The sequence below is a fragment of the Aptenodytes forsteri genome, unplaced genomic scaffold (genome assembly GCF_000699145.1).
Source record: "Aptenodytes forsteri isolate BGI_AS27 unplaced genomic scaffold, ASM69914v1 Scaffold103, whole genome shotgun sequence".
In the NCBI taxonomy this organism is placed as follows: Eukaryota; Metazoa; Chordata; class Aves; order Sphenisciformes; family Spheniscidae; genus Aptenodytes; species Aptenodytes forsteri.
In genome coordinates, this window is record NW_008796051.1 from 811,404 (window position 1) to 883,010 (window position 71,607).

General features: G+C 45.3%; 1 protein-coding gene across 1 annotated transcript; it reads left to right on the forward strand.

Annotated features, from left to right (window-relative positions):
* The first annotated feature begins 786 nt into the window (after positions 1–786).
* On the forward strand, positions 787–56,234 carry MUSK (muscle associated receptor tyrosine kinase). Its single transcript, XM_009286216.2, has 17 exons — positions 787–883; positions 5,139–5,265; positions 9,818–9,969; positions 11,384–11,511; positions 12,010–12,151; positions 28,084–28,208; positions 32,104–32,263; positions 33,768–33,774; positions 36,561–36,827; positions 41,461–41,636; positions 42,055–42,078; positions 45,262–45,350; positions 45,691–45,850; positions 47,102–47,291; positions 47,609–47,800; positions 53,330–53,478; positions 55,558–56,234. Exons 1-17 carry the CDS (start codon positions 787–789, stop codon positions 56,232–56,234), a joined length of 2,862 nt encoding a protein of 953 aa, XP_009284491.2.
* The last annotated feature ends 15,373 nt before the right edge of the window (positions 56,235–71,607 follow it).

A 71,607-nucleotide genomic window follows, 5' to 3' on the forward strand; every position in this document is an offset into this window, starting at 1 on the left:
TGTCAATACCCAACAGTCATATTTCCCTACAGCAATGCCTCTACCCATGCCCAAATCCCCTGGGCTGCTGCTGATGTTGAAATGAAATGCTCCTTCTCTCCCAGGGTGTAACTGTCACTCCTGCTGTGGTTATTCACTTTTTTTGGGGTCTGTTTCCAGGACAAGGCTCTGTTTTTTCAGTGTGCTCCAGCAATTCTCAAATACTGACAGCCTCCTTGGCAAAGAGGGGCACTTTCAGACCCCAATGCCAACCTCTCCTGCTTCAGCAAATACATCTGTTAAGAAAAGAAATGCTATCAGCAGGGCAACAGGTGGCATATTGCAGCCAATCATGAAAGGTTATAATAAGACAGAGGGAGTGTGTGCGAGAGAGAGAGGAGAAAAAATGAAAAAGAGGGGGACTAAGCTGAAGAAAAATCCAGTGGCAAGCATTTTTTCCACTACTGCACTTACACGGTGCTGAAATAAAGGCCTGGTGACTTTGCAGCGCTGGGGTACGGTACTGCCCTGGAAAGGGATTTGCCCATTGTACTCCTCTCTGTTTGCTTAGAAGGAATTCAGAAGGGATTTGCTTTCTCTTGTTTCACGAGCCCCACACTTTCACACTGACCGAAGTGGATACGCACCAGCTGGCCATGTCCATCACTACCATCGGGTGGGAGAATTCCTGATTATACTTAGATCCCGCAGACCCTGCTCCGTCATTAGCGGAGAAGCTCTGCTCGCACACCACTATCCAAAATGCAGCCGGCTGGGAGCTCCGCACATCTCGCCTGAAGGAGCCGGATGCCTTCTGGATCAAACATGAATGACCTGCTGAAGGTGCCCCTGGTGCACATCCTCACCCTGGCAGCCCTCAGCTTGGCCGAGATGTTCCCAAAAGGTTTGCTTGGAGGGGCATTTGCCCTGCTCTTCTTCTTCCACTTGCTGAGGGAGGTTTTGCAAAGGGGAAGGCATCTCTGGTAATAGTGGGGTGGGTGGAGCGACAGCGTTCCTGAAAAGGACAAAAATGTGCTGCTTTTGGTGGTCACTTCACTGCTTTTAGAAGGATAGCAGTGAAAATAATCTCATATTTGTGTCTGGGATTGAAGGTTCTTTGTCTAGGAAGAGCATGTAGTCCCATTGTAATGGACAGGGGAGACCTTTGGGTTCAGCCTGGGTGGGATGGACATTTCTCATGTCAAAGGAAGCTTAGAGGTTTTAATGGCTGGTAGCACCCGTTGCTGCAGAGCCCAAGATTTGTGATGTTCTGCATGCCTGTGTATGCTTATAAATATATAAAGCTCAAAGAAGAAGTAAATAGCTATAATGCCTTTACACAGTGTATGTATATAAATACAAATATGCATGGTTTGTATTGCATATAACATAAAAGTTAATATACCTTCTCCCTTTCTTGTGTGCACACATGCACACGGACACACGCACACATACTTTTAGCCAACAGAAGAACTGAAAAAAATCTGATTTAGAAAAGTCTTCGAGGTACACAGTGCAACAGTGGTCTTCTGGACGTACTGTCTAGTAACCCTGTGGACAAAAGGTTTTGCTGCACAGTGATTGTCAGGAGCCATTCAAAGCATACCAGAAACTTTGCAGCTTCAGAAAAACAAAAAAAACCTCAAGGAGGATGCCAGCATTCACCTGTTAGGCCAACATCACTGCTCTTGCACGACTGTGCTCTTACAATTATTAGTCAGGTTGGTCTCAAAATGGAAAAAAAAATGGTCTCTTCGTCATAAAAAACCTTTTGAAATAAAAATGTTAATTTTTTCCTAAAACACTAAAGTAAATTGGTGAACCCCGGTCTTTTTGAAAGCTGTGGTAAGACGGGATTGGAGAGACAAGAAAAACAAAGAGGAAGGGGGTTGATTTTTTCTGGTGGCACAGTGCAATGAAGAGATACACATCCTTTCCTAAAACACCACAGGTGTCTGAATTGCCCTGTTCCCTGAGAGAGGCTGAAATGCGGCTACAGCCCAGTGGTGCCCTATAGTTGTGTTGCTGGAAACACAACTGAGCAGTTTTTGACCAGAGGAACTGCAGTATCTCCAGGCATCTGCAATATTGCAGGGGAGACTGGCTCTGTTTTCCGCTGTGTTTTGTTTGCCTGGCTTGTTTTGTTTTGAAAGTGTGAATCCAAAACCAAAGCCAAGCAATTTGGGAGCTTCTGTGGGCTGGGGATAGAAAAGGATTTGGCTTTCTCATGGGCCCCGTGACTGGCCTTGGGTCATTTTGCTATCTCGGGAAACTACAGCTGACATCCAGAAAAATGGCACCTGTGTGGCTTTACAGATATATAAGTTAATTGTTTTTCAATGTTATTTAAAGCCACAGGGCTACCTAAAAAATGTCAGACAGCCCCAGTGGATGCACACGGAAAGGTCTGGGACCATTTCTATGTGCTGATAGGCATGTCCTCATGTTGCTTGGATTTTATTTTCTCATGTTGAAATCTGGTAATGAAGGCATCATAAGTTTTGATTGCTTTCCTGAGAAAACACGGACTGACACCAACACCTGAGCTTTTTGGACGGCTTTTAGAAGCAGGCACCATCTCAGCCATTTTGGGGCTCTCTCGCTGCCTCGTGACAAAATGGCGGTGTGCTCCACGGCTCGCTGCCCCCTGCAGACGCACCGCATGTCCTCTGGCCTCATGCCCTCTGCCCCCTCACCCCGGCTACAGGAGCACTGCCTTCACCTCCTTGCTGGCCCAGCACTCGGTTTTAATATCGGAAAGGTAAAAAAGAGCGTATAAGACAATGACACATTGCTGTTGTTGTCATGGTTGCTCTTCAAGTATGTAGAATTTGGGGAGGTAGCTGTAAAATAAAAGTTCCCTTTCTGCTTTTACCATAGGTAAAGTGCTGTCAGTTTGGACAGTATTTTCTATGAGTATGGGGCTTGATTCTGCCCTAAAGCTGTGTGCTGGCTTTCAGGAGATGCCACATCAGGCCTCATGTAGGCAATATTGCTAAGGATAATTCTGTCATATGTTGAATTAAAGAGATACCATGAAACTACTTAACTGTTGCTAGTGAATTTATTTAATACATAAAACTGACAGCCCTTGTTTGCCCAGAGAATAAAATACTGTCGTTATGCCCACTGGTTCTTGGTACAAATCTAACTTTATTCTTCGTGAGAATGGCCATGCTTATCATGACAACACAGTTATAAAACTTGTTGCTTGAATTTTGGTTACTGTAAAAATTTACATTTCTCAGGGTTAAAAAAGCATCCTTCCAGAGATCAAGGCATGCGGACAACAGCAATAAAAACATACTATATAAAATCAGATTGTAAAGCTCCATTTCAGCCAGGCTTAATGCCATTAAAACCCAATAAAGTCTGTCACGAAATAGCAACATCCCCTTGAAGTAGACAGGATAGCCATTATTGGAGATTATTCTCCTAAGACAATCTTCAGTAGCAGGGAAATTTAGGCTTTATGAAAATCTTCCATTTGGTTTCACTGGTGTGGGATTCATCTGGGGTGCAATACGGATGATTACTTCTATCTGGTGTGACCCAAAATGACCCAATAAATTGAAGCCTGATACAATTTGAAGCAGTGATCTTAAACAATGAATCTGACACAGACATGTTTTAACTAATGTTTAATTACTGTATTCTTTAGTGCTACCTTAGCTGTAGTTTTAAGATTTTTTTATATAAGTATAGTCATTACCAATTATGCAATCTGAAGTCATATAATCTAGAAATATTATTGAGACAGATTCGTTCTAATAACATTTCAAAAGTATTAGGACTTTTACATTAACCTGGTAGTGGAAGCTGTTCCTTTCTTCCTCTAGCTTCATTCCAGTTGAACTCCAAAGACATTCTAATTTTTACTCCCATGTAAATTGAAAAAGCATTAAGGTAAAGGCTTTCTATTATTCTCAGTCACTTAAATTGGAGTGCCTTGTATTCTGCCTTTTTTTTGTTAGGGAGGGGTAAAATTGATGTAGTTTATTTTTTGCCTGAATTTAAATCTTATTGTACTGAGGAAGGCCAGCAGATACAGTGTAGGCAGGATTGTCCTGTGAAAAGACACACAGTGAGCCAGATACTGCTACAGTCAGCAAGGAACAGGAAGATTCCTGCATCCACTGTACATTTTCAAGGTGGTGTTTCAGGAACATGGTATGAAACTAGTTCACCTCAGCACAGCTGTCAATGAAATCCAGTCCAACAAATATTGGATGTATGTCCCTCGCAGCCATAGATTAAAAGTCATTCAAGCATCTTTGGAGGCAATGGCTACAATGCATACCATTGTATGCGCAGGGAAAGTGATTCGCTAGACATATCCTTTGATCCCTTCCAGCCATGCTTCAAGTCTTTTACCAGGGCAACAGAAAATGTTTCTAAAGATACATTCAAATAATGTACAATGACAGGTGTGTGATAATAAGCATCAGACACAGCTATTAGACTTCTAACCCTGGTGCTACTTGGTTAGAAAAGTTGAGAAAAAGAGAATGTGTGCTAGTCATGCCACAAATCTGGAAGACCTGAAGGGCCTTTACGAGCCTGGCTTTGAAAAATATAGTGCTATATAACAGGTTTTTTTTAAAAAAGAAAAATAGGTGAGTGGAACAAATCCCGTATTAATGACAAAGAAGCCTAAATCTCATGCATTATGTGTTAATAAGGAGGCACTGTGCCCACTCCAGGGGCAGGTCAGCTTGGCGTCAATTTGTGTGCTGTTTCTTGCACTTCCAGCCCATGCAATGCCACCCCTGTAGCAGGGGGACAGCCTCACCTGTGTCCTCACAGTATGCCACCCAGTGCCATGCACCTTGGGGGAGAGGAGGGTTAGAAACAAGGGACACACTGGGCTTGTTGGAGCTGCACTACACTTGGGTTGCTCTGTTTTTGCACCCTATAGAAAGAACACAAGGGAAAATGCAAAACCTGCAGCAAACAACAGAAGGCTGCAGCTACAAATGCGGAGAGACCTGTGTTACAGCAAATACATAGAGGGTGTGCAAAGCACCTTGGCGCTGGGGAAAAAGCCATGGAGTGACCCTGCAGGGACACGGCTGCCTCTGCCAAAGGGGTCTGTCAGGCTTTGTGCCTCTCTCTGGGAGGCACCAGGAGGTTTTCTCATTTTCTCTTCCTTTGCTCAGCTCCCTTGATCAGCACTCCTTTGGAAACTGTGGATGCGCTGGTAGAGGACATCGCCAAGTTTGTCTGTGTAGTGGAGTCATACCCTGAGCCGGAGATTACGTGGACGCGCAACAGCATTCCCATCAGGTAGGGAGCAGCCCCAGCCCTCTCCAGCATCTCCTGCCAAAACTGTCAATGCTTTCCCTCATGATAAAGGAGATATCTGGAAACATCAAAATGGGTTTGTGGAAGGGAAGAGGGTGAGTGGCTGTAATTATACAGGGATCTGTGTTCTTTAGGGAGTGATAGGAGCACCTGGGGGTGCTCTTGCAGATTCACACACTTGAGCTTGCAGACAGACAGTTTCTGCTGCAAGCAATGCAAGGAGTTTGCTCTCCAGCCTCAGACAATGCAATCTGCTCTGTTCCTCAGTTTATGCATTTACAAAGGAGGAGGATGTTGTATAATATTTAAAAGGAGCGTTGCCAGACTTGTTGCCCAAGTGTCTGCAACGTGCTTGGAAAATTTGCATGCAAGGGGTCGTATCATGCCAGTCTTGTTTGTTTCTAGTTCTGGATCTGACCATAGGAAACTGGCTTCCCATTGTCATGCACTGTCAGACATTAACCACCAAGTATCAAGGTGCCGCCAAAGAAGGCAGCCTTGGAAACGTGTTATGGAAGTTGTTACCATTGCTTTAGCTCTGTTGCTGTAGACAAGTTCTTGCAGAGTAAACTGTACCTGATATTCCAACTCTGAAATCACATCACGGCTGCCACATGGCTTCACATCAGTTTCTCTTTCTGGATCACTGTTAGTGACTCCCTCTGTAAGGGAAAATTACAGAACAATCTCTGTGTATCACAGTTAAGGCCCGTTCTCCACAAGAGTTGTCCATGTTAGGCAGATGGTCACCTGAAGCACAGTTCCTGCTGTTGGGGTCAAGCATCAAAAGAGCCCTTGAACCATTGCCTTGGGAGACTCCAAATAAGTCAGCAGCAGAAGGAGGTCTTACTGCTAGGAAGACCATTTCAGAATAGGAGAAAAGGAAAACTCTACACATATGCATTCTGGCCTTCCGAAATCTTTTTTTCATTGCCTGCAGCAGAACCTCAGCAAAACCCCAGTCCTAACCTTCTGACCCCAGCCTAGTTGCAGGATGGGGATCTGAATTTCCATGGATGTTGTTTCTAAATCAGGTCACCTTTCTCTTAATTCCTTCCCCATCGGTGACACCATGTCTGAAAATCAAAGCTGGGAGAGAAAGCCATTCATGCAGGACCATGGAGATTACATGCCTTTCTCTCCCCACGGTCTTTAAAATTTCACTCTCTCTATGTTCTAAGGTCATATGAAACCCAGATCTTTTCTTACCCCAGTCCTCACTTCCAGAAGCCAAACACATCTTTCTAAAAGCCATCCCACTCTCTCTGAGACACAGTGCCTTTTCCACAACATTGACCAAAAAGGAAAATACTGATCAAAAAAGCTCTGCTGGTGAGGCCAGAGAGCTCAGGTGCTTCATTCCTTTACTGGGGCTTCTGGAGCAATGTTAATAGCAGCAACTATTGCACTTTCCCAAAGCTGTGTTGGCATTAATAGTCAGTGCTGCTGGATACAAAAGCTCAGACTACAGACAAGGAAATAGATAAACTGAAAATATTTTTGTTACTTTCCAAGAACATGGATGAAAGTATTTGCATAATGGAAAAGGATCAGATCAGTGGACTTTTTTTTAGAAAAAAACTTATAAATATATTTATTTGCCTCTGTGTGTGTGTATGTCTCAAACTTCAAAGGGGTTAGTTATTGCAAGCAGTAAACATCAATTATTTTATCTACAAAATTTTCTTCTTTTGCCAAGGTCCTAGCACCCTGAACAGACATCTAACCTAACCTTCAAAACAAAACAGTGTGTAAACATTCAGCTTCAATGAGAATAGTGCCAGGGCAGAGGCTTTTGTCAGCACTAGTCTTCTGGAAGTGCCTTTCCTTTTGGCGTCAACTTGTGCAAGTAGACTGGCAGGTGCCCTGTGATGAGTGAAATGGTTACCTGCCCCATGTCCTGGGGCATGGGGTGAGCCTTCCTCAGAGAAAGAAGGGAATGGAGCCTACATGTCTTTTACAAGACAGATGAGTTCATTGTACTCTTTCTTCCCAGGGTAAAAAAGAGGAGGGAGATACAAGACTGAAAGGCGAAAGGCTGTTGAAAGGAAATATGTGCCTGTAACATCATAAATGGCACATTCAGATTACTTGGTGACTGCTGTACAATTTTTAACAGTAAAAGAAAAAACAGGACATACTTAGTCGTCAGGTATTTATGATGGTTTGGGAGGCAATCCTCAGGTCAGATCCCTTTTGTTACCGTTGGTCAGAATCAAAGGTCAATTGCATGAAAGTGCTTCCAAAAAGCAAGAAGGTGTGAAAATCAAACATGGAGGAATTTATGAATCATAGAATAGTTTGGGTTGGAAGGGACCTCTAAAGGTCATCTAGTCCAACCCCCCTGCCGTGGGCAGGGTCGTCTTCAACTAGATCAGGTTGCTCAGAGCCCCCTCCAACCTGACCTGGAATGTTTCCAGGAATGGGGCATCCACCACCTCTCTGGGCAAACTGTGCCAGTGTTTCACCACCTTCAGCGTAAAAAATTTCTTCCTTATATCTAGTCTAAGTCTACCCCCCTTTAGTTTAAAGCCATTCCCCCTTGTCCTGTCGCAACAGGCCCTGCTAAAAAGTTTGCCGCCATCTTTTTGATAAGCCCCCTTTAAGTACTGATAGGCTGCAAGAAGGTCTCCCCGAAGCCTTCTCTTCTCCAGGCTGAACAACCCCAGCTCTCTCAGCCTTTCTTCATAGGAGAGGTGTTCCATCCCCCTGGTCATTTTCATGGCCCTCCTCTGGACCCGCTCCAACAGGTCCGTGTCTTTCTTATGCTGAGGGCTCCAGAGCTGGACGCAGTACTCCAGGTGGGGTCTCACCAGAGCAGAGTAGAGAGGCAGAATCACCTCCCTCGACCTGCTGGCCATGCTGCTTTTGATGCAGCCCAGGATACGATTGGCCTTCTGGGCTGCAAGCACACATTGCTGGCTCATGTCCAGCTTTTCATCCACCAGTACCCCCAAGTCCTTCTCGGCAGGGCTGCTCTCAATCCCTTCATCCCCCAGCCTGTAGTGATACCGGGGGTTGCCCCGACCCAGGGGCAGGACCTTGCACTTGGCCTTGTTAAACCTCATGAAGTTCACACAGGCCCACTTCTCGAGCTTGTCCAGGTTCCTCTGGATGGCATCCCGTCCCTCTGGCGTGTCGACCCCACCACTCAGCTTGGTGTCCTCTGCAAACTTGCTGAGGGTGCACTCGATCCCACTGTCTGTGTCACTGATGAAGATATTAAACAGTACCGGTCCCAATACGGACCCCTGCGGGACGCCACTCATTACCAGTCTCCATCTGTTCATTGAGCCGTTGACCACTACCCTCTGGATGTGACTAACGAATTCCTCACCCACCGGCGAGTCCACCCATCAAATCCATACCTCTCCAGTTTAGAGAGAAGGCTGTTGTGGGGGACCGTGTCAAAGGCCTTACAGAGGTCCAGATAGACGACATCTGTAGCCCTTCCCATGTCCACTGATGTAGTCATTCCATCATAGAAGGCCACTAGGTTGGTCAGGCAGGACTTGCCCTTGGTGAAGCCATGCTGGCTGTCTCGAATCACCTCCCTGTCCTCCATGTGCCTTAGCAGAGCTTCCAGGAGGATCAATGTTATGCAAATCTTGTTCCACTGAAGTTTTACTATGCTTTTCCAGTTTTCCAATGAAAATTGGAGATCAGCCCTCCGCTTTCTCACCACCTTTCTTTTTGTCTCTCCCTTGCTTTTGCACATGTGTACACACGCACCCACCCACACCCACACACACCCCATGCTCACATATAGAATTGGTCTTTTCTCTGCAGACTTTATTACAATATCCCGTACCTTTGTTGCTCCAACTTCAGGGCTTTTCTTGACTTCTCTGAAGTCTCCAGGTTAAAGCCTGCTGTCATTAAACTATAGCTATACTTGCATCCTCTAATTTTTAGATGGCTTCTTTTCTTCAGCAAATTTGTTTGCTTGTTTTCTGGTTTGTGTTTTTTTCCAAAAAATAGACAAAACCACTCCCGGATGCAGACATAAAAAATACTTAGTTTTTGGTTTGTGTCTTCTTTTCAGAACAGTAAAAAACTTTCCATAACATTATCTGTTCAGTGAAAAAAATATTTTTTTTTTTTTAAATCTGAAGAAGATTTCTCTAAAAAACTTAAGCCAGTTCCAGTTCTTATATAGGCAGTCCTTCCTTTGCACTGAGTGATTATACCTAAAACAGGACCCAGCTGGATAAGATTACTTGTGTTCATGCCTGTCCTTGGCCAGACAGAAACCCAACCATGATACCTACTTACTTTACCGATACCTGACTGGAGGAAGAATTGCCACCATGCTGGTGGCAGTCAGGAACTGCACAGTCTAGTGAGGACCAAACCGAATCTTAAGGCCAAACTCAGCATTTTCAGTGCCTTCCCTTCTCTTTGCAGGTTGAAAATAAAAAGTAAAACATATTGCCATTTTTAGTGTCACCAGCGGTCTGCAGATACAAATGCAATCCCCCCTCTCTGTCCCTGCTGTCCCCCCACCTCTGACAATCTGTGCTCTGCCCTGCAGGCTGTTTGACACCCGGTACAGCATACAGAGGAACGGGCAGCTCCTGACCATTTTGAGCGTGGAGGACAGTGATGATGGGGTGTACTGCTGCACAGCGGATAACGGGGTTGGAGCGGCCGCGCAGAGCTGTGGGGCTCTCCAAGTGAAAATGCGTAAGTGGGAATGTGACACCATGTGAGCATGTAACTGAGAGCCTGAGCAGACCCCCAGGTATGGCCCCCAGGGGTCCGTGTTCAGGGCAGACCCATGTTCCTGTGGGGCTGGGTGCAGTCCCTTGAGGCAGAGACATGGCATATTGGATCATATCTTAACTAAAAGCAGTTGTGATTATTCACTTTGAATAACACACACTTGTGCTAGGATCAGAGGAACTGTTTGCATAGCAGAGGATAAAAACCGATGCTTTGAAGAATGCCCTTTGTACAAACCTTCGTAAAAGCAGCACAATTTGATAGATTAGACCTCTGTAGCAATACTGCATAAATCCCTTGTGAATTTTAAACATGAGATTTCACTAATCAGATTTATGCCTGAGGATGGCAAAAGCAAATAAATGCTGTTCGGATGTTATTAGCAACCTTGAAATGTCTGGAGCACCACGGTGTAAATCTCATCATCCCACGTGGAAGGCAGAGGACTGGTTCTTGCAAAGGGCTATATACGTGCTGAGCTCGGTGAAGCAGAACTCACATGGCTGCAGTTATTTACACAAACACTTAAAAGGGCAGCTGAGATATATCCTGGCTAAAGCATCTGTTTGTAGGAAAGGATTTGTTTGTGCTAATAAGCATGACCCTCTAGGTCTGGTAATTCTGGGGCTCTCCAGCACCCCAGTCGCCTGCAGGTGGGGGCCAGGAGGTGATGCTCTCTGAAGGTCATTTTTCTGCTGGTTCGGTATCATGCAAGGGAGACAAAACTTCAGATCTCCCAAAACACTGAGATGAAGATATTTTTTACTCCCAGCTCAGAGTAAGTTAAGCCATGTTTTTCTTTGGGTAAAATGAATTTAAATTTGTCCCATATTAACTTTAAGGGAGTTTGATTGTTTTTTTCTTGAAGGATCCTTTCTCCTTTTTACTAACATAGTTATAAATCCTTCAATTAGGGACATTAATTGAGTTTACATGCCCTTCTTGTTGAGCTAGAGACAAGCCTGGGTTAAAACTATTTTAAAACTGATTCACTCCCAATCTGAGCTTTCACACAAGACACTGTTTATGCAGTGAAGAATGTCAAAACCTGGAATGCAAACATTCTTCAATATTGGAAATATTCTTATCTGGATTTGGATTTTAGCCCAGGCCCTAATTCAAATGGCTGTCAAACTCCACTCCTGAAAACAACCCATGCAAGTTAGCCTCTTTTGCAGCCATACACTGAAACTCTGAATGCTGTGCTTAATAAAGTTTTTTCTTTCCAAGGCAGCTCATGACCTACTAAGACTGCTCTATCTTTCAGCAATGTACAGAAAAAGCAGCAGAGATTTTGTTGTCATTTCTGAACTTGTCCTGTTCTAGTATCTCTTAGCTGCTGTTCAACTTTAATTTTTGACTTTTAAAATTTTAGGACCCAAAATAACCCGACCGCCTATAAATGTGGAAATAATAGAAGGGTTAAAGGCTGTTCTTCCATGCACTACAATGGGGAATCCAAAACCTTCTGTTTCATGGATCAAAGGAGAAACAGTTGTAAAGGTGAGTAGAGAATGAAATTCAAGTAATGCTAACTATTCGCTAAAGTTACTGTGTTAAAATATTAGCATCAGTTACATCATTTGTAAATTCTAGTTGCTAGGAAGCAAGCATTTGGAAAATCCAGGGCTCATCTCATAAATATCAGCATCTGCAATACTTCTGCCTATAAACCAAACATTCTCTGTGTATTTATGTTTTATATTATATATATTTATTACTACTAAGCGTAGCCAAATGCTTCTGAATGCAGCGACTGAGCCACTTAGCTAAGATTCAGGGCTCTTTTGAAGCTATAATTCACTGATCTGCAAAAAGAGGGATGGGTGAGTGTGTTCTGACAATACTGAGCAGGAAGAGCTGGCCCCAAATCCTTCAGTTGTAGGACAACACAAATAATTTTCATGCATGTAAGCCCAATCTTTGGAAGCGGATATTTGGTGCTGCTTGCGTGCAGCCTGCATGTAGAGCCCTTACCTTGATTCCTCCTTCCTCTGGCAGGAGAACGCTCGCATTGCTGTCCTTGATTCAGGGAATTTAAGGATCCACAATGTTCAGAGAGAAGATGCAGGACAATATCGATGTGTAGCCAAGAACAGCCTGGGCACAGCCTATTCGAAACCCGCAATGGTGGTAGTGGAAGGTGAGTAATCCTCGCAGTGGGCTCCAGGTCCACATGCCAGCTCCTCGTGCATACCTGCTTAACTTGAATTAACCTGAAGTGTCACATTGATGGCAACAAAAACATCCTAGGGCGTGACCCAAAAGGCAGAAGAAGGGAAAGGAAAGGAAAGCAGAGTGAGAAACAGAGAAAATTTGTCCATAACTGCTCCCATTGCTGGCTGATGGTGAAAGGGACAATCTGTGGAAGGTCCTTGTCCATGGCTGCTGTGGCTCTGGTGGGATATTTGTCGGAGTAAGGACTCCCAAATATGTTTTTCCTTCTGAGTGATGGTTTCCAGCTTGTTTCTTGTTTGAAAAGTCCCACCAGACCCATGGGTTATATGCTATGGCTTGTGGAGGTGGACAAGTTGAAAGCTGATGGCCCTGGAAACTCACTGCAAAGAGCCTGATCAGAGAGAGCTGCAGCTGCAAACAGTGAAGCATTTTGCAGCATTATGTGTATGTCCCTCTCCCTTTCCTCTGATTTGCCATCTGAATTGGTTGATTCTTCAGGTAAAGAGAGCTTTTCTCTTTGAGAACTTGAACATTTTCTGTCCACTAAACCAAACACCGGATTGATTTTTCAGTTTCTGGTCTTTATGTGCTCAGTGTCCGTCTCTTATTTACAGAAGGTGTTTGCTTTGTGGTATAAATCATCACCAGTTTCAGAGTGCTGAGACCAGTGGGCTGCAGGGGAACTCAAATGTAGGCAATGAAGCATTCAATGTTCTGGAACCCTATAAGAGAAGTTGGGTTAAACAAAATTTTGCAGAGTGGGAGGAGGGATGACTGACTCAGTAGATGAAATAATGTTTATTTCTTATTCAGAATGACTGTACTGTAGAAAGTGGAGAAGGGTGTCCATTTGCCTGGTAAGCTTCAAAAGACTGTTGTAGGTTACATTTGGCCTGGGACTATCAGAGGTTACTTAGGACGCAATCCCATTTCTAAGATGACCATTGACTTTCTTCTGGGAGCAGCATCAGGTGTATTAGATCCAACTACAAATTACTGTAGGTCTGCTGTTTCCCTAAAAAATGCATTCATTTTTCAGTATTTTTTTTTTTTTTAATATTTACACATACGGACTTCAAGTATGTTAGAAATTCCTTAAATAGCTTTAAAAAAGTAAGGCAGCTATTCCTAATCTAGATTCAGAGTTGTACTTCTCCTGAGCTAAAAGCGATGGGGCAAACTGAAGACACTTGGATCTGGCTGTGAACAGCTTGGGTCCTGGATTTTGGTTTGGCCCCATCATTGAGACAGTGGCCAAAGGCTTGTCAAGAATTAACTGTGAATGGCAAATATTCGATGCCTGCATACAATTGCCCCCTCCATGCTGAAGGGCCTCAGGCTCTGGGATTTTGTTGCTCTGGATCTACCAGAGCCAGTTAGGGAGTCTAAAAGCGGGCTGGAACAGCACCAAAATCCAGGCTGCTAAGGTTGATATCTTGTTTTGTCCTTGTCTCTGGAATTATGCAGTCACCTGTTAATTCAAAGAATGGCAAAATAATCCACAAATATCCTACTTGCAAGGGAGAGCCTGTGTGTGCTCTTTTTAAAATGAGGAAGATTAGTTCTTAATTAATCAATGTGAGCTCAGTGCTCCCACACAAACTATCCCCTCATGTTCCATTCATGTGTTGGGTGAACAAAGCAATGCTGTTCTCCAGGCTTGCCTTGGTTTCTCTGGTAGGGCACCCATATAATATACCTCGCTTCAGGCTGCCACCCAAACTGGACTGATGCATGTTTGTTTTGGCTTCCAAAATCCAAAGGTAATAATCCTGACTGCAGCTTGCTGTGTATACAGATCCCTTCCCCTCCCAGTATTTTAGATTAATTCTTATGGATATTTAGCATATATACATATATGCACATACCTGTGTATGCATGCAGGTATGAGCACACAAGTGCGCCCCCCTCATACACCTCTTTTATCATTATTTTTAGTGTCCCTCCCTTCCTACCTCTCCTACCCCCCCCACCTCCATAGTATCAGCATTTTAAAATAACTCCAAGTAAATAATAATCTAAAATTACTCCATGCAGGAAAATCACACTTCAGTCAGTCTTCTTTGAGCATTTACTATGTTCAGAAAACTTATGAAAATATGCTGTTTGTTGCTTCTCTGTAATAACATTACAATATTTTTTCTTAAATCTTGGTGCTACATTCACTGGAGTTACCACCCTGCATAGTGTGGCTTAATATTAAAATAAAATGACTAAGCATGGCTGGTTAACTATGAATATCTAATCCTGAAGCAAATGCCCATTCAAAGAGCTGTGCAAATATTTATGCCTAGCTAAATCTAGATCAGACGGGTCCTGATTTCTGAAGGAGGTTTCTAATTTTCTGTTGTGAGCTTCCATTTTAACGGGTTCAGCATTAGTCCCACAATTAGTTTCAGGCATTGTTCAAAGTGCAGAGTTGTTTAACTTCTTGAAAGATTGACCCTCTGCCTCCTGCATGTGGTCAGGCTCCTTAATGCATGTAAGGTCAGGCACATGCTTAAATGACTTGCTGAAGCTGGGCCCAGAAACTATAGCAAGTCTCAAATATGTATAATTATCTATGCTGGATCCACTCATTCAAACTGATGATAATCTTGGCCCAAGCATTTACACCACTGAGGTGCCTTATACTCCTACTTCTTGTCTGGCTTCAGCGGTCCAGGGTAAAACAGTTTGAAAAATGCTGCTATTTTGATTTTCCAAATATTTTTTCTCCATTCCTTGTTGGCTTTCCTCAACATTTATAATACTGGCCTCTATTTATTACTTTTAAAGCACAGTTTTAATATTTTTAAAGCTTTATTATTTTTAAAGCAAAGTTGAAATAATTTGAGCAACAATTGTAGATGAATATTCAGGTGCAATTCTTGTCAGGAAAAAGAAAGCACTGGAGGCCTTTCTTAATGGAACTGATTTTTAAGTTGCTCCTGTCAGTGTTCACTCCTGTCAGTGAATGGAGGGAAGGAGATAAGGATCCTCTGGGTGCTGCCCCCTGCATGGACTGGTCCCTAACCAGCGCAGCCCGGGACACATTTCAGGCACCAGAGTTCGGGTGATGAACTAGTGAGCTCTAATCAGTTAATGAGCTTTAGTGTCCAGAACTGGGTCAGGATTTTAATTAAAAGGGTTGAAAAAAGCCTGTCCTTTTGGCCTGTGTTTTTCTGCAAGTTTGGGGCAAACCCACATGAATTTGGACATGTGATACTGAAACAGATTCTCTCCTTGAAAGGCATAATCCATCAAAAGTGGAAACATAATCATAATGGACCTGACTGCTGGGTCTGCGGGAAGAGCCAGGATCTTCACTGGGAACCGTGCTGAGACCACGGACAGCACTGCCTTCACTAAAAGGCTGCCTGGGGTGCCTGGAGGGTGTTAGGATGAGAAGCAGAGCATGGGGCATCCCCTTGATTTGACACCAGGGAGCGGGCACGGGAGGTGAGGAATGGGGAAGGGGCACAAGAGGCAAGCGTTGGCCAGGAAAGCCAAGTAAGTGACCATGCAAGGTAGGCAGCCCTCCTGCTGAAGGAGGGTTGCACACTATTTTTACGATTTTGGTGTGTCCTGTAGCAATAAAATGACACTTGCCTCTGGTTTAGCTCTGAGGGGACACCTTGGAGGAGCAGGGTTGGTTCTTTCTGGCATGTACTGGGGTCACTATGAAGTGGTCCTCCACCACCGTGCTGGTTTCCAGCTGTGCAGAAGCTGCATGGGTGTATTGAGTTGGCTTTCCCCCGTTAGGTTCCTTTGTCAAATTAGTTATAGCCTACACAACTTATGGAAAAAAGGACTAGTAGAAGTACTGGCATGAGACAGAAGTGCAATAGGCAGAAAGAAGCCTTCTCCACACAGCTCTGCAAAGCAAAACAAATGAGCAATGATCAGTTTGCTGGTTCTGTTAAAATTAGCGTGTGAGGATGACTTCCTGTTGCTCACATATGTCCAGAGATGGCTACAGGAGGTAACATGTGCATTGAGATAAAAGACCAATATTATACTCTTGGCTGTTTGCCAAGAAAGGTGTTTTTAATTTCCTGGAGGCAACATTTCTGACCTGCGGGTTTGTATTGATTTTCTATCATCTTAAACATTTTGCTAACTAGCTGTTTAATTGCTACATTATCAGTTTTGATAATGAACATTTGTGCTAACCCTAGAAGAGAAGAGCATTTATGTACTCAGTGAAGCAGTACCTTGCCAAAGGATTTGTACAAATTTCCTGTTGATTGCTGTACTGATGCCCAAAGTGAATCTGTGGCTGAAAGGTTCCTGGATGAATCCAAGATTCAGGACTATGGTAGAATAGAAGCATTTGCTAGCTTACCTGATCTGCAGTTTACACAGATGTCTGAAGGCTGAAGTTTATTGACAAGGTGTTGGCTCAGACGGCTAAGATGTTCCATCCAGTTTTACCTGAAGATCACTCCTTTTGAAATAAATAGGAAAGCAGCTATTGCCTTCAGTAACATTGAGAGTTGTCCTCAAGTGCAGAAATTCCCATTGAAGTCAGTGAAAATTGAGGGCAGGGTATAGACTTTTAGGCTGTGCCAAGAATGCATTTCTTGGCCCTTGTCTGAGCATTTGAAATCTGTAGGGTTTGCATGATAGGCAGCATTAGTGAGACATTAATCTGTTTTTTCCTTCATGCATTGGACAGCTGTTTATGTAACGTAGGCTGTAGAACAGGAGGAATTTCGGTTTTCATTGCTATTTGCAGTGACGTTGATCCAGTCCATTAATAGGACCAGTTCAGCAAAAGCTATGCAAGGGCTCATCAGGTTCAGCTTCTGGGCCTGCTGCCTAAAACTGTACATCCTCTGCGGTCCCCATGGCTTGACATGTGCAACAATGATATTCTCCATACCCATTATGTATAAATTTTATGACATTGAAAGAATAAATTTAAAGCTCTTACCTGGTAAGAGGCATGGGCATATTGCTGTTATGAGCATGCTTGTCACTCAGACACAGACAGAAGCTTTCTGGTAGTTTTGTTTTTTTTAATGTGCGAAATAAATTTCACTGGATGGTTCTCCTTTACTCTCTTGCTGTCTTTTTCAGATGTGGTGCTTATAACCAATACTCAAAGTATATACAATTCCTGAATCAAATAAGAAGCATCTATTGCAAAACAGCAGTAAAATAATACATTTTGCGATGACTTACAGGCTTGATTGCCTGACCTGGGCTCTGTGTTCTGGCAGAGTTTTTTGCTCTGTTTTGGAGAACATTTCCTTCTCTCCTTGGGGGAAGGAAAGTGTCATTTTATGAATTGGTAGAATGAGCTCCTGTCCTATCTGTTCTTCATTCTTCAAAATAAAAAAGTCACAAAAGAAATTGAAAAGTTGACTGTGAATCGCTTACAGTTTAGAAGTAACAGCTGTTTTTAGATGAGGCATAAAACTGTAAAACATATGTTTCTTTATCAGCCTAATTTATAGCTTGAAATATGGAAAGAGCATTTTCTGGAAATGCATGAAGTTATTGCCATTAAAATGTACAAAGGGTTGTGGTGGATTAGGCACCAACACAAATGAAGGTAGAATGTTCTTCTGAGACGTGTCCTTCCGTTCCAACAGAAGCATGTGTGTGGAAGTCCTCTGCTGTAGGAAGACAGTCTGAATTGTCTACTGTGCTTTTTAGCCTTGCATACTGGGACTTTGTGTGCAGAATTCCTGAAAAAAAGGTTTTTCTTCCCCTGAAGATGAAGAACAACCTTCCTGTTGTGTCTTTCTTTTTTTGGACCCAGCCAGTGAAACCTCTGATGTTCCCAGTTTGCCCAGTGATGCATTTTTAATGTTGAATAAGAAAGAAAAAGGCCATAAATACATGGACTGTAATGTAAAAGGAAAGAGTACACAGACGGTCCTGTTGGTCGTGTACTGAGATGCACCTCCATCTTGTGATTTACATGAAGTTGAGCTCAATCTCCAGCCTGTGGCACCAGAGAGTTGTGGAATTCAGGCATTTTGGAGTATACTGTGCGATAAGGTTTAGTTTTGAAGTCATCACTGTACAAAGGCATGTCTTGAAATTAGCAATCATAAATCTGTCAGGAAACAAACAAACAAATTAGCTAGGACACGTGCTGGAAGATCCAGTATGCTTATCAAGAAACTAACTGGATTCTCCATGGATTTAATAAGATTTTTGGATCAGATCTTCTCTGCAGTTTCCAATTGGCTGAATGGGGGCATTGGTTGAGGGCTACTGATCCTTTATCCAGGCAGTTTCATTCATCCCTCTGTCAAAGTGCTCCTGCTCCACTTCCTCCTGTTCTACTATGAAGCAAACAAATCAGAACAAGGGTAGAAGCAATGTTCCTCATGCTCCCCTGACTTAGACATTGTTTGTTTTTGCGTTCCAACTGTGGCAGATAGAAGTCTTTTCCTGCCCGCAGTTTATTGCTTATTACTAGCTACTAAAATAATACCCTGCCACAGGCCACAAAAATGTTCCCCTATAAGCCACTTGTGAGAACTGCCTTAGCCTTAAAAATAGGAAGGTCTTCCTTGGAGAATCGTCCCTTCAGAGGGAAGGATCTGCCAGGACATGGGTAGATCTGGTCTAGATTTTTTTTTTTTTTAATCGTTTTGTCTAATTCTTGGAGGCAGTGAGGGGACAGCAGACTAGATGACAATAGAAAGCAGTGCCTTGGCTATTTAGTTAACAGACTATGCCCGCAAAGTGTAAAGCTGTTTTGTGGACCTCTTATGTAGTCTTGGGACAAATTTGCATCACATATAAGTCAAAAGACAAGAAAGTCACACCATAACTCAAGTAACAAGAAGGAAAGTATGTATTTAGTCCAGCTAATCTATCAATTTGGATGGACCACATTCCAGGGATGGGCCCTATTTCAAATGAAAACTGGCTCCAGATGTGCCATCCAGAAAGTTTCCTACAGTTTTGTGTCAACACTTCTGTACTTGACGTAGACAAAATAGGGAAGGGAGGTACTAAGAGACCACCAAAGCAGCCAGTCAGCACTGTTACCCTGACTCTTACCGCCTTGCCCATAGATCAGCTATTGACGTGAAATCTGAATTCTTATCTGTGCCATCTTCTGAGGCAGGATGTTTTGGGTGAGATGGATTGCCAAATAGCAGACCGAAAAGGAAGTTTGCAGTTTTGCATTTAAGTGCTGGGCGAAATTTCCTCAGGGAAATTCTGATACTGACACTGAGTAAGAGTGTTTGGCTCTGCTATGAGCAGAGGCAGAAACCCTGGGAAAGGATTGCCTTCCCTGTCCACTGTGATGCTGGTATGTATATCTGCAGTCACTGTCCTGTGGCAGTAAATGGTGAATACTGCAGTTTGCTGTTAAACATTTCAAAGGGTTTGGTGAGAGGGAGCATTACAGGGAAAGAAAATAGTACCGAGCTTGCCTGTAATTATACCAAAGTAATTGACTGGCCTCAACGGGGTGGCGTGGGCGTAACTGAAAGCCCAGAATATCTCATTAAATCTCTTCCTACCTACTGCATTCACCATAGTCATCCCAAGGTTCTCAGATGCTGCAGATATGACCATAGCCTTAATTACAGGGTAACAGGGCAAGCCGCAGGAGAAAGAAAACAGCCCCAGATCTTCAGCAAATGAACAAAGAAGTGTGAGCTATTCAGTTTATTCCTGAGGCTTGCTCTACTCTGACATATGCATGAGGTGCACGCTGCCTTCGAGTAATTGTTGCGGGGTGGCCTCCTGCACTGAGGAGCTGCAAAGCAGGCCTCCTGGGAGCATGAGGTTTCTGACAAAGCATATACAAGCAATTCTTCTTTAATGAGCATTTGAGCCTGCTATTTCCTTTTGCAAAAACCTCTTTCCCCTAACAAAGAGTTTGGAAAGGCACTTTAAAAATATACGAATTTCTCACATCATTGCATGAATTGTGGTTTTAAGAAAAAAAATAGATATTGCAGACAAAATCCCTCTGGCTTGTAACTAAGCAGCATGTGCTTCCTGCACAACAACAAAGAGAGTTGAGGACAGAGAATTTCCATAGCTGTCAGATAAAGGGGGCCAGAGCAAACTGAGACAACTATCCTGAAGTGACTGCCTTTTCACACTGAGAAACCAAGATAGAGCTGGGGCTGAAGACACAGAAAGGAGGGTTTTGAAGGCAACCTGAAAATTTTAAAGAATCGATTTAAAATTCCAGTTTTGGTAAGTTGTCTGTGGACCAATACCATTTTCCTGAGGCTGATGCCTTCTGTCTTCCAAGGACCTCCTTCCATCTTTCTCATTCAGGTAGCCTTGGTGGAGGTGAAAGCCCCACACTTATTTTCCAATGTAACTGACTATTCCAAACTGTACAGCTCTAGATTTTTCTTCTAGCAAAATGCCAGTTCTAGTGTCACACAACATTTCTAGGGTGTGTGTGCCTATACTATGGAACAGAAGTTGTCTGCTGTTGTGTTGCTCTGTATAGGAATTGTCCCCTCACATCTCTGAAATTGAATGCAGCCCCAGGCAGCCCCTCCCAAAAAGGGTACCTCAAACTAGGAGGTGAGAATAGGGAACAAAGATGGATCTCTGTGTTAGGAGGGACTAGCAGAGTTTTCAGCGTTGAAAACCAAGCACACATGGTGGATAAGGTGAGCAGGGAACAGGCTACTTGCTGTCACCCCAAAACAAGAAACATCCTAGCAGCTACTGCTAGCAGCACTTTAAAATAGATGAAAGGAAGTACTTTTCACATGGCATGTAATTAAATTTATGGCACTGCTGTTACTCATTGGTGGAGACCAGATGTCAGGATGCTGCAGGGCTTATCTCAGTTTTGGGTATCCCAGTGATTCCCATAACTGCCTGTTCCATTCCTGAGAGTGGGAGGGAGGGAGACTTGTGTGCAGCTGTGGAGATTTTAGTACGCACAGGCAGACTGGCAGCCTTGACAGCAGTCGTGATGGGTCATGATCATGACTGGAATGAGCAAAAGAGTTGCTCTTTGTCTCAGGAGACTTCTTTTTCAGTTTCACATGCAGTAACAGGTAATGGCAGAGTTAAATGGCACACGGTGTGTCTCTGTACTGCAGAAAAGCCAGAGCATGGGGAGGTTTAGAAGGGTCTTTCCTTCAAAGAAACCGAACACATATATAAAACCAGTACTGACATGAAAAGAATTTCCTTATTCATTTCCTTGGTAAGTAATTTGAACATGTTATCCTCGCTTGTCCTTGAATCTGGTGTTTGCTCTGTATATAGAAATGAACACTTGTACAGAACAGGTTTTATATAGTTACACAGGATATAAGCTATCTATTTACATTTTACTCATGGTTATTATAGCTTTGCATATTTGCAGGGTCTGCTTTTAGGATTCCAGAGACATCTACATGCGATGCAAAGTCTTTCACAGCTGAGAAGTTCCTGTGCTGGCTGCTGCATTTAACATTATATGAGTCCTTCTGCTGATGTAAATTGTCCTACCATCCATAAATCTTGGAGCTCACCCTAGAATAAGGTTACCTTGAAAAGCTATTGCCTGGCTAAGAAAAACTTGCTTTGATATTAGACACCAGAGCTTAGAATCTGAAGGCAAATGCTTCAGGATGGAGATGTTGTGGTTTCCTCCATCTCCCTTCCACACAGATCTTGAATTGTCCCTGCTGTCCACCTCACAGCCTCAGGCTCCAGGTTGAGTGTCTATGTATTGCTGTGCTGTCTGGCCTGTGCTGCATGAGGTGTTAGAACTACTGCAAGCCCCAAACCTCCCAAATCATGTATCAGGAGCCAGAAAAGCTTGGAGATTTTGAGATTTTGTACAAAATGTTAATATTTCAAAAGCATTGGGGGGTTCTCCTCCCAGATTACCATGATAACCAGGCGGATGATGAAGTACTGCTTGCTTACAGTGCTTCTGCAGCTTGCTCTTCTGGAGCCCACACCTAATACAGTTCCTTGAGAAATAATACAATGGTTGTGTGCATTTCCTACTGCATTTGTACATTTTTTTCTTTTGATAATCTGTATACACATGGTTCTTTGGCAATAAGCATGTTTGGATCGGGATTAAATAAAAATAGGTAAGCAATTTGATAGAGATAAGTGGAAGTGTCTCATATCGGCTTTGCCTGTGGCATTTTGTTCCTCTTTGTGATTACTCAGTAGGCTTGCAAAAAGATAAATATTGCAGTTTTGATAAGAAATACTCAGGGATCAAAGTGAAACTGACCTTGTAGTTATCTTGGGATTTAACTATTAACCCAGCAGTTTTGGAGGGGAGGGTGGGAGGGTGGCAGCACACCTTGAGTAGTGGCAAAGGTACAACGTGCGCCGTTCCCATAAGGAGGTGTGTGGTGAGCCATGTGCAGAGCCCATCACTGCCGCTGCAAGAGGAGTTGCTGTCCATGCTTACTGCAGATTTTGTTTGTTCTCCGAGCTGGGATTTGGTCCCGCTGTGTCAGCTGCAGAAACTGTACCTCGCTTCTTCAACCCTGCCTCTTGGCATGAGATTAGCTGCTACACACAGCTCAGCGTGGCGCTCTCTGCGACCGCTGATCCATGAGCGAGAGGTGTGACCTGTTCTCAGCTCTGGTATTTCAAGAATTGTTGGGGTTTTACATGGATTAATTTGAAATGTCAGAAAACACAAATGTTGCAGCTTTCTATGTGTTTGTAAATGTATTTGTGAGACCTTCCCTCATCTCTCACCAGTGGGAAGGAAATGGTAGCCCCTGTGCTTGTTACCTCTCCTTGACTGTCTGGTTTAGGCTTGTCAGGAAGAGTGAATGGATGTGAGATGAATGAATCTGAATGGGGACTTAGATGACTGGGCTTCTCACTGGCAAAAGACTGCAAACACATTGGCACAAGTTTATGGTTCTTCAGAGCATATAGGTGGCAAGCATAAATGATTATTTACAGATTAGTAAGCAAGGTCCATGCCCAGAGAACTCCTCTGTAGACAAGGAGTCATTTTGATCTGTCACGCTTCAGGTACGAAAGAGCTATGGGAACATCGGTGAACACAAACAAAAAAATGTTTGCAGTTTAGCTCCTAAATGCTTACACATGAATAGTACGCAGCACAAAAGCTTTGCCAGGGTATTTATATCGGGGAAGTTTCCAAGGCGATGTATATCTTACCAATTCTCCCAGTAATGTAGACACATCAGTTCTCAACACGGCACCAGCTGTACCAGAAGAAAAGACATTTTGCACATAGGAGTTGCTGTTACCCACTGCATTTTGCAGCTTAGCTAGAAAAAATTTTCAGTGTAAGACTTGGCTGTAATCACCCAAAAGGCCATTTTTCATGATAAAAGCAAAACAATCAGGGAAAGTGGAGCAGGCTGAGATATCAGATCTGGCACTATGGGCATGCCAGGTCTGGCTCACGTGTTAGACCAGGTTCAGACTGTGGTGGGAAGGGAATGTGCACCCACTGTCACCAGTGGTTGGTAACACAGGTTTAGCTCTCAGTGGCCTTATCTAATTTTGGACTATCAGGTATGCTTTACAGCATGCCAGGACTAGCAAAAAACTCTTGGATGTGTATATGAGCGGATGTTGGCAGGCTGGGTTAATTCATGTACATTGGAAATGTTGCTTGTGTTCTCTGAAAGTCAAGGTTCACCAAAGCCAGTGGAGGCTCTGGAAAAAAACCCCACCCCACATCCCAAAACCAGTGCTTGACTGGGCCTGGTGTGTCAAAGCCAGCGTTAAGGCTTATGAAGCCCTGGCTAAAAGGGGCGGCCTTCTGCAGTGGGGCTATGCACACAAGGGTTTCCCATGAGCTCTGAATGTCACTTAGTCCTTTCCCGAAAGCAGCAGCATGGCCCCAGGCCACCCAGGCTGCTGTCTGGATGCAAGTGGCCCAATCCAGCCTGCTTTAACAAAAAAACAGTCCTTACCCAGTCGGGGGGCAGGCATCTGCCAGGACTGCAGGATTGGGCCCCAAACCCTGGAAATGAAACACAGCTCAGTCAAAGGTGATGGGAAAACAAAGTCTCCTGGAAAGAGTTAGCCGTTCAAACCAGGGGCTGGGGGGGGGACCCTGCTTTAATCTTTTTATAGTATTAAAATTTCGTGACTGAATTAAAGCCCTACTGTTTGGACTGGATGATGTTACTTAATTCTCAGAAACAAGAGCAGCTGGCCGCAGCGCAGATACCTCCTAGCAAGCCCTGCAGTGCACAGCACATCATTTAGCAGGGCTGTAAAAGAAAGGACATTTATTAGGGGGCTTGGGAGTGAAACTTAACGTGCTGGCTTGGCTTTTAGCTGTCCGGATTTCATTTCCAGCTCCTCTGTTTTAGTTTGCACTTAAATAAATAAATAAATGAAGCCCTCTTCGCCCGCCTTCCCTAACTGCTTTTTGGCATGCCTTTGGGTAAATCCCGTGCTGAGAGCCTGGGGGGGTCTTGATGTGAATGTTGTTAACCTTGTGGTGATGTAGCTAAATAGGCAAAGGTCCTGTCAAAATCCACTTTTGGGAAGATCTGGAAAAGGAGGGCAAGTAATGGAGGTGTTAAAAATCTCCTGATTGTTGGGAATTTTCACTCTGAGGAAAAATGAAAACAAAACCATGTCCTGAGCCCACCAAATAACATGAATTTCACAAACATCTATTGACACTTCCTGTTCCTTCCTCTTCCTGCCTTTCATCTGCCTCTCTCTGCCAGTTGCTTAGGTTGGCACCATCAGGGTCACCATTTCTTCCTCGCCTTCGCCTCTTTCTTTCTTTAGGTAATATGGTGGGGGAAAAAAAGGTCATAGCTTTAGGGGCTGGGTTCTTTCATTTAGCTACAGGACAAATTTCCTTCATGCAGTCACCAAAATGGACCTTGAGCTCATCCTGGTGGTCTTGCCCTACTTTGCACTCGTGGAAGGTGGCACTGGCTGCTCTCACACAACCCGTCCCGGCTTTCCCACAGCACCCAAGTCTGCCGGCAACAGCAGTGTGTCAATCCATCCATAGGTGATGGGGTTGAGAAATAGCTGATGCTATTTTTTTTAATGCTGTTTCCTAAAGTGATGAAGAACCCTTTGGAAAATATGACCCTGGGTGTGCCAGTCAGTGGTGCTCCAAAGCCCGTTGGTACCTGGGGAGACCAGCCCTTATCCCAGGGAATTTCTCACTTAAAAATGAAATAATGTAAAAAACCCCAGGTTATTGCATTCACAGTATCTAGAGCTAAGTACTTAAGTTAAATAGCTAAACTTCAAGTAAAATACTTTTAAAAAGTATGCAAATATAAGTACTTGAAATGTTAAAGTATTAAATCTGTAACTTCAATTTTGAAATTCCTGGAAATGCACACAGTGGCACTGTGAGTAGCAAGAGCTACCATTCTTCCACACTTTGGAAATCAGCTTATTTCCTTATAGGCCCACTTTCACTTAGCCACCCCTCCCTGTGCTAGATAATACACCTGCAGTACTTTCCACAAGAAACATGTGAATGCTTAGCAGCTGTGGCTGGATTTTTTACCCCTGTATTTGGTGTTTTAGGCTTGAATAGCCTCACCCTTTGCCTTCCCTATGCTGGCGGACAAGTGCTGACGCCAGCAGTGTGCTGACCTTCTAAAGCAAGTGCTGTGACCAGCGCTGGTGGGGCGACCCCAGGGAGCAGGATGAAGCTTTCTGGCCTTCCCACAGGTGCCGCGCGTGAGCCAGACCAGCCGCCATGCTCGCTGTGGCTTTGCTCCCCGCCTGTGCAACTGCCACCATTTTTGAAGTGCACCTTTTTTTCTCCTGGCTGACAGCTCCTTGCAAATTTTGGGAAAGAAGCTGGTACAGAGGAGGGCATACATGCCTGTGTCTGGCACCAGCTAACGGGGTGCTGTTAATTCATCACTTGGTTATTAATTAAGCTGGGCAGGATCTGAACAGCAGAGCTGTCAAGAGGGCAGGGTCCCAGCAGCACACTGAGAAACCAACAGCAGCATGAGAAAAGCACTAAGGGCCATATTCTGGCTCTGGGAGCTAACGTGCTAGCTTCAGTGGGAGCCATGTGCACGTAACTGCTGCCAGGGGACAGGCTCAAAAGTTTAGTATTTCTCTGAACGAAGTATAAAAGCAATTATGAGCTTGGCCTGGGGCACTTGGGGCTGAATTCATAACCATCTGGTGTTAATGGCCTGAAGTGAAACTTCAGGCAAAGGTTTCATTTTGCTTATTATTCATCAGGAAAGTCCTAGCCAGCGACTGCAGCTTTCCTCATTAGTGGTGGAACATCGTACCTGCTGCCTTGCTGAGGGGGCAGGGGGATACAGCAGCCCTGTTGCTGCTTTGCTTTGACTTTAAGCAAGTGGCACCGAGCATTGACAGTGAGGGACTGCTTGGAGACCGTAGAGGAATTAAGAAGCTGAATATAATATGTATCCTCCCACCCTTTTCACTTCCCTGAAATTAAATTTAATATTCCTAAAAATCCCTGCCCAGGAGCCTATCGAATGGCTGTGCTCCTGAGACAAAAAAGTTTCTATGCTGAAATGTACTCCTAGTGTTGCCTATCCACGAACAAAAGCTGGTTTTAGGCTCTTTGTTAACACAAATCTCAGCCCCTTCCCAGGCCAAGACTGGGTGGAAGTACGATGTGGAAAGCATATACTTTTTTTATTCCAACTGAAATTTTGCAGATGAAGCCTTCCCATCCCAAATGGTGGGGACAGATGTTCAGTTTCTGAAGAGACCCTCATTGGTCTCCTACTTGCTCTGCATTGGAGGTCTCCATCTGGGAGCAACCAGTGGCCAGTGCCAAGAGGTGCGTCGGGAAACAGAGTCACAGAAGACCGTGACATGATCTGATATGTTGGTAAGGGGAAACATACAGACAGCAAAAGTGGCAAAGAAGATATCAGGTTTGTCTGAGAACTCCAAGAGAAACTCCTCTGCTTACTAAAATTTCTGACGGAGGCTTTTAGTCATTGCTGTGCAGCCCAGAAGGTAGAGAGCAAGCATTACTCACTAAGCATGAGAAATTGGAGTAAGAAATAGCACAGAACTATTCACCCTGTTTCTGTGCAGACATTCAGGCATCCCCATTAAAAATTTTGGGTCAAAACTCAAATGTTCCACATGGGAAATGTCTCTCTTCTCTGCTTTCCTTTATGTGGTCCAAGTACAGCAGCTGAAATACAGCTTGCGAAGGCTATCAGAGCTGTGTTTCTGGATCGAAATAAGTTTTCAGCAAAAATACTTCAATTCTTCCTTTCACAAAAAAAAAAATTCTCGGGGCAGGGAGGCGCTTATCTTGCTTATCTTCAAACTGCCCAGTAACCATATTGCCACAAAAGAAGCAAGAGCAGTAGAGATGAAAAGCCACTTTAAAAACCTACTTTCCCCCTGCAATCTCAGCTTCCCAAAGTCTTTGCCAGCCATTCCCCCATAACTCGATGTTAGACTCTCTCCCCTTATGGCAGGTTGTCGTGGCATGGAAAATGCTGGGGTTTGCGGCTCTCCATGGTAAGTCCTAATCACTGCGATCACACTGAGGAGCTTATCTGACCCTTAACCTTCACAGTAGGTGACCACACTGATGGTCTCCTTTGACGGTTTTGAAGAAGTTTCGCATGAGGTCACCCTTGGCAGGGCAGCATGGTAACTTGCCGCGTATTTGCTGTAAGCTGTACCATCTGCACGCTACCGATGAGTTTGCCCTTGTTTTTTTGCACGTTATCTCCCCTGAGGTGTAGAACACAGATGATGCAGATTTTTCCAGAGGTAAAATTTCGTCCTGTCAGGTGAGAACTTAACTGCGCCAATCATTTCCTTTCTCCTCCTCATCCCTCTCCCAAGACTGTTGCTCACTGGGAAGCCCGTGCTATGCTCCGACTTTTGTTTGTGGGGCTTATTTCAAGACCTGTCAGGAACGAAGCATCCTCATGGCAGCACAGCCTCAGCTTTACATCGCCATTCAACTAGCACTTTTGTCTTCTCCTGCAGTTTTTGCCAGAATCCTGAAGGCTCCTGAATCCCAAAATATCACCTTTGGGTCTGTGGTGACATTGCGGTGTGCAGCGACCGGCCTTCCAGTCCCCACCATCACCTGGCTGGAAAATGGGAAAGCTGTAAGTGTCTCTTTTTTCATGGTTTTGGCCCCGGAGAGCTGTTAGCAGCCGGAAGCATAGCCCAAGGATTAAGATGTGGGGCTGGGAGCCAGTGCCCGTGGTTTCTATTCCTGCCTTACTTAGCGCCTTGCTGTGCAATGATGTTGAGCCTGCCTCGCCTCCCTGCTGCAGTTTTCTCCTCTGCAAAACACTTTCCCCCTTCTCCACGGTGTTGCATGGGTTAATTTGTTAGGGTCTGGAAAGCCCAAGATGAAGGATACTTTAGATGCTTACAACCTTCCTCTGAGCCAGGGTTTCTAGGACTTCATCGTGGGTTTAAGTATTTCTGCAGCCATCTTTCCTCTCCTTTCTCCTAATGTGGTAACAATAACATGGCAAAATTGCTTATTTGACAAAATAACACAAACCGAGGTAGTTAGAGCAAACTGTCTTGAAGCAAAATACCTGTGGGACACCATATATGCACAGCATATTTGCAGATGAATAGATCTGAAATTTTCTAGACTGACCTAAGTGATGTGCTGAAGTATGTCATCAATTTATTCCCGGCTAGAAGCACGTCCTCAAGAAAGGCACACCCTCTTCAGCGGCAGGCACCAAGAGATGCAAATCCACTGCTTCTCACAGGAAATTGTTCCATGGTCTGATTATCCTGACCATTTAAAATAGGTGCCTGCTTTGAATTAGTCTGGCTTTCATGTCTGTGTGTAGGCTATTGCAATGCCTTCCCTTCAGCTGAACTGAAGAGCCGCTTGACACCTGATATTGCCTCTCTGGGTGCACCACAGTCACAGCAGCTCTGCAGCCTGAGCCTGCCATTGGTTTCCTTCACTCTTCACACAGTTATGGTGGACATGTTTTATACTCCCTGTGGTCTTTCAACAGCTTTTTTAAGGATGTGAGCCCCAGGGCATGATGCTGTGGAGGCAGGTGGAACAGCCACTGCATGCAGGCTGGCAATTTGCCTCCACTCTTTCTCACTGACCCCCTGTCAGCTCCAAGTTCTTTTGGCCACTGGCTGGCCATCACCATTCCTGTGGACTTGCTTGTGCCATAGGACCAATAAATCCTCTTGCTCCAGTTCCTTACTTCAGGAGGCTATCTCCACCCTGGTCTGTATCCTCTCTTTCCATGTATTAAAATATATTATTGAGGAGCCCGGGCTACTCTGCAGGCTGCCTTGCCTTCCTTGTCTCCTCTAAACCTTATTCTGTCCTCCAGTCTGATTAGGGCTAATTTTCTATATTCCCTTGAGGTCACTAGGGAGAACTGCAAAGGGAGCAGATCAGCCTCCACAGAGCCCCGTGGGTCCTTGGTAGTTTCTGGCGATAATTATTTTGAGACAACTGCAGGTGTTCACTCAAGACTTCTTCCTCACTGGGGAAGAAACCTTTTGGGGGGCCTGGGGTCCCTGGCAAGGGCAGAGTATTTCCAGAGCACAGACTCATGCTCTGCCAAGTTCCCACCAGTGTGTCGGTCCCGCAGAGAGCTGTGTGTGAGACAATGCTCAGCCCCTGCCCGGGACCACTGCCTGGCTGGTCAGATCTGCTCTGCCCCATTCCTGTCTGCAAGGCAAAGCCCAGTCCCAGGAGGGTGGTGCTCCAGACTGCCTCATTTTAAATATGGCAAGGAGACCTTAAGGAAAGCCCGTCTCTGGGAAAGTCAGACCAGGAAGCGGGTGGAATGGAGCATGTGCATTTGAGGGCTGGCTCACGAGCAAGCAATGGTGAGTCATTTGAAGATGCAATGTGCCTGTGGCATTACGGTCTCTGAACGCCGACCTGTAATTGTCCTGAGGTTTAAAAAGTGGGACTCTGCTGAGGTTATTGAGCTGCCTTTGAAGAGAAGGATGGAAACTCCTCTGTGCAGCAGCTGCCTTGCCTGCCTAAACAAACACAATTCCTTTTCCTCCTGCTATGCACCACAGGGCATCATGGACCTTAAACTGTAGTTTTCCACACCGCAAAGAATGAGTGAGCCAGGTATGAAGATGTGAAGAGGTCCTTGCTTTGGTGGTGGCTGAGGTGGCATTTTAAAGGCTAAAAAAAGACCTGCTGGAAACAAAATCTCAGGGAATGTATTTGAAAAGGGAAGGGAATAAATTAACATGAAGGGAATGGCTTGACGTTCCCAGTAGAGAAAACAACAGCTGGCTGGTGTGGAAGTCCTAGGCACAACTACCTGATGCTTTCACCTGTGATTTTCCACGGTGCATGTGACCCTGCGTACTGCTCGTACTGCTTGCGGCTACCCGAGCGCCCTTTTCCTCCTGCAGCCCAAGCTGGGAGGAGCAATCCTGGCTCTCTGTGCTCACCAGGCACAGTCCAGTGCTGCCGGGAGGGGAGCTAACAGGACGGGGGTATGCCTGAGGCCTGAGGGGTAAGGAGGGAGAGAGGACCAGATCAGCACAAGCAGCTCAGGATGAGCGGCAGCCTCTCCTGGGTGGATGCTGGGAGGCAGGGGCAGCCTGTAAACAAATTCCTCCTTTCCACCAGGGAGGTGCCAGCAGTGTCTTAGTGCTGAGTGGTTTCTGGGGAGGAAAAGAATTCTAAAAATAAATCTGACCAGCACTGTAACAAAAGAGAAACTTGTGAAAAATTATCCCCTGAGCTCCTACCCACCTGAACTTTCTTCACAGCATAAGGCCAAAAGATGTCCCTGGTCCCTGCATTTGCACAGTGACGGGCATACCACCCATCTCTGATGCAATACTTACAATAACTATGTTGGTCTGGTTACTTAGTGATTTCTTCCTATGCACGTTCCCTCACCACGACTCCAAGTTGAGCCTGAGTGAGGCAAAACAAATATATTATTTTCAGCATTTTCTTTTCAGAGAGAAACCAATCTGCTTACTGAAGATGTGATACAACACTGACACATCCCTTCTTGCTTTTTACTGTTAATACCTTTGGAAGCAGACACAGATCCCATTGAAATCATGTTTCTACTAACTTCCAGGGAGGTCAGATTGATCTCTCTAACCTCTCAGATAGATGTGTAGGTAGAGTGCTTTGCTGGGATGGATCCAGGGAGACAACTCTCACTGTCCTTAGGGCCAGGTCGCACCAGTGGGATCCACAGGCAACCACATCTTGCTTGAATTGCACCTGATGCTTCCTATCAGTATGAAGGGTAGAGCAGGCAACGCTGCTCCTTCCTACCGCTTTTGCAGGGTAGAGCCTCGGTGTACTATGTCCTCCTACTTTAATGAATGCCATATGAGCAGGAAAGACTCGAGGACATAATCAAGCCCAACTGGGCAAAATCAGCAGGCTCCAAGCTCATTTACCTGGGAATTTCTGACCTGGGAAAAGAGCTGGCCAAAATCACCACATCTGCAGCCCCTTCCATATTTCCTGGTGTGAGATAAGAAAATCTATTGGATATCTGCCAAAGTGTTGGAGCCAGAGCCCTTGCTTTGCTCATGACTGCATTGGAAGTGTGGCAGTGGTTACTTTAATCCAGAATCAACAGCTTCCAAACTCTTTTCATTTCTCACTCTGTATAACCAGGGTCTACAAAGCAGCCTCGTGCCCTTCCTTGCTAAGGCATGAATAGGCAATCTACTAGAAGAGGTCCTGGAGTAATTAGCCAGCTCAATTACATGAGCAAAACTGAGACTACAGCCCTCTGGAACTGAAAATTAATTGCAAAAGTATTGCTGAAGTGTGAAATAGGAGAGGTCTTTAACATTTGCTTTTGTCTGTGAAGTCAGCTGCTATGAAAGCACCAAAAGAACGCTGGCAGCTTTAGCTCTCTGCCACTTCTATCTGCTTGCTACATCTTTCTCTGCCAATTTAAATGTTTGGGGCTTGGTTTCTTAGATTTTCCCTTGGTTTTTTTGTTTGCCTTTGTTGGAAACACCACTGCACTGGGCTTTTCACTCTCTTAGGTTTCTGCAGGGTCTATAGCGGAAAGTGTCAAGGACAGAGTGGTTGACTCCAGACTACAGGTGTACGTCACCCGACCTGGCCTGTTCACTTGCCTCGCCACAAACAAACACAGCAAAACCTTCGGAGCTGCAAAAGCTGCAGCAACCATCAGTGTTTCAGGTATGCTGGGAAAGAAGGGGTCATTAATTTTTTACCCTTGCAATTGTAGTCCTAGCTTCCCTGCTGGAGGAGAGGAAAGGGGCATGAAGTACTCTGAAGGAGGAGGGAAAGCCTTGGAGAGCTGATAGTGTGCTGAGGGCTAAATTTGAGTACAAATGCATCCCCTGCCAGGTTATTTCCTCATATATTCTTATACTTTGGAGACTGGCACAGCTGTCATTTCCTGTATGTTTGATGCCACCTTGTACTTTATGTCCCAGAAGCACACTTGGTAAGTTCATCCATGTGGAGGAAGTCGTGGCCATGACCCAGCACGGGTGTCACCTAACAGCAAGGTGAAAATAGCTTTCATGAGCACTTCAACTTCTCAGGGGGTTGCATCTAGAAAGCAGGGAGGTTCCTGTCGGAGCAGTACCCCGCCGTGCCTGGGGTAACCTCTGCTCCCAGGGACATCTCCCAAATGGGGAAAGGATGATCCAAAGAGGAGCAATACCAATGGTCTGAGACAGCTGACAGCATTTATCACACCAAGAGAAAGGTGGCAGCTTGTGCCTTCCCTCTTGGGACAGGCAGGGGGGTTTAGTCAGAGGAAAGAGGAATCACCTGGGACTCCAGACACGGGGTGGTAGCCCTGGTCCTGCTGTTAACCCAGCATGCATCTGCCCTTCTCTCTGTGCCTCAGCTTCTACTCTGTTGAGAAAATAACCATGCCCTTTCTTACACTGGGCATTGAGACTTAGCAGCAAGCTCTGCCCCATAAGAGACTCAACACTTGGTACCATATTCCACATCCCCACTTCTGCTTTTAGCCCAGGCAAGGCTCTGCCCCACAAATCAGATCTGCAAATGCAGGAGGGAGGGCAGGTGCTTTAGGCTGGTGGGAGAAGCTGCACTGCCCTCCTCCAAGCTGCCTGTGCTCAGCAAGAAGGGAGCAGCCCCCCAGATGTGAGCAGGAGCCTGCCTTGGCCTTGTTCCAGCTCCTGAGGGTCCCACGGCAGAGGTGTCCCGGTCCTTGGCTGATGCTCAGCACTTCCTCCCTCTGCCAGTGCATCCCAGCTCCCCATGGTGCTGCAAGAGGGGGCACGGCCGTTTCTCCCACCTGTTACAGCTGCTGCCTGCAGTAATAGGTGCATAGGTGGCTTAAACAGAGGATGCTATCTGCTGGTTATGTAGGACCCAAAGGATAAGGGTAAAGGTGTGGGTTTAGGGTGCAACAGTCCACCTCAACAAGAACTGCAGTCAATGATCCACTTCCTCCTCCTCACTCCCTCTCCCCGTATGATGTCCAGTGTTGCCCAACTCTTCTTCCACACAAGAAGGTGCAAAATAAGGACTGAATTTAGCTGCATCCTTTTCAGACAGCTTACAGGTCTCAGACAGATTTCATAGCATGGAAGTCTTAACTCCCACATCTCAGAGGGGGCAATGAAGTGTCACTGATGTCTTTTCCATTTCTTCTTTCTCCTGGCTCACCACAATTCCTGTATCCGGTGCCTCCTGGCAGAGTGGAGGTAAGAATGACTTTGTGTGGGTGCCTCAGGGTTTTCTCTGGGCCAGGGAGGAGAAGAATGATGAACTGAAGGGTTTTGATTAATTTTGCTTAAATGAAGGCAGCAGGTTTCTGGATGCCAAGCATGCAGATGAGGTTCACCTGAAGGGAACACTGATCTTTTTTATACAGGCATAATTGGAGACTGGGACCAGGTAGATAAGGATGCTTCTGTATCAAGCAAGCAATGGATCACACATCAGTAAGGGTGTTTAAAATACGGTAGTGGGCAGAATATTCTGGAGTAAATTCTGTTCACAGTTACACATCCACAACTTCACTGACCTTATAAATTTACAGGCAAAAGCTTAACTGCAAGTTAAACTCCTGTCTGTACACAGCCAATGTTATGGTTCGGTGATCACAGGATTAGGGCAAGAGAGGTTTAGATATTTGTGCCAAGCAGAGTTATGGATGGGTAAAGCCACTTGTATGTGATCAGACATGCACTTTTGCTTAGTATTTTTTGGAGTTCTGAACAATTTGGCTGGCTTTTTCTTTTTAGAGTCCTAGCATATTTCTACATGCTGCACTGGCAGATCAGTCTGGAAGGAAAATGAGAGGGTTAGCCTGGGAGGAGGGCTGGGAGCTACTGGCTCTCAGAGCAAAGAGCAGAGCCTGAGAAAGTCTGAGCAAATGGCTTTGCCACTCTGCTGACACAGGCTCCCTGCAAAGGTCCTTGGCTCCCTCACAGGGGCTTGCAAGACTGATTCAGGAAGTTTGTAAGTGATATAGTGACCACCCGATGATGACGGCAGACTTATGCCTTACACCTGCACCTGTGTAGGTGTGACAAGCATGGGAACAGTGATCAAATGCTCAGCCCTTCTGTCCCGCAAGTTGTTCTCAACATTTGCTGCACAAAATTCCCTTTCTGTGATAAGGCATGAGAAACATGTTGTTGCTGCTTCTCCATTGCAGCCTGGTCCCTGTCTTCCCGCAGGTTTAAAAAGCGAGGAAACACAATATTAGCGCTGGTTGCTCTTGTCAGGCTGCTTCTGCAGCCCACTGAACTCAGCAGCACAGCTGCCCCATGCACACCTGTGCCCTCTTTTGCCTCTTGGGGCACAGGAAGGATGCACCTTTCAGATTAAGCACAATGGGCATTATCAGGAAAACGTGAATAACGTGACCCCTGCCATGCCAAGGACGGCTCTAGCAGGGTGCTGGGGGCAGCGTGGTGCTGTGGGGAAACCTGCTCTGTGCCAGGGAGATGTCACGGGTTGGGGGACCGGCGCAGGATGCTGGGGGGTGCCTGTGTCACATGAAGGTGTGCCTGTGGAGCCTGGGGTGATGCAGGGTGTCACAGCATCACTCTCATTTTGGTACTACCTCAAGGAATCAGTGCCTTCCTGTATTTTTTAGCCAATGTGACATATAGCAAAAAATAATAATAATAAAAAATTGACACTGAGCCCAAAGTAGTACAGCTAAACCAGGGCCAGAAAGTGTCATCTGCAGCGAGTGGCATCTGAAGAGCTGAAATTCAGGCATTCTGTGTAATCCCTTGTCCATGTACCTCCAGCTTTCCAAAGAAAAACCGCAAGAACCCCCAAGGTTGACAATGGGCGATTATTTGGACAGGAGAAAGAAGTAAAAGGCAAAGATACAAATAGCTCTGCTGGCTACTCCAAATGGTTGGCATGTTGTGACTTGAACTCCCTGACCCCGGCTAAACTGGCTGAATGAGCAGTGGGGAAAGCTGCGCCCAGCCCTCCTCCCTCCCCAGCTTGGCCATCCCCCCCACACAGGGGAGGCTGTTTTCCCAGGTTTCCCACCCCACCAAGGGCACTGCATCCCATGGGCTGCCTGAGCGGAGGGCACATCCTCACCTACAGACCTTGCTGCTGTGTGGGGCAGCCGTGGGAGCTGCTGGGAGCACAGCTGACCTGTGCGTGCCCTTGCCCTGCTGCTCGCTTTTGATGGCCATGGGGAATAAGGGAGGGAGGGATGACAGCCATCTCCTGCTAGATGTGAAAAACGTCGGAATGATAAATAAACGGCCCTGCTGTGCATAGCTCTGGCCCCATGCTTTGCTGCAGGAGTTTGCAAAGTGGGAGATGTGATAAAGAGAGGAGAGGATGGACCTTGCAGGGAAGCACCAGAAGGAAAACTGCAGAGGCTTGTGCCTTCCTCCTCCCTGTGTCTCCCACCTAAACATGTGTGGAAGAGAGGCAGGGTTAGGAGGGGTGCAGGAGCTGAGGAGGGGCAGGCAGGAGCTTGGCTGGTCTGATCTTGCAAAGAATTTCCTGGCATGTGTTGGGTGGGACTCACCTGGCTCCCGCTCACTGAGTCCATCCAAAATTAAACTGTTGCTAGTCAGGAGAGCAAAAATCCTGAGTTATCACAGGTGTGCAGCAAGCAGCATGGCTGATCTCTTCTGCAGGGAAGCAGGAAAACAAAACATTTTCCCATTAGGGCCTGGGGGCAGGGTGAAGGGACATGTTAGGTCACAGTTGTGCATGATTGCTCAGTCTTTTTGCCCACTTATAATGCTAGCAACCCGCAGCCAGAACCTCAGCCCTGGAGCTCGCCAGGAGGGCCCTGTGCTCACACTGGGCTTCCCTGCAGAAGTTTCATTTTTGGATGGTATTGGCTGTTTTTAGTGGGTATAACCATCTACCCTTTCCTTGGCTTCTGTTAGCCTTATAGGTGCCACTTTATTCAGAAACAGAGCCTAGGCATCCTGCTCCTGCTGGTATTTAGGGCTGTGAGCTTACTGTGTGTGTATGCTCTTGTCCTTGACAGCAAGCTGTACAAGGGTGATGCAGGCTACTGCAGCACATACAGAGGTGAGGTGTGTAGTGCTATCTTGACGAAGAATGCTCTTGTTTTCTACAACTCCTCCTATGCTGACCCGGAGGAGACCCAAGAGCTGCTTGTGCACACTGCCTGGACTGAACTGAAAATGGTGAGTTCATTCTGCCAACCGGCTGCTGAGTCTCTGCTGTGTAACTACATCTTCCAGGAGTGCAATCCCTCGGGAGCTGGGCCAGCTCCAAAACCGGTGTGCAGGTAAATGAAAAAAAATACTCATTTTTCACTTTCATTTCATGGGATGTATAGGCAGCAGGGGAGTGGTGAGGGTCTGTACAGACCTGCAGCAACACTGAGTGAAAATGGGTCCTCTAGGTTTGCATGGGTTTTCCCTTTGCTGTTTCCTCTGTACGCACAAAGAAAATCTGATCCAGCTCTCTCTGTGCTCATTGCTGGGGTGTGGACTGACTTTCAGGCGCAGATGTCTGTGTTATATCAGGCTTTTAGCGGACAGTGTTGAAAAGAAATATCCATTTGAATGACATAATTGATTTAAATAATTAACATATTGCTATCGGTTAAATCTTACTAAGTCAGTTTATACTCATTACTACTAAAAGTAATTACTTCTTTGGAATTTTGCCTAAATATGGTCACAGTGCGTGCAATGAATCTGGCCAAGGCAATACACTAATCATTCAGCACTTCCCACCACGATGAAGATGAAACAAAAAAAGACTACACCAGAGACACTGCCAGTGTAATTGTACCTTCTAAACCAAACCTCCCACCTGGCTCTTATATCTTCCCATATGCAGAGAAATGTGCATTGAAACAGGGCTGACAGGCACCCCAAGGACTCCAAAGCATCTCCCCCTACAGCTAATCCACTGCTGACAGGTGTTTGTGCCACATGTCCCAGCAATGGAGACACTGCTCCCTCCCCGTGCAACCTCCTGAGCAGCCCTTCCCTCATTGCTCCTTGTCCTTCCACCATGGCCATGGAGACAAGCTTGTTCCCTTCCTCTTTGCAGTGAGATTTTACATCTTCCCCAACTTCTCAGACTAGAATAAAACAGGTTTTTCCAAGCTCTCATCATAGCTCTTGCTTTTCCAGCCTCTGAAGCTTCTGCTCCTCACCTTTACTTAAGTGCTAAATATATATAGCCTCCAGCCCCGGTTCTGTTAGTGTTAACTATAACAGAATGATGATTGCTTGATGTACCTTGCAGAGGACAGCCCCACATAGACGTCTCAAGGTGAAGTTTTCTTTTTTCCTAACATAACTGTCGGCCACAACTGACTTATGTCCATTTTCAGCCCCTGAAGGACTGTTGTCTAGTCATTCCCCATTTCTTGTTTGAGCAGCTGACATCCCTGCCTAAGTGCAGTACTTTGCTCTTGTCCTCCTTGAACCGCATCTTAAAACAGATTATTCAGATTTGTGTTTATCGGGAGAGCAGCGCCAACTCTAGTGTCTCAACTAAAATACAAGTCTTCTTTGCAGACATGGCAAGCACTCTGCCAGCTGGACTTGGGCCAGATGTAGTCTACTGGCAATTATTTTTCCAGTTATGTAGGGGCTTTTTAGGACAATCAGCAGCATGTTGTCTGCAAAAACTGCACTTTGTAATCTGGACCTTTCTGATTGCTCCTCCTTTAATATCTCTAAAACAAAGGCACAGAGGAAAATCCCAGTACAAAGCTTGACAATACTTTGTGTTCTCTGTCTGGTGCTTATGCTGTTTGGTATTCCTCTGCCAGCATGATAGTGGCATATATCCTACAAAGAAGTATATGTGCAAGTATCCACAGATAATCATGCAGCCAAGTACTGGAACTTGCTTTTTGCTGGCAGACTCTTCCCTGCCGCCTTGTTGTTCTGCTCTTTGTCATTGTGCCCTTTAGTACATGATCTCTCTGCCTTTTTTCAAGATGTGTAACAGTATTTGTACCTGAGCCACACATGCACAGCACATTTGTCAGCTAAGGATTTTGCACAGTGCTCCACGAGGCATTTCAGTGAGATCTGGGTCTCACTTAATTTACCCCTGCTCACGAGTGGTCCTGCAGGGGCCAGAACTCGTGGTGATTCGACTGAAGACCTGCACTTCTGGGGCACTTCTGAAGTCAGAGTGATATAAATCAGCATAAAACTGCACTTGATCTCGAGCTAACAGGCACAGCATTTGCAAATATGTCTAAATCTTAATGGACTTGCCTGGCATCATCTTTCTTCAAATCCACGAGTCAATGTTACGTTTTTTTCCCTTTAATGATTTCCCCCCGTGATTTTAATGCAGATTTAAATGCAGCTTTCTTCCTGACAAGAGCCCTGGAACAGCATCCTTCCTGTTTCCTGTTCCCAGAGCACATCAGCTGGACAACAGTTCCTCCAAAGCCCTATCCCAATACTCCTTTTGATAACTCAGACATCTAATACTTCTGAACAGTTGAGACCTCTGGGGGCTCTTGAACACATTTCACATGGTCTTGGTTACTTTCCAATTATCTTATCTGCTTTTTACTGACAACTTTATACCTCCCTGCAGAAACTGGCTAGACTACAGCAATTTTCAGCTGAAATACTTCATGAGTAAGAATTTAACTACCTCAGAGGCAGGAGAATTCTCCCAGTTTTTGACAGGCATATTTCCCTTGACATATTTCCATGTGCTTTTGTCTTGTTATTTATTCTCTGCACCATTTTTTCTCTCCCCATGTAATTTTTTATGTTCATTTTGGTTTGGAAGCTAGCTAGCAAGAATAACAACTGACAAACAGACTGAGGAAAGCTTTTATAAAAATAATCAGGGGGTAAAACAAGATGAAGTGAAAGAGAAGAAAACAATATGGGAAAAATTTCACCTCGTTAATTAAGATGCAATTTGATTAAAATTAGAGTTTTCCTGTTTTTAAGGGAAAGTGATGTCTCATCTCAGAATTCTTGATTACATCTGCCTTTTACCACTGGCTGCTTCTGTGATAGCAAAAGAAAAACCCTCAATTTCTGTTTCAACTACTGCTGATATGAAGTGACCAGGCTGCAGTGAACAGTCTCGTGTTGGGAAACATCTCACTTTGGTTGGGTCTGTGTGTCCCCACCTCCTCTTAAACAGTCCTTTGTGGTCCTAAAATGCTACTGGTCCGCTTGTCCTCTTCTGCTGCTACTGTTCTTTGTCCATCTGCCATTTACATGACATAAAATTTCTAATAATAATCTGAAGTAATCTTTGCATATGACCTCATCAAGCTCTCGCTGCTCAGGATTAAGTGTTATAACAATGGTATGAACCCAGCTCGAGACTGACCATCCCTCCCTCTGGCTGCCTCACCATGCTCCCAGGGCGGATTTGTGGGTGAGCGGACAGGATTGCAGAGGAATGGCCTTTTGCATTTTGCATTTGCACACCGAATAAGGGGCTTGTTTAAGGATGCTCAGGCTTCAGGAGTGAAGGCAGCTAATGCAGTCCAGATCTCCCAAGTGTCAGCCAGCACTTCAAATGCAAGATTTTCTCATTTCCCTAGCTAAACATTTCTTTACTTCAGAAGGTCATTCCTGTTCCACATGTTGTTTAACATAAAAAAGATAAATTACGCCATCTGGCTGCATTCTGTCTTTCATGGAAGTGAGGAAGGAATAAACCAGCACTGGCTAAAACCAAGCACAGGGCAGCTGGGCTTCGATGGCTTCAGCCTGCAGACTTGAAGGGCATCCATTGCTGTTGCAGAAAAGCTGCTGCCCTGGTAGAATTCCCAATGGCCTCTGTCCTTCAGGTGCTTTAGCAGGTTTGCAGCATTGGTAGTCATCACTGAAACTCATGGCCATCTGCTCTTGCCAAAACTGTTGGCAGACTATAAGTAAAGAAACTGTATCAGCCCATCAGGTGATGAATTTGGCTAAAACCTTAACCATGGACCTGAGCAGTACCTTTCTGCATCACTGTGTCCTCTCCCACACCTGCCAGCAGGTGTGGTGGTTGGGGAGGATGTGGATCCACATTCAGTTGAGCTCAGCAAAAGTAATCTCTGCACATGACCTCAAAGCTGGTTTTGCAATTCAGGCTCTCAAGAATGAGTACATAAATAAGCAAATCACTGATAAATTGACTAATGCAACAAACCCTCAAACTTTCCAGTATGGTACAGTTTCTTTTTTTTTTTTGGCTAGAGCAGATATTTCTGCCTTGGCCTTCTTCACAAACAGTTTCTGATGTAAGGAACATTTAAACATCCAAAGCACTTCTTGTCAGTGAATGTTTCACATCGTTATGGAGGTAATACATGAGGTAGGAAACAGTTCGGTCTCTTGTTTTACCAGGCACTGTAAAGGTTTTGCTGCAGACAGATGACAGATAAAAAAGGGACTGAAAGGTGTCTGTGGAGAAAAGAAGAAAATGGGATGGGTGATTCAGTGAGATTAAAAATATGGACAAATATTTATTTTAAGAAGATTAAGAATTGCAGCTTACCTCCTGTCTTTAATAGATGACACCTTAATGTATAATTTACAGAAGGCAGGTGAGATTTTTAGAATCTACTGAAAAATGCTAAGATAACTCCCAGACGTGATGTTTACTAGTAGAAGATGGTAATAAATCTGTAGGAAAAGATAGGAACAAACTCCTCACAGACTGCGATGTGTGTTGTGTTTTGAGCATAACCCTGCTTCATTAAAAATGTAGTGTTGTGGGTTTCCTAAAGGAAGCTGTTACGTTTTATGCAGAGTTTCTTTTATGGTTTGTGAGCCAGACAGACCGGTTTAAAGAAGCGTAGTCCCATTAATGGACTTCTGTCAGTCTGCATAATCCCTGCACACCGCTGCTAAGTGCAGCCACTGTTATCAAGCCATTGACTGCTGTATTTCACTGTTTTTTGCAAAATAATGTAGAGAGAATTGCCTTGCTGTAAAGGATCTCTACTGCTTTAAGGAATGGCTCTCAATGGAGGAAAACTCTCAGAAGGGGATTTACAAGCCAGGGCTGATGCTACTCACTCTTCCCGAATGCAACAGGCTGCCCAGTCTGCACCAGGACCCCAGTGCCTGCATCCACATCCCTTTCTTCGGTAAGGTGGCACAAGCTGCCTGTTGTCCAGAGAGCTGTGTTCTTGGTGAGGGAGGGGGGAAGGATGCGATCCATAATTTACAACTAAAGTAAAGGCTGACGGTGGGTACTGTCCTGTCAGCGCCTGTGCACGGCACTGTGACAGCCGCGTTGGCTCTTTGCCTGTCTTGTCCAACTGGCATGTGGGAAAAATCCTGCAAGCAAATAAAGCCTGGCTCTTTATCGAGAGGGTCGTAACCACCTCTGCCAAAATCAGTCTTAATGACAGCAAAGTTGCCATTCAGGTGCCATTGCAGAGAAACAAGCTGCTTAAGCACCGCTGGGAGGGAACTCTTTCCCATAGCGTGCTCCTAAGCAAGCACCCAGTTATATCACGTCCTGGACAACCCCTCCTTATGTCTTGTCTTGTCTTTTTACAGATTTTAAGAAGGAGAATATAACCAGTAAGTAAACTGCTCCAGGCTCTATGTTTCTAGAGGTGGGCATGATATTCTTTGTTGCAAATGCAGCTTGCACAGCATTTTTGTGTTTTGCTCTGGTCCTGGCTGGCTGGATTCAGGTTATTACCAGGGAATGCCTGAGCTTCCACATCCAAGACATGGGGAAACACATTTCCAGCTCTTCAGAGCTTGAGGAGAACATGGGCTGGTACCTGTTGAAAGCGATTAGAGAGGCATGGTGCTTTTAGGTGGTACCCTCCGCTCCAGCTGTTCCCCCTTCTTTCTATCCATTGCTTCTAGTTTTGCTTTTTTTTAAATTTGGTATTTCTGATACCGCTAACGAGGTCACCCCATAATATGCTGTTATATGCTGTTACTGACATGGTTACCTACGTCAGGCTGGCCTTACAAGACCTTATTACCCAAAAGGCCCCAGCACTCTCCTCCAATCATCTCTGAAGTCTGGCTGTTTCTCGCATGACCCCCCCCATGACCAACGGTGAGATCCAGCCATCCCCCTCGGTGCTGCTGTGACTTCTGTCGGCCTCCTGCCCTGCTGCTGGTCACAGCTGAAACATGCACATGCCGCTCCTCCAACTGACACGCAACTGCAGTTTAAAGCTCAGCCACTGAACTTGTCCCATTGGAAAAAGGAAGAACAGTGCCTCCCTCCTGCCATGCTTCTGAGCAGGTGAGGTCTGCAGATTTGGCAGTGGCAGGCACCTTCTGTGTGGAGAGAGAAAGTGAAAAACGTGAAATCAAGACTTTCGGGGAATTTTCTTTCATGGGAAGGCCTCGGCTCCACCCAGCCACCCAAGCCCCAGGTGTCCGGCGCTGCACACCTGGGAGACAAGCGCTTTAGCACCCTGTGGGTGCTCCAGCATCACTGCCCAACGCTTACAGCCCACAGCTGCAGCCATCCCCTTCCTGGGGAAAGGAGCACGAGGGAGGGATGCCAGCAAATGAGTGGTGCATTCACGGGATGATTTCAGCCCCCTCTTGGATGTTTGCAAGTGTAGGACATGGCATCTGTCTCCTGTGTAAACGTGTGACCTTTTTGTTCAGCTTTCACACTATTTTCCCAGGGTGGCATTCCACAGATGTGCACTATTTGGTCATGAATCGGGGAGACATAACAGTAACATTTTAGCGATATTGCCCCCTCCCCCTCTTTTTTACTTTAGAGTCACTGTTATGTGCACAAAGGTTTGGGAAGCATGAACTGAACTGTTTTCTAGCTTGCCCATCAAAGTTTTTCATTAAAGCCCAGTTGGACCACCTTTATTATTCCCTCTGTCCTCATTGTAGCAAGACCGTGTATGAGATCATCTGCATTTTCCAAGCCACCAAGGACTCAGGGGTGCTTCCTTAGTGTTGCTGCTGCCCCTAAAGCTCTTCACATTGCTCCTCTAAGGTGTCACACTGATGTTTATGTCAGATCTGCGCAAAAGTTTTTTCCATGTTGGTTACTAGCTCAGTCATGAGGCAGGTTTCAGGCATTGCTTTCCTTGCCTTTGAATGTGAGGCATTTAAAATGCTGGGCTCAGACACACAACTGTGTTCTAGGGCAGCTTAACAAGATTTTACACCTCTGCAGAGCTACAGGTGCTGGTCATGTGGGGGCTGCTAGCTGGTTGCAGATGTGAGGCATAACATGGTAGCTCACATATCAGTCAAAGAAGTCCAAGTTAGAGCATTTTGCTTTGCATTTGTGATGGGTTAAGTGCACTCATGAAGTCCATGGCCGTTCCTATACTGAGGTGTTTGCGTGCCTTGGGCTATAGGAACTTGATCCTGTGTTCAAGATCACTCACCTGGAGCAAATGTTGTCATGGTGGTGTTTCTGCCTACTCACGTGTAGTGCCTGGTGCCTGGTGAAAGTTCAGAAAGCTAAGGGTCTATAAAAGACCCATAACTGTAATCCTGAGTGCAGTGGGTGATGCAAGAAGAAAAGAGCAGGTAGTCATCGTGATGCATTTACTATGTTCCTCCTACAAGAGAAAAAGGACAATCTGCAATGATAAATTAAAACACACGGCCTTTGTCTCAAACTTGGATCAAAACTTATACAAAGCTTTCATGAAGCTGAAAAAGATTTGCTTAAAAAAATCTTTATTTTAGAACAGGTCAGGTTTCCTCCTGTTTTTTTTTTCTGAGCTGCAAGTTTAAGAACACAATAGAAAAGAAAATTATGACAACAGTGTTTGCTGGCTTGATAATTTATCCAACAAGGTTAATAATGCAGTGGACCCTGATGCATGCCATCAACCAGAATGTTAGCCCCTGGTCAGCAGAGTTTACGTAAGATTAGCTACAATGTTTTGAAGTGTGTAAGGCAGCATCTCCTCTGTTGTCTTCCTGCTTCCTAGATTATGCCAGCATGCATTAAAGTCTCTTATGAGGACAGGTGGTGTCTACATTTTTGTTTTGGGAAGATATTCCTGTAGTAAAAGTCCTCTCAAGATTTTCTGCTTAATTTTTCTGCAGCTGGAGTAAGCCTTGTGTATGGAAAGTGAACTACACATTCTTCACTGTAAAGAACATTTTATACTGATACTATTCCTCAGAACTGTAGTTGCCTTCTGTGTGTGGTTTCCACACATGCTGGAAACCATAGGCTGTTTCCAAACATTCAGTCTAAGAGGACAAGCACTGTACAGAGCCAGGGAGGAGGGATCGCACTGTGGGACTTTATGAATCCCAGTCCTCTGCTACCTACCCCAAGAGCATGGGTGTCTTCCTGTTAGTGCCCCTGTAAGAGTGCAGGCTGGGAATCATGCAACCAGTGCTGCAATTTGCCTTCTGCCTTGGTTTGGCATGGGTGGCTTCACTGTGGTTCTGCTCTGCACTTTCTGCATAGAAGCGCTGTGAACTGGGTAGATGCAGTGCAAACATCACAGGCGCATGGCCCATTTTCTCAATCTGAAAGAGTTGAGAAACTCAATCTGAGTTCCCTCTTTGAAGTTTTACCACATTGGATCTTATGTATTAAGCTCAAAATCCATTTAGGTGCGAACAGGAGGCTAAGGAGTTCCCTGCCTGCAGTTGTCTGGTCCTTTTATGCGCTTCAGATCTGTTGCTAATTGCCACATGCTCTCATGTAATGACATGAAGTTTACTCTTGTGAGTTCCTGCTGCAGGACGTGGTCTGAGATGCCTTGACCCCATGTGTTTTTTTTTCCCCAGGGACTTGCTACAGCGGCAATGGCCAGTTTTACCAGGGCTGGGCCAATGTCACGGCTTCCGGCATTCCTTGCCAGAAGTGGAGCGACCAGGTGCGCATCAGTGTGAGACCCACCGAACAGAGAGCCATGCTCGAGGTCTGCTTTTCCAAAGAGTTTCCCAGAGCCGGGCAGCCCAGTCCCAGTAGAAGGGCTGAGCAGGGGACAGGTTGCCTTCATTCTTGAGTTCACTGGTGTTTCACACCCTCTTCATATTTTAATCTGCAAGTTCCCCTTCCCGTGGCAAGATGCGTTCTCTGTCATTCTGGCAGGCTACTGAAGGCTGTTTTACCTCTGTCTTTCTTTGCTCCTTTCTTTTGTTTGGTTTTGTTTTGCTAATACCAGCAGGAAAAATTATGCTGAAATGCTAATCTAATTTGTTTCCTCACTCAAGGCGCCCCACTTGCACAGGAGGACCCCTCAGGTTTTCCCTGAGCTGTCTGATGCTGAGAATTACTGCCGCAATCCAGGAGGTGAGAATGAACGTCCCTGGTGCTACACAAAAGACCCATCCGTGACCTGGGAATACTGCAGCGTGTCTCCCTGTGGAGATGGTAGGCAACTGTAATTTATGATTACTGCCACTGTGGTTGTTTTGGGGCCATGCAAGGAGTTTGCATCCTGAGCACTCACGGCTGTACCGATCTGTTCTGGACTCGGCCAGCCCTGGTTCTTCTCATAGATTCACTCAGCATCTTTAACCAGAAGGTTTAACATGCACCTTAAAGATGGGAAAATGAAGATAGGCAAATCGAGCGCCTTGCCCCAGATTATCTTAAGGCCAAAGGATGAAATCAAATTTCCTGTGGTATTATGAGAAATGGATTTGCCATACTGTGTTTTGAGGAGAAGGTAGAGTTTTGGGCATATTTGCCAAAGTTGTTTTGCTTCTGGTGATTTTTTTCAATAATAAAAAAACAATTCTGACTAAAAACAAATCTGAAAAAGATGGAAACATCTTTGCTCTGTGATGTTGAAACTAAGACTCTGTTATTTCTTGTTCAAAGAACAGAACAATTTTTGAAATGTATTTCATCCAAGATGCACAGTTTCTGGATCTCGGTGTTTGGAAATAAGACAACTCTGCTTGCACAGAGAACAGGGGTGCTGTGGACTTAAGGGAACACAAGTCAGTAACAGTTAACTGGCCTTAAAAAGAACGGTTTAAATTTCTTTCTGTTCTCAATCATTGCATGTGCAGATTAGCATTTTCTAGAATGTCTTGGAAAGTACTCAGCAGGTGGCTACCTGAATATTAATTTTTTTTTTCTAATGATACAGCCAAATGTACTTTACACAAATTTACCATATTTGCCCCATGAAGACACTGAGATGCAGATTGTTGGAGCCAAGGGGATATTTCAGGAAAATATCACTGGGTACTTACTTTGTCTTACACTCCTCCCTGCAGATTCCTTTTAGGACATGTGATACATTGTGGTCCACATTGTAGACCATTGATCTTTCCCACTGCAGCCATTACTATATTTGAATACTGTTGAGAACATCAGATGTGATCTCCCATCTGTAACTCGTGCAAACATTCCTTACTAAAATTGTGTTCCCAGCTCAATGGGAACTGTGTCTTGGCCTTTACCAGCTCCTGGGTTTTCACATTTGGCAAGCAGAAATGGGTTTTGCTTCCTGCAAACCAGGCTTCCCTAGTATGGTCCTCTCATGCAGCCATACAGTTGTATCTGTAATGTCAGTAATTCCCAGGACTTCAGGCTGACTCCATAAATACCTCTTAGAGAAAGCCCTATAACGAGCAGAGGCATAACCTTCTGATTTTGTTTGCATTACAGCATCATTGTCACTAGGAACAAGAAAACCAAATGGAGAGACTCCAAATCTCCCCCCTCCTCCTCCCTTTTCCCCTACATACTCCATGACTGTTATCATCTCAATCATCTCCAGCTTTGCCCTGGTCGTGATCCTCGGCATTGTCACCCTGGTTTGCTGCCGTCGGCGAAAGCAGTGGAAAAACAAAAAAAGGTAAAGCTCGGCAACAAATGCTGCTTTGAAAGAGGGCTTGCCTGTTTCTGCCCTGCAAAGGCCTGGTAGTGGGGGAGCAGCTCTCCCTTTGCCTGTGGCATCCCAGTGCAAGCTCTGGCGAGTCCCTGTGCCAGAGCAGAAGCTGGCCTGGTGGTTTTGGGGACATGGCATGACACCTTGCTGCAAGGCTCTTTCAACAGCCCTGCTGCACCTCCCTTTTCCATCCTGGAAGAAACCAGCCCCAGCAGAGATGCAGCTAGTTATCTCCTGGTTGGGGGCTGTGCAGACACTGACTGAAAACTTCTCTGTCGTTTCAGGGAGTCAGAGACACCGACGCTCACCACTCTGCCCTCCGAACTCCTCCTGGACCGGCTGCATCCCAATCCAATGTACCAGCGGATGCCCCTTCTCCTCAATCCGAAATTGCTCAGTCTGGAGTATCCCAGGAACAATATTGAATATGTGAGAGATATTGGGGAAGGAGCATTTGGGAGAGTCTTCCAAGCAAGGTAAGCTGCCTGCGTGAGTCCTCTCTATCTGGAGGTACCTGGGAGAAATTGGCAGTTGGGCAACCACTTATCTGGGCACTGGAAATTCATTCACTCAAACCAAAATCAAATGCATGTGTACCAAATAGTACACTCATGCTTGAATAATTGTTTCTGTTCACTGCTTTCTGTTGATATTTGTTAAACTTTTGTCACAAATGGCTCTCCTGTTCTTCTCTCTAGTAGATGCAATGTCTTACTCACATACCAAAGTCTGGTGTAAAGCTTAGCTAAATTTATCATCACTGTTTTTGCCAAGAGTATTGCCTGTGATATGTGACCTATTGTGAAATTCTTGCATTTCCCAGTATTTGCAAACTGTCAGTGTGTGGTGTCCTCCATTATAATGCCAACACTGGCCAGTAATTACCACAGAGGGCAATGTGTCATGCTACAGTTAGGCCCTGTATCTGGAATCCAGTTTCCATTTGATTCAGTGGCACAACCAAACCAAACCAAACCAAAAATCCCCTAAAAACCCAACCCACTTAGGCCAATATTTTTTTTTTTTGTGTGTCCCCTTTAGTTACTCACTTTTTATTCTTGGAATTTGCAGCCATTTTTGCCTGTTTTAAATTTAAGGTATTAGATGAGATCCCAGTTCTGTTAAATCTCACAGGAGGTGAGATCATGCACTTCTTCAAATGCGAAAAATGTTTCACTGAAAACCCCAGAGATTAACCCAGTCCTTCCTAGACTGAGGTGGATGGAGAGCGTCTTGTTAGCCTTGACAGAGTCCATAATTTCTGCAGAACAGACTTTGGCCAGTACTGGTCTCCTTGGAAAACCCCATCCCCAAATTTCTGAAGAAACTAGATAAACTGTCCAGTTCCATGTTTACTCAGGATGGTTTTCTTTGCCCTTTACAGTTAACAAGTCTGGGATGTGGCTGATTTTGTAGCTGTATCTGGAGTAGTGTATGATGACCTTAAAAAAAACAGGGGAGTATCAGTGTCCCACCCCAGGCCAAGACCTGCCTGGTGGGACTGCTCCCATTGACTTCAAAGACAAAGGACTGCCCTTGCAAAATGCAGTCATAATTGCAGATATGACATGTTTATCGTTATGCTGTTGATGTATCTGCTAGGAAATGAGTTACGTGCAGGTTAAGTGTGTAAGAGCGGGGAAACAGTTTCAATAGCTGTGATGGATTTTTTTTCTAATGAAGGGATACATTTTTTCTAATGGAAGAAATGCTGGCTTACTTTTCTTTAATACAGAGAGAGCTAAAATTAACAAAGTTTGAAGGGTATGCAACGGGAAAATCACAGATGCTTAGCCTGTGATTGATTGTTAGCCTGGATGGCAAAGCCAAACGCATCTGAGCTTGAAAGGAGAACAAGGCTGTAGGAACTGTGCCACAGCTGTGCTGGGGCTGCCACGCACCAGCCGGCACAGGGGCATGGGGCAGCCCTTGTCCTAGCCTCAGAACAGTGCTTCAGATGCCCTGCAGACTGTCACCTTCCACTCGCGCGGCTGGGGTCTTCACCACGCTGCGGGTGCACAAGCAGGGCAGGCGGTCTTCCTGCCAAGTGCTGCTTTGGCCCTGTGCTGGGAGCTTAAATATAATTTAAGTGCTGCACAGACCTTTCTGAGCTGGAAAAGACTCTCACCCACATCGAGCAGGACCTCTCAAAGGGCTTTCAAATGTCACTAAAGCACTGGGTTAAGCAAGTGTTAAAGTGGTGTAGAGATCTTTTATGTGGCTTTCACCCACCCAGTGCTGCAATTTCTTTTAATTAAAACTTTTTGCTAGTGTCAGTGGAAACTGGGAGAAAAAGAGACGGGGGGAAAAAAAAAAGCAACACATCTTCTTAGCCAGCATTTGCAAAGTAGAGAGTACCGTACCCTGAGAAATGCCTGCTCTCTGTGGCTCAGGGAAGGAGCCACAGAAATATTGCTTCTGAGGGGCTTCCTTATTTTTATTAATATCTCTATCAAAAGTCCCTCCAAGGCCTTATATTTCCAGGGAACATTTAAGCCACTGGCATTTCTGTGCACCACTGGCAGATCAGCGCAGACTGCTGATCCAGTAGCGCCAGCTGTGCATCCCTCCAGGTTACCGAAGCTATCACAACTCAAATCATTGCCTTCCCATCTCAGATGGATAAAATGTACTTGTCTACGTGTGTTAAATGGACATCTCGAGCTAAGTTTAGCAACCCTCCTACTTCTCCTGGTCTCATGTTTCTCCCTCTCCTGTAAACACAGCTCTGCGCACAATGCCAGTGATGCCTTTGCCAGCTGGCTTGCTGTGAGTCCTGATTCAGTGTTTACTCATTCCTGGGTCAAGCAACATGTTAGGACAGGAAGCGTCTGGCTATCATTTACTAGCTTCTCCTGAAAGGCTGCCGTCTTCACAGGGGCAGCTTCACACTGGAAAGGATGAGGAAGTAACCAGTTACCCTAACAGATGTACTTAAGACAAGCTTCAGGACTTGGCTCAGATCTGTCCCAACTGGGTCGTGATGGCCGACTCAGGATCCTCTGTCCCAGGAGGACCACACTGGCCCCACAGGCCACCAGAACACCAGCCCTGTGTGGTTCAACGCAGACCAGCATGCAAGTTTTCTCCCAGAGCTGGAGCTGCATGGTCCAGGCTAAGCCTGAAACCCAGAATTGCCTAAAAGCCTGGATGTGGGGTCTTTGCTAGCAGGCCAGTACACCCCCACTGCAAAGGCACAGCTTGTCATCTCTGCAAAAGAGACAAGGCTGTCCCTAAGGTCGGAGTTTCTCTGACAGAAGTCTCCTCAAGTTCTTTCCAAGTGCAAAGGGTGTTTCTTTGACCTGCTGTCTCAAATATAGCTGAAAAACTGTGTGGATGTTAATTAAAAAAAAACACAACAAAACAAGCCCCTGCCAATTCAGAGTACTCTCCTGCCCATGTACAAATTTCTCCAAAGGATAGGGTAAAGATAGTTCTCCACCAGCCTCAGTAGATGTTAATTGCATCATTTAATGATCTAACAGAAGCTACCCAGCTGTGATGCTGGGGAAGATGGGGGACAGGACAAAATCTTAAATACAGGTTCAAGCTGCTCCTTAGTTTTTTCACAGTTACTGCTCTGGAAAGAAAACCTGACTGGAAACTTAAAGTCAGGCACTCTCTGTAGGTAGGCTCTGGGCAAAATCCCTAGCTGCACCGCTGGTTAGTTCTTTGAATGGCAGGTACCTAAAAGCCAAATGCTGCCAGTGTTGCACAAATCCATTGATGGTGAAGAAGGAGAGGACAGCTGCTGTCCCTCCTGTGCACAGAGTGGACATTTCTCCTAAGCATTTAATCAGGAGAGAGGAAACCCAAGGTAATTTCTGTTGATGCTCCCCAGTTCTAGAAGAAGTTTACCTATTTTCTAGAAAACACTCCACATTCTGGCCTGCCACCTGAATTGTCTTGGTCAATTTCAGAAGCAGCAGCTTCCCGTTGCTCCCCTGCAGATGTGCCTCTATCCCTTTGTGCAAAGACTGTCTTTTGGGCACCAAAGGGGTCAACTTCAACAACTCTCTGCCAAGACTGCAAACAGAGTCTGTCTCTGTTCCAGATCAGTGTGATTTTCCCAGGTCTGCTAAGAAATGGGCTGAAGTAGCACATGAGTTACCAAGGGTGAAATCACTTGCTGTTGCCTGAAGGCCCATTAAAAGGCTTTGTGTGGCTTAATCTCACTTAAGTTACATTTACGTTAGTTTACATTACAGGATTTCAGTGAAGAGTAGGTGGATGGGTGTACTTCAGGCTTTAGCCTGGGGTGATTTTCTCGCTCTGAAGCATGCAAGATGGAGCTGTGCCTGCCCCTGCTTTGGCACTGCACTAGGTCTGCTAGCCAGTGATGAGTGGTAATCTACAATGAGGCTGTTTGGAAGAGATAAAGGCCCTCCTCTTTTTACTTTTAAATGCTCTACTGGTTTCTTCAGGCTGTTGCTGCTGATTTTCTCAAGCGCTGAGATTAGACAGCAGCTGGTAGGTGCTGGTACTTCTCCCCTCCTACTAGACTGGAATCTTGCTGCCAGCACAAGGCAAGAAAAGGAAGACATTTTGCTGTAATGGAAGCAGTAGCAGACAAGTGTGGAGTCTGCTTCTCTGCTCTGGCATGCCAGACCTCCTCGCCCGAGCATCTCAGCTGTGATCTGGCCACCTGTGAGATTCCTTTCTCAATGGGCACCCTGCCATCTTCTGACATTTGACATTTACAGCATCCAAGTGCAACTGTTGCAACTGCCATATGTCTGGAGTAGATGACAAGGAAATTGGAAGTTTGCTTTGGAAATCGGAACCTCCTCTTGGGGCTACTGAGCAGTAAAATAACCTAGCATTTGAGCAATGGGAGAGCAGTTGGGCCGGCATAGTAACATGACACATAAATGGGCACCACTCTCCATGGGCTCTGGCCGGCTACCTGTAAGGAGTGCGTTTTAACTGCAGGACCCCTGGGAAGAATTAGTGTGGGCAACAAAATGCACATCTGAGGTTTGACGCATGTTTGAAGAGTGGAAAGTTACTCTTCATTGGCAACAGCTACCCCTAAATCTTTGGCAAGCCCATCTAATTAAACTTGTTGAGGGTGCAGTGACCTGTGGATAAGAAAACAAAATGAGTCTGTGTTGCTCTAAGTCAGGAAGCTCTGTTTCCTATGGATTTGTGTCTCTAAGCTCTAGCTGAAGATTCACTAGTGTCTTAACATGGGTGTATTCACACATTACCTTGTTCTTCAGGCAGGGCATGTGTAGGCTTTGGCCCTTCTGTCCTGTCACCTGTTTCCACAAAACTTGCAGGAGCATAACTATTTCCTAGACCTCAGCTCCAACACGTTAAATTCAGCTGAAATTAGCTAATGGGTTTATAACTTGTTGAACTACAGGCACATGCACATGCCACACACGAACACACACAGAGAACAGTGGCAAAAGGCTATTTTCCTTACAAAGCCAGGGGAACATACTTACTCTAATTGTTACTTTCACTCTAATAGTAGCCAGATGTACCAATGCCACCATTGTGCCAGGTATGGGACAAGACGCAGTGAAAAGAGGCTCTTTCTACATTTTCGTATAAAATAGGTTTATTTTTATGTCTGGTAAGCTCAGTCATTACACCCCAAAAGCAAATTGTTTGGACTGGAGTCCATCCTGCTCCATGAAGTTTTTGATGTGACCTCCAACCCAGGGAGACCTTATTGCTTACCAACCTGTTATTTATTTATCTCTTTACCAGTCATGGTAAAGAGTCTGTAAGCAGAAAGAACAGTGATCAAAAAAAGCTATACTGGATTTAGTACCCCCTGAACTAAATTAAATGTCTCTGTACTATGCAATGCAAACATGCCCGAGAGGTGAAGATGGTCTTTCACGTTCCTTCAGTCAGTGCTGGGGCCTTCCACCTTTTTTTTTCTTCTTTCCTTTTTTCTGTCAGCTTATCCTTTTGCATCAGAAACAGAGCCTACATTTGGTGTGCATGCATCCATCACTGATGCTTTCCTTTCTCCCCTCTCCCTTCAGGGCCCCAGGGCTGCTGCCTTACGAGTCTTTCACAATGGTGGCAGTGAAAATGCTGAAGGAGGAAGCGTCCGCAGACATGCAAGCTGACTTTCAGAGGGAGGCAGCCCTCATGGCAGAGTTTGACAATCCGAATATCGTCAAGCTTTTAGGTATCTGAATGATGCGCCCATGCACTGTGTACCACCTTCTGCAAATCTGCTGTGGGGTTGTTGGGGGTGCAGGGGTGAACACACACGCATGACTGGCAATTAATGCAAATGGCAATGCTGGTCTCTTTTCCAACAGAAGATGCCTCTTGCAAAAGAGGTGAGCTTTTCTATGTGCCACTGCATGCTCTGCTAAATTGCCCACCAGAACGAGTCTCAAAATGTAGGTCTGATGCTGTTGCCTTGACAGGATGGTGCATCATAATAAACCCTCCTTGTCCTGCATTGAGTATACTGTTGACCATCTTGCTGCCTAGCTCTGCTTCCAGCTTAATAACATTGTCACAGATGTCTTACAGGGAAGGCACGAGCTTCCTGGAGCTGTGATTTATTTTGTGGGTACTTAAAAAAACCAGGAACAAGTCTTGTTAGTTTTATGGGTCCCACTTACTATTGTGATGTCTGAACGCTCACCAGCATTAAAAAAACAAAATGAAACAAATAAACAAAAAAAGCTAACCGCAAAAATGGTCTCTTCCTTCCTTTCCCAGCTGAAAGGAAACCCCGGTTTATTGGTTTTTTTAGAAAGTCTTGATGCTGCAGCTTGGCTAATAGGGCATTCTTCTGTGAAGAAAGCTGCCAACCAAATTTTATTTCAGTAAATTTTCAGTTTTTTACTGAAGTAGATGTTGCTAGCCACCTTCACCTGGCAATCCTGCTCTAAGTTGTTGTGTGCAGGTCTGATCCCTGTGAACAGGCAGCTGAGATCTTAATTTATTTCAATAGGAAGCTCCACAAAATTTGGAAATAGATAAATTCCAGTTTGGGGAAAGCTGGGTTGATACAAGTACTTTGGCTACAGAAACAAAAAAGCAGGAAATGCCCCAAACTCAAATAAACATTGTGTTTATTGTCAACACATTTTAGGTCAGGAAAGGGCAAAGGTGCAGGAATAAACTAGTTTCACATCATGGGTGTGTGGAGAAAACAGCCACGTTGTTGAAGACAGCTTAGATGATAAAGCTCTCATATACACTCCTCATGCTTGTCAGATCCTGATTTTATCACATGGGGAACAGCTATCTGTTTTTCCTCAGAGATTCAAGTGTTAGGTCATAAACAAGAATTTCAGATTTCACAATAAGTTGGATCACCAATTGCTAAATGATGGCCCTAAGAAAGCAAAACACATACATTTTAAATGCTGGCTTTTGCTGGCTGGCAATTCAATAACAGGCACACAAATATTTTTGCCATATCACTGTATGCTGAGTAAAACTGGTGGGAGTGGTGTCCTATACTGATGCTGGCCCCCAGTAAAGCTGGTGTAGGGCCAAGCATGTGCCCTTCAGTGGGACTAGGTTCTGCATCCATCAGATATGACAAATCTCTCCTTTCTGATATCTGTTTTTTCTTTGTCTTCCTTTCATTTTTGAGTTTCTGTCATGGCAAAAGTAATTTCTGCAACCAACATTTTTTGCATGAGCTGTTAAAAAAAAAAGAAAAAGCAAGAAGAAGTTGTAATGGGAGTGTCTTTGCATTTCAAGTATCCCACTGAACCCTTGGACATGCCCCTTGTGATTTCTCCTGAAATCTTCCTGCATATGTGTAGCCCCTACACCCATTACAGTATAAGTACAATAATTACAACAAACAAAAGAATTTAAAAATACTGTGATCAGAACTATAAAGTTTACTTCCTGACAGTATGTCCTTCCAGTTGCACCGAGGAAGAGGCAATACTTCTGTTAATGCCAACTTAAGCAGAATTGGGGTCTTAATTAAACATTAATTAAGTGTATCTTTTTCCTGGGATATCCAGACAAATGAGGCAACTGCATGACTTGTTAGCATCTCCCACAGAGCTCAGCATTAGATCCCTGCTAAAGGAGCTACAAAGACACAAAGGGATGCATGCAAACCTGATGGTGTTTGCATGCTTCACCTTTCTCTCTGTCCCTTCATGCATTGTTGAAAGTCTCCCCTTTGTGTAAGTATTTTTGGATTTTTTTGGTTTTGCACAACAGAACCCTCTTTCTTTGCTACTCAAATGACCTGCGTGGTGCATCTATCTTCTTCCAGGTGTGTGTGCTGTTGGGAAACCGATGTGCCTGCTGTTCGAGTACATGGCCTACGGGGATCTCAACGAGTACCTGCGTGACCGCTCACCCCGCAACCTCTGCAGCCTGGTGCACAGTAGTCTGGACGCACGGATCCGCCTCCCCAACCCCCTGGCACTGTGCTGCACCAGCCAGCTCTGCATTGCCAAGCAGGTGGCTGCCGGCATGGCGTACCTCTCTGAGCGCAAGTTTGTCCACCGCGATTTGGCTACTAGAAACTGCCTGGTGGGGGAGAACATGGTGGTCAAAATCGCTGATTTTGGTCTCTCAAGGAACATGTATTCAGCCGACTATTACAAAGCAAATGAGAACGACGCCATCCCTATCCGCTGGATGCCCCCTGAGTCCATTTTCTACAACCGCTACACCACAGAGTCTGATGTGTGGGCCTACGGGGTGGTGCTGTGGGAGATCTTCACCTATGGCATGCAGCCCTACTATGGGATGGCTCATGAGGAGGTCATCTACTATGTGAGGGATGGGAACGTCCTCTCCTGCCCGGACAATTGTCCCCTGGAGCTCTACAACCTGATGCGCCTCTGCTGGAGCAAGCTGCCTGCTGACCGGCCAGGCTTTGCCAGCATCCACCGCATCTTGGAGCGCATGTACGAGAGGGCCGTGGCCACTCCGTCAGTCTGAGGGGTGTGCTGGGGGGGTCCCCCGTGTCCACCTGTCCAGACTGACTCGGACCGGCCCATGGGCTCCTGAGCAGCGGCTCCATGCAAAACCCTGCTTTAGGGGAAAGAGAAACAGCTTGTTCCTCTGCCAAACAAGAAGTGTGGACTGCACCCCCCCTACGGTGGGCTTTACCTTCCTTAGTGGGACTATACCTCCCAAATGACAGGGCTGAGCCCTGGCCACCAAGCCTGGACTCCTCGGGTTGGCAAGGGTGCTGGCCATGCTAACTCCGTACCTATATTAGGCATTTCCAGGAGCACAGAGTTCCCCAGAGAAAGCAAACCAACGTTTTGCTGGTGGCACTTCCCTTCCTAACAGGTCCCTCCATGTCCTTCTGTATTTACGCTCTTGGCTTTTAGCTTTTTCTTCCCTTCCTCATGTGTTTTCAAGTATTATTTAAAAAAAAAAAAAAGATTGCAGAATTCAATCTTTTTGGGGATACTGTTTACTATTTTATTTTGCATACTAACTTACTTTTGTAGAAAAGGGATGTTTCTGAAGCCATAGGCCACTTTCTTTTTCCTTTTAACTTCCACCTCCCCTTTGACATTCATGAACATAACATTGACAGAGTCAAAACAGGAGCCTGCAGGACCACTGGCAGCCGCCTGCATCTCATGTTACACGGATGAGCAAACTCCTGTCAAGCACAGAGCCTTACATTTTCAAAAGTGGGAAGTCCACAGTGAGGTTCGTCTGATGTTTGTTAAGATCTCGCCCAAAAGCTTGCCTCAAGCATTGCAGCCCATCTTTCCTGCTTTCCCCTGCAACAAATCCATTTGGTGCTAAGGGAAAAATTCAGCACAAAGGCCTGATCCTGCGCCAGGTAGGTCTACAAGGTGTATTTATTTGCCTCTGCCTTCAGTATGGTCCTCGCTGTGCCGAGAGCAGGGAGAAACACAGCCCCTCTTGCAGAAATGTGGCAGGTTATGTTACTTATTTCTCTTCTTTTCTCGCCTATCTTTGCCTCCTGTTTCTGGTTTTCCTTTCCTGACAGCAGCTCCTAACCCCTGTAAGCTCCACTGCAACATCTGCTGGCCACCTTCCCTTGTGCTGCAGTTTACAGGCACAGAAATAAGGAAGGTGGATGCCTGCCATCAGTGGCCTTCAGAGACAACCTGTCAGTTAGGAGAAGGTGGAAAAAGGGGGAGTTCACACTCCACACGAAGTGTTGCAGACTGTCCATCTGCAGGGCAAAGATGAGACTGCCTTGGTTACATATGGTCCACAGCCCGCCTCTAAACACCAAATGTCTGCTAAAAGTTCTCCATATTGTAATGGATACTTCAGAGAAATTGTGTGTCTCTGAGGACAGGTTTTACCTTTTAGTTCCTTGGGTGGTGAGGAGCAGTTGTCCCAGAGCCTCATTGCTGAATATATGGAATATAGCTGGAGGCAGGGTTGTGCATTATCCCCACAGAGTAGGAGCACCAGTGAGTGAGCAGTTGGTGTGGCTTCCGTAACTGGGACACACTGGTTGAGTCTATCCAAGAAACAGCAGTGGAGAGCAGCCATCTGTAGGGCTACCAGGAGTAGCCTTGGTTTCTGAAAAATAAGCTTGAAAACCTCTGCTAACCATTACAAAGAACAAAACTGGAAAGCACGTACCTTCCTCTGCAGTTTTCCTATAATGTGAGCTAATCTCTGCTACATCATAATGTTATCTTCTTCTTCTTCTTCTTTTTTTCTTTTTTTTTAAATAACCATAGTTCATTCTGGTTGTGGCCACAAGAGCATAGTTTAGTGTTTTCAGACCACTGGTGTCAATTTCACTTGAAGCAAAGAGCTCGCAGCTACCCAAGACAGTGGGAAGAAAGAGGAAGCTCTGCTTGGGCTGCAAAACATTAAAATGCTAAAAATGCTTGGATATCTGCACAGTGAGCGAAAAATGACCAGTGCTGTCTTAATCATTTAGCAGTCCTGCCATCATGCTACTATGACACAACAGTTTACTGAGGTCTGGATGCTAAACACCCCTCCCCCTTGAGAACCCCAGAGCCCTCAATTTAAATAAAATAATTACTGGGGATGCTTACATAGCTCCCGTTACCACATTATGACCACCTCACAGTCCTCAGCATTAAATTCTGTCAGGTTTTGCCAGCTACCTGGCTGTCCTCCCTGTGGCAGGCGTGAGGACGTGAGTCTGGAGGTATGGGGGGTGTGCTGCACCCCCAGCTGAGCAGAGGTGCCTGCAGCCTCTGCTGAGATGAGCCCCAGTGCACAGCCCAGCAGCTGCTCCATCTCTGTAACGGAGGGTGCAAATTCAAGAGCCTTGCAGTGCTCGTGGCAGCAAGGGTTTTGTCACTCTCTTTAGAGAGGGCAGGGTCAGACCTGTATGTGGGTAGTGGTGTGGGTCCAGGTACCCAGCACCTCCTCCTAATCTGGAAAGCATCTTACACCAAGCAAAGGGCACCAGAACAGGTTGTAAAACCTGCACCATGTGCTAAAGTGAACAAACACACTCATTTACAGTCCGAAGGACAGCCTGCCTCTCTGCCTTCTAGGATCCCAGTGCTGGCTTCAGTCGCTCGCTCTCCATTTCCCCCAGCTAGACTGCTTTGAAACCATGATCATGGTTTTCTTCTCGTTTTCATGTCGGATGAAGTTAGATGCCTGTAATGTCACATGCTATGAAGTTTCTCTCATTTTCTTTGTGAAAGAAGGACTCCCACAAACTCAGAAGGGTAGCCCTTTTCATTGCACTTTCCTAGCTCAAATCCTTCTCTCAGTGACCCCATGTTCAGATCAAGGTGGGCCTGCAGTTATAAAAGAGTGGAAAATTTGGTTTTCCTCATCAAGCATTCCAGCCTTTGCATTATAAGCATGCATTAAAATGTGTGGTAGTGAATGACTGCAGGTCGGGATGGAAAATGCTTCCTGTGTCATAAAAGGAAAGAGATCATTTCAAGATCGACTCACAGAGAATCTCTCTGCAGCATGCTCTCCAAGGATGATAATCACTTTTGCGTCGTGATCCAGCAGGAGGGCTTAGCACCTAAATGGTGATGTCCTTTGAGGATTAAATGGTAGACAGACCTTCTGCTGCCTTGGCGCGTAGCTGGATTTTCCCCTGAGAGTTTCCTCCTGTTGTACACTTTTCAGCTTGCTAAAAGCTGGAGGTTGAATTGCTTTAGCCATTTGCCTTCTTTCACAGCTTTCTTTTCTCCTCCTTTTCTTTGAGACGTCTGCTTTCTTCAATGTATGTTGTACAGTTTGCTACTCCAGAGACTTCTAGACTTTCTGTATAACTATCGCATAACTCAAATTATTCTGAATGGGAGTAAACAAAGAGATTGTGAGAGAGTAGAAGAGAAAGGAAAATTTATTACTCAAAAAGTTGTTTGGAAACAAAAATATTTTACAGTCTTTAGTTTGGATTTATAATTCCTGCAGAGAAAGAGGATGAACCAAAAATGAACATTTTTGGTGCTTCAATTCCCATTCCCACTGATGGCAGAGGAAGCCTTGCAGTGAGTGGCACTGGATGAGAACCCTGAGGAGAAGAAGAGGATTTGCAGCACATTTGATGTACCCATTCCCTCTGCAAGTGCCCTGCCTAGAGCATTTGCAGCACATACAGAACTTTATCCTGGATGACATATTGTGAAATCTGATCAGCCAAACAGCACAGAAATCCTCTCATGTTTCTGTGACTCTGTTTAACAGTTGCATTTAAAATGCGTGTTAAAAGCATAAATTCCATAATTGATTGGACACTGCCTGCAACATGATCAAATTTTGTTTAGAGGAATTGCCTCTCAAACACATTGTGGACTAAACTTCACTGTCTGGTCTCATTTCTCCAAGGGTATATAACAATTATTATTCTGTGATTGTTTGTTACACATTTCACGAATGATGGCTTTGAAAGACATCCCAAGCAGAGATGTACATTTCTCATTATCCCAACCTGTGTAACTCATGTGTGCAATATTTTATAGAATAAAGAGATATCAGAAAAGGATAATACTAATTCCGATATGTCTGTTCTCTTCCTCCTCCAGCACTGTATTTGTTTCTGAAAATGGTTGTATTTCATTTTATTAAAACAGCTTTATTACAGCTTTAATATCACAGTGGTTATACTGTAGGCAATTGCAGTTGTAAGTTAGCCTATTATGTGCACTCAAAGGCATGTTGTTTTGATGGGTTAAATTGGGTGCTATAGGAACACATTAAGAGACTATAGCCTGAACGAGACGCTTCGAACGAAGAAGCTGGTCAGGTTGCTCTGGAGGAGGCCGTTTTGCAGGACGGCGTCCAGGTCAGAGTGGAAGAGCGCTGGGCTCTCAGCGCGACGGATCCCTGTCCTGACACTAAAGATGTGAGAAGAAGAGAAAGGAGGGTGTTTTTACAGCAGCGTGGGTTGGAGTCCTTTGACCACTTTCCCAATGCGAAAGATGTCTCATGTAGGTGGGAATGACATCTGCCTCCCTCCTGATTTCTGCTGGCATTTGTGCCCGGATTCCGATCTCACACCTAGATGTGCTGGGAATTAAAATGTGGTATAAAAAAAGGGAATTGAGTTTGCTGTCTATAGAACACAGCTGAGAAAAGTTTGTCACTGATGGGTTTATATAAAAAGTCATAACTCCTTTTTCTGCACACGATTCTTGAACATGAACTCATTCAGTAAGTCTATGGGAATTTTAACTATTTTAAAATTCATTGCAAATATTTGACAATTAGAACTGGGGACTAAAACCAAATTTCCTGACTACAGTTAGCCAGGCAAACCATGAAGTACATTCTTTCTTTTTTTGTCCAAATACAATGTAAAATGTTTTCTGCAAATAGTCTTGCTTGAAATCTTACGAAAAAAACCCGTGTTTTGTAAATATTATCCTCACTGAGAAAGTCAATAATACACAGCTGAGAAAAGTTTGTCACTGATGGGTTTATATAAAAAGTCATAACTCCTTTTTCTGCACACGATTCTTGAACATGAACTCATTCAGTAAGTCTATGGGAATTTTAACTATTTTAAAATTCATTGCAAATATTTGACAATTAGAACTGGGGACTAAAACCAAATTTCCTGACTACAGTTAGCCAGGCAAACCATGAAGTACATTCTTTCTTTTTTTGTCCAAATACAATGTAAAATGTTTTCTGCAAATAGTCTTGCTTGAAATCTTACGAAAAAAACCCGTGTTTTGTAAATATTATCCTCACTGAGAAAGTCAATAATGAACTAGGAAAATAGTTACTTTTTTGCCTTTCAATTGGGGTGAATAACATTAAAAGGGTTGGCTCTTAGATGCCAAGCTTTTTCAAGGTGCAAGGAGAAGTGGGACCCTCATTTCCCATCACAAAACTAAGTGGTATTTGAATCTTTAGAGACACATGTTTTTAGCCCGGCCTAAAAGGTTGACCTTATGACAGAACCCATTGTCTTCAGCAGCGCGATCACTGCCAGGCTCCCCTCCCTCCAGACCCCCTCTGAGATCACCTGAACCGGCCAGCACAAGCAGACGTCCCCAGCATCATGAGTCACCCTGAGTATTTTGGGTAGTACAGTGGTAACATCGGCCGTCCTGCATGAAGCAATGACAGTAACACATGGCTGGGGAGAGCAGAAGCGTGTAACGGATTATTTCATTTTCCCTGGCTTTTATTTGTGTTCTCATGAGTGCATATGCCTGTGTTTGTGTGTGTGTGTATGGGAATGGTCAGGGTGAGGAAGCACACTTTGGGGGGGGGAGGAGAAAGAGGTTTCAGTCAGTCCTCTGTGCAAATTTCTCCTTGTCTCTTTCAAAACCTTCACTTCACCCATTTCCATGCTGTTTAAAACGTCTCATCTTCAGCTGGATGTAATGACATCTCGCTTCGTCAAAGGAAACTTGAGGTCCTAAGAGGCCTTTGCAAGTCTCTGACACCGCGGTGACGTGGGAGCAGCTGCCCCTCTCTGCTGCCAGTGTGGAGCTCTGAAGTAAATGCAAAACTACTTTTCATATTTCATAAAGATATCGGAGGCTGCCAGTGGTTCTCAAATGCAGGACTAGGATCTTTTTCTTATTAGCAAGAAGGAAAAAGAAGGAAAAAAAAAGAAAAATCCTGTCAATTTACCAACTCCACCAAAGACATAGATCCTGCTGTAATAAAGTCATGGATGTTTTTCAAGTTTCTCAACCTTAGGAGAGAAAATACGCACTCATTCACTGGAAAATCTTTAGAAACTCACTTTTTTATATAGTCTTGCTGTATTTAGCCAAGAGCATTCCCTAGAGACAGCTCTCCGTACCGGTGGTACAGTGGCCAGCTGTAACTGCATCAGGGGTGATATCTGAGGAGCTCAAAGCTGCCCTTAAAGCCAGTACCTACAATTTTCTTCAACGCAGGAGGTGCTAGCCTGAAATGAAGGTCGTGCTTTATATGACTGACATATTTCTGTGCTAACACAGCATCTCCTAGTGTCCCGCAAATTTAGGATTAAGTAAATAACAGTTTCATCAGCAAATGACAGACAGGATGTTTTATGACAGATTTGGACTAACATGCAATCAATCAATTAATTAATTGATTATTTTATTGAAGAAATATTTTTTTCTGTCTGCTGGGATGCTTTAATTCTCATGCCATTTATAGGCTGATGTGTTCACTTCGACTCTGTGATAATCGCACTATACATTTCTACTGGGCATGAGTGAACACGCTGAGGCACTCGTATGTTTATCTGCCCTCCCCTATGGCTCTTATGTAAAAGAGGTGTTGCAGCTTGGGAGTTTATACAGGCTAGCAAACTTTTATGTAAACAAACAACTTAATGGAAGAGGGGATCTGTGCAGAAACGAGGAGCGCCAGATGAATGAATGGGGGTTATTCACTCTCTGGATGGTGAGCTCATGCTGTGCTAAATTTAACTTCTTACTTAAAGCGGTGCTAACTTCACAGCAGCGACACTGGAGAACAGGCGGGCTTTGGTTATGGTGAAGATGGGGAACTTCCCGTGGCTGGCTGGGAGCCGGCGGGATGACACAGGATCTCTGCGTGGAAAGGGCAGCAGGGAATGGGGCGTTCCTCACCGGAGGAGCATGCCATTTTCCCAAGGGATGCAATACCAGGCACGCTCGCTCCCATGCTGGATTCACTCGGCTTTGCCTGGGATTTACTTCCAGTGCCTTTGCTATCGTTCCTCCTGTTCTGGAGCACAGTGAGCTGTCTTGGTGCTCCAAGACCCTGAACTCCTCACGCCTTGTGCTCTTCTCAAGGAAAAGCAGCACGACGGCCCTGCTCCCTTCTCCCCCCCCCTTCCTCCCAGCACTGCACTGCTTTCATCTGACTGCAAGGTCTGGGCAGGTGCACGCCTGCGGAGCGAGGCAGCGCCAGCAAACAAAGTGCATGTTTCCATGACTCCTACGGCGGCGAAGGGATGTTGGCTGCGTGGCCCCTGCTCAGATCGGCACTACCCTTGCCCCTGGCGGGTACATGATGTGTGATATGGCTGCAAGTCTCCGTGGGGCTGGGAGGCGGCGCCTTGTTTAGAAAGAGCTCCTGGCGAGGACTGTACAAAGTGTTCAGATCAAAACCTCCAGCAATGCGAAGCCACTTGTGTTTGGGTGTCGTTACTCGCCCTGATGAGGTTCGCTAAGAGGATCTGCGAGCTGCTAGGCTGCTGCTCGGCTCCATTTCAAGAGAAACTGGCCTGATTTATAGCTTGGCGTCGGTAGCACACCACAGTCCAACAGTCGTGGACTGGCAGGGGAACGGACAAGACGACTTGGTATCGGTATGTCTTGCATGTGAGATCTTCAAGTCAATAGCAAAGCGTGCTAAAGATCTGTCCTCTCATTAATCTAGCACGTGAAAAATTGTGAAATACTCTCTGGGCGCCAGGTGGCACCTGTCTAGACAAAACAGTTACGTTTTTGGCCAATCGATTTTACCGTGTAACACACCACGTGCAGACAGGACACTGATACTTACATACTGTGCTGAACAGCGTTGCTGTCTCTTTTGCAAACGAGGTGCACTATTTCCCTGAGTGTGCAGGGCAGCAGAGTATTGGATTTGGCTTGCATGAGATAAATCCTGTCAATGAAAGGGACACACTACCTATTTGGAAACATACCCTGACTCAGCAAGCCTTGCACAAATATTTTTCTTGGACAGCTACCATACAGTCAAGTAGCTGCTACTACACATTTGCCCTTTTATGCCACTCCAGACAAAGGATTATCTGTTAGCAAGAACATTTTAAAAATAACTTGAGATAAAACGTTAGATTAAAATCTTACACATGGGATAAAAGTATCTCTGTCTATGATAAAAGATATGCACAGTTCATCCTTTTGGGACTCTGAGATCCTCTGTGGCTTCACTGGAAATCCTTCTAACTTTACTCAGAGTTTAACGGAGCTGATAATTATTCACTGCTTCTCCCAACACAGGAATGAAGGGGCCTCCAATGAACGTAACAACAAGGAAGCAAAAAATGCACAGGAGGCTACAGATGCCAAAAGCATGAACAAATTTAAAGAAAAAAGAAAAGAGATTTCACCAATTCACACAGGGGAGGCCCACCAATTTTCATTAAATTTGATGGTTTCAATGCCTTACAGTGCTGTTTTCTAGAAGCTTTTAGAGGAACACAGGGCAAAAAACTTACTTTATGGATGTAGGTGTGACCTGATCTGGTGCTTTTCTTAAAATATCTGCTGGCTACAGTTGGAGTCAGGATACCAAATGTCTGACCTTCTGATGCCCGATTTACTGCTTCTATTGTGAGAGTCATTTGCAAAAGGGCCTGGGTTGTAAAATCTGGGCTCAGATCACAGATGTCTCCTACCTGAAGGATAGTTGGTTGGTCTGAATTTGACATAAGGCATGTAGCTGGACAAAAAAATGTTAACTTTGTTTTCCTGTGCAGTGTTTTAGTGTCTCTTGGATAATGCTATAATACCTGCTGAACCAACATCTGAGCACCCTTCAATGGGCAAATGCCTTGTGTGCATCTGCAGGGCCAAGGGGATCAGAAAAACTCTTCCTCGAAGTGTTGCTACCCACTGACTTGTGTCAATGACTTTTGAAGCCTTCACCATGTTTCCACTGACAAAGATGCAACAGTACTAAAAATGAAGGGAAATAACTGGGACATACAATGAAAAACAGACTAGAAGATACAGAGCAAGGATCCAAGCTAATCTGCAGAGGCAATTGCTAGAGGCCAGGGCTGAAGCCCTACAGCCGCCCATGTAGGGCCTGCACTGCAACAGGGTACTCCAACCCTGCGATCCCACGGTGCCGGCTGGCATTGCACACAGCCTTTTTCCAAGTTAGAATCAAGAAAACATGCATTTGGAGCCCTTGCCTCTAAGCCAGCCATAGCGAAACATGTGCTGAAAGCTGAATGCACACCCCACCAGTTTCTGGAGTCTGGTCATGTCCCTAAGGCTACCCCCGCGTTGAACTGATATGGTGCGCCGACATTTCAGGATCAAGTAATTTTCTTCCCGCAGATTTGGCAATGCCACTACTTGTAAAACACTGACACGGCATCAGCAGTGGCATTTCTTAGCAAGTACTCTTTCCATTCAGTCACTACCAGCTATCAGTCCCTCGGCTTCAAATGATTGCAGCCAAACGCAATTCTTTCAGTTCCAAACCCTGAAACCGTCAACCTAAGCAGCTGGCTGCCTCGTCTCCCCTGGGCAGGCCTTTTTCCAAGGAAATCCGTGATTCATCCTCAGATGGCTCCCTGGATCGGCAGGCAGTTCCACCCACAGCCAAGAAAGCCGGCAATCCCTGCACTCGCTGCCCCAGCAAGGACATGAACCCCAGCGCCGGCACGGATGTCCCCACATTTCCAGAAAGCTTCTTCCCATTCGTTTTGGGGTCAACGCTTGGCTGAGCGGTAGGAAGGAGAATGGTTTGTGGGCACGCCATTTTCGTGCTGAAACCATTCTGCTGCAAGTCCGCCTTGCAGAGACACTGTGATACTGCAGGAGACCATTCGTGAGGCACCCCAGGAAGGGTGTGACTACTTTTGGGATGGCTTTTCTGTCCTCCCGAGGAATGCAATTTGTCCTGGCCAAGCAGCAGCAAGCATGTTGATACTGTTACCAAGTAACAGGCACGGTGGGATACAGCAGGGATCATTTCCTGATCCACTCCATTTCCTGGGGAAGGAAAAGTGGGGCAGAAGTATGAGACTCGTCCTTCCCCCTTCCACTGCATAGGCTGTGCTGCTTGCTGGCCCTTGAAGTCGAACTTCACTTGATTTTGGCGCCAGCGGGAGAATTTGTCTTGCTCAGAGCATGCTTGAAAATGCCACCCTCACTGTTGACAGCGAGGTTTTCGTAATGTCAGTGGTTATGCAAGGCAAAGATTTATAACATCTATGCTGATGTGAATCCGGACAGTTTTGATCATGTAATGTAGCTTTTTGAGTTGCTGCATACTCATGCTGGAGTTATATAAGAGTGACCTGTACTTGACCTCCCCTGGCAGCTTCCCGCGTGTAATTAGAGATCTTCTGGCGACAAATTTATACTCGGATCCAAACAGTTTGGCAAATTCCAGATATAGTAATTTCTGGCAAGCTGGGAATCCAAGTAGCCCAATGCTGCCCCTGGAATGTCTTCCCGGGGGATGCACACTTTTGATGGCAGCTGGACAAGGAAAATTTCCTCTCTCCCTCTTTCCCCTTTCCCTTTGCCTCGGAGGTACTTTAATCAGGAATAGCCTCCTGGCATCTGCTGCCTGGCTGAATTAATAGGTTACAGCAAGCTCTGGGGAAGTGCCCTTCCTATGAGGTTTGTCTTCTTTAAAATCAAATGTATGTTTTGATATGGTCAAAACACTGCTGTCTGCTACTTACACTAGAGCAAATTCATGCTGTGAGGGCCCCAAGTCAAAATGACAGGAGGGCATTGGATGTCCCCTGCCTCCTTAATGCTTATGACACAGTGGAACAATCAAATGTCCTTCACTACAGTGGAAGGAGAGCCAGTGGGAAAAACAAGGAGACATAAATGACCTTGCTAGGTCAGGTAGTTGTCACCTAAACCTGCAGTCCTGGGAAGGGGAAGCTGTAACTCATGGCTCTAATCAGGCAAACCATCAGGCCCAGGACTTAATTGAAGGCCAATCCTAGGACAACTAGAGGTACAGCACCAGCCCCATGGGAGACCCGTCAGACAAAGGGTGCTGGAGCCATTGAGATGCTTTACCCTTAGTTTTACTTAGCACAACTCTAGCTTGAACAAGCAAATGGGTGGCCTTAGGGCCATGGTGAGTTGCCCAGCAATGTTCAGTGAAGCATGGATTCGTCTAAAAACCATTTTTCTAATTCTGTCCAAATAGAGGCATCGAACATACACCCACAGTAGCATAATGGAAATTTTGCGAGACCCACCACAGCCAGCTCATTATTAGGGCCTCATACAAAATGGGATAGTCTGTCTGCTGGTGAACAAGGAGAAACTCTACTGCTATTGTGAATGGGTCAGGACCAAGCTAGTAATTAATCCCTGTTGTGTATTTTGTATGAGCTGCTGAGAGCTACTCCTGTGGAGCCAATAGGTGAGAATACTTAACAGAGCTTGCCATAGGGGTGTGTGCAGTTTACCCTTTTCTGAGCACAAAAGTTCAGTGTTTTACACAGAGACTTGCCCATAAACATCTGACTAGGAACCAAAAACCTATTACCAAACAAACAGGATAGCTCTCTGAAACATGATCAGCCATGTTCTTCACTCTGCTCCTGCTTTTTTTTTTTCTTCTTCCCACAATCTTGGGTAAAATACAAAAAAAAAATAGGGTACGTGTCATTAAAACTACCTATTATACGTAGCATAATGGGGTCTGATCCAGCTTTTATTCAAGTCAGCTGAACAATTCCTATTGACCTTGCTTGGAGATGGCGACAATCCACAGCAAACTGTAGTGGTGTTAAACATAAAACTAAGTATTCAGAAAGGAATGAGGAGTGCCACGATGGCTGTTTTTCCCTGGTGTTGGCATCCTTGGGGATGCAAGACAATAAATGTGCCTGAACCTTTCTGGGAGAAGTTATTTCACAAAGAAACAGGCTCTTGCATGGGCTCCTTCTTTCAGGAATAAACCAACTTCTTCCATAGAGGTACTATACTAAATCAGTTAGACTGAATGTGTGCTAAAACAGTATTTGGGAAACTGTCTTGGAGGCAGAGGGTGAGGATCTCTTGCTTTCTTTCATTCCTACGTATATCACTTTACTGGCTATTGGAACTGGCTGTCCCCTGGATTTCTCTGACAAAGCAGTGAGAAATTTCTGCAGGTGTCCGGGGGCACAAAGCATTCCTGTTTGATGAATAGTGGACAAAATTAATACTGCTGCAGACTTGGAAGCAGTTTGGACCACACAGGTTGCATCATCACTAACAGACAGTGCTCCTGGCTGGGCACCTTTGTGCTATCTGTGATTCAGTGTTACTTGTTCAAAGGAAAGAGAAGAAGGGTGGGGGGGAATCAACTCATCAACTCTCACACTGATTGCCCGAAATTTTCACAGTCCTGACTAACGGAGACCTTATGCCCTCTCCTCCCTTCAGATTCTGAGAAAACAAGGCAATAACTCACATGACTCAATGCCTCTTCAAGTCAGGCTGCTTTGCTCTCCTCCCTCCTCTCATTGCAACAGCAAATTGAGGACAAGATAAGGCTAAGCTCAATGCATTCAGTAGCACTGAGGTTTGTGGAGGCTGAGACACGAGTAGTCACTAGCTCTTGGCTGCATAAAGATGCTACAGGTTGCATCTTTATCAGCTGGAAGCACAGAAAGTCGGAAACTCACGGACAGAAAAAAAAAAATCCAAACAGAAATCACCTGTGGCCCTCCACATGGGATTAAGAAATGCCAGGAAGAAATAAGTTTCTCTCTAAAAAAAAAAAAAATAAATCCAAACGAGGGACTATAACTGCTGAGCTCCATGGCTTGTGCAGCAGAGTGAGCAGGGGGTCACACAAGAAAGAGCTGTGCAGGTGTAAATAGTAAAGGGCTGGGAAAGCGACAACAGGTTTGTGGAGGTCGGATGTCTTGGCAGGGGCACATGTCTATTCTTTAGGGGATGCTGGTCTGCCAAAACATGATGCACACTCAAATCACAGCCACAGACTATGCTGCCACAAGGGAAAGGACAGCGCAGCATATTTTTCTGGGAGGAGAATGAAATCAGAAGAGCCAGAAAAGCAAAAGTCATGAGGTAGGAGCTGACTGAAGGTCATTTACCAGCTCCTTCAGTTCAGTTCTCCTTGTACACCCTGCAAGGGAGACAAAACTGACTCTCAGCTAGCTGATAACGCGTCCAGGAGGGGAACCGTAAAGGTTTACAACTTTCATTTCATGCTTTGTTTCTGGACCACAGGGGTCTTTGCCAGCACATTTCATGTGTCTGTGTGTGTGCTCGCAAGCTTGAAGCAATGACTGCCAACTCGAGCAGGCTCAGGCCACGTGCAGCATCTGTGGGCTCTTAGAAATAACAGCCGTCGCTTTTTGGGGCAGGGAATTAGCTCATAAATATTTACAAGACTGTTAGTTACTGGGACGCAGAGCTGTTAGCAAGACAGTTCTGATCAAAATATCGGAGATGGGGCTTCAGCATGCCTTACTAATCTAGTCTGGTAATTGCCCAGCAAAACCATTTATGAGCACAAGGAAAGCAGTTTCCCTCCCTCTGCTTCACAAATAAAGCAACAGTGTACATTAGAAGAGGGCTGCAAAATCCAGCACTGCTCAAAACGTGACCCCTGAGATTGCATTTTTCAATCCATATTTAAGCACGCCTCTTTTTTAGAGGGGCTAAATAACTTCTCCCCACACACGCGTGTGTTGTAGGAAATCAAGCCTGCATACATCAGCTTAATCATCACCCAGAGTCCCAGATCACACAGCCCCGCTCAGGCCAGTGCCAATGGGAGAGTCTCCCCAGTGACAAAGGTCACCCCGATGTCCTGACTCACTGCCCTGCTTCCTAATGCAGAGACACGGCCATGTCGAGCATCTCCTGCAGGGACAAATGCTGCTCTTGCCCTCCTCTTGGTAGGGTGGTCCAGGGACTTAATGGCAAGGCGCTTATGTCTCTGGGTAAGGGCTTGCTCCTCATCTCCCTTGGAGCCCTCTGTGGCTGGGTCACGTCTGCAGGCACAAGCCTCTGAAGGCTACGCTGGCCTTTGCAGAACCAGAAATTCAGTGCTGCAAGCTGGATGCCATCCTTGTCTGAAGGAGCCAACTTGCACACTTGGAGGACAGGCTGTTGGAAAAAGTAATGCCTGCCTCAAAATTTAAATGGATTTTTTTAAGAGGTCATGGATTTTTTAGTAGAAATTTTGTGTTAAAATTTAGGAAGTTGTTTTTTTTTTTTTTCTTTTAATGACCATGTGGTAAAAGATCTCAAGGCTTGGCAACAGTGTTTTGAACAAGAGTACTCCACATCAGTAATCCAAGGGATAGAAAGGAAAAGAAAATATGAGCCACAATGGTTAGGTGAGAGACTCCGGCATATGAGGAAATGACAAGGTTGATATGGATGATCTCATTTTCCCTGATCCAATCCACATGAGACAGCAGCAGAACTCAAAGATCTGGGAGTATGGGCTGGACTGGTGTGCAGAAAGCTCAGCAGCAGCGATTGAGAGGGACTTGGAGCTCCTGGTTTGGTCAGAAGTCCACAGCTTTGTCAGATGTGGAAAAGCCTGAGGCCTGTGGATAATGCATGGTGCTAAGGTCCATTGCTCCATTTCCAGTTGTTTCTCTTCTCCTGCTGCTTCCTTAATGTGTCTTTTGGCCCAGCATGTGGCATTGGCTTAGGCCTTGTTCTGACTGACCCACTTTGGGGCACTTTCCCTTATGCAATACTCCAGGTATAACCCTGGAGCACACAAGGATCCATCCGCATAGATTTAATTGTGGTATCAGGTCTTGAAGGCAACAACTCTTGGAGAGAGGCTGCCCCTCACTCCGTGTTTTTAAGCACTCAGCTTAATGAAGCTGTGATCCCAGTCAAGTCTGGGCATGGGAGTCATACAACAACGGCACAAGAGCAGCAGCCTCTTGGTGTATATTATCTACTAGGCACTCACTTTGTAGATAACTGTGTGTCTTAAGCCATGGCTCATGTTCAAGAAGTATTTTGGTCAGTACTACTTCTGCACATTTTTGGGTCTATGTAGAAAGACTCTCAGGTCCCACACTTTTTGCTGGTTGTTTTGGCTCTCAGCTGTCAGCTACACTGAAAAGTAGGAATAGAAGCAGCTTTGTTAAGTTTCCTTGTGGCTCTTGCAGGGGACAGAAACTCCAAGGTGTTGGAGACCTTTTAAGGTGTGCTGGGAACCAAAGGACCCTGCCAGCAGA

What these genes read in the sequence shown, in the direction of transcription:
- MUSK (XM_009286216.2), top strand. Translation starts at nt 787, where the DNA reads ATGCCTTCTGGATCAAACATGAATGACCTGCTGAAGGTGCCCCTGGTG. An exon ending in GGCTCTCCAAGTGAAAATGC is followed by an intron (nt 9,970 to 11,383) that starts GTAAGTGGGAAT and finishes TTAAAATTTTAG; the next exon opens with GACCCAAAATAACCCGACCG. An exon ending in GGCTGGAAAATGGGAAAGCT is followed by an intron (nt 28,209 to 32,103) that starts GTAAGTGTCTCT and finishes TCACTCTCTTAG; the next exon opens with GTTTCTGCAGGGTCTATAGC.